Source organism: Myotis yumanensis, unplaced genomic scaffold, assembly GCF_028538775.1.
Source record: "Myotis yumanensis isolate MYYU_CA2020_CCGP unplaced genomic scaffold, mMyoYum1.0.hap1 SCAF_2, whole genome shotgun sequence".
Taxonomy (NCBI): Eukaryota; Metazoa; Chordata; class Mammalia; order Chiroptera; family Vespertilionidae; genus Myotis; species Myotis yumanensis.
In genome coordinates, this window is record NW_027223753.1 from 12,152,282 (window position 1) to 12,222,690 (window position 70,409).

At 50.9% G+C, this 70,409-nt stretch overlaps 2 protein-coding genes, 1 long non-coding RNA gene and 1 pseudogene across 3 annotated transcripts; 1 reads left to right on the forward strand and 3 right to left on the reverse strand.

Annotated features, from left to right (window-relative positions):
* Positions 1-7,633: 7,633 nt before the first annotated feature.
* On the forward strand, positions 7,634-7,758 carry LOC139004477 (U4 spliceosomal RNA; annotated as a pseudogene).
* A 15,557-nt stretch (positions 7,759-23,315) lies between these two features.
* On the reverse strand, positions 23,316-26,555 carry LOC139001651 (uncharacterized). The gene is made up of 3 exons (XR_011470082.1): positions 26,475-26,555; positions 25,223-25,297; positions 23,316-24,168 (listed from the first exon to the last, which is right to left on the reverse strand). It is a non-coding gene; the product is annotated as an uncharacterized lncRNA (long non-coding RNA).
* Positions 26,556-28,503: 1,948 nt separating this feature from the next.
* CAMK2N1 (calcium/calmodulin dependent protein kinase II inhibitor 1) lies at positions 28,504-31,436 on the reverse strand. Its single transcript, XM_070404243.1, has 2 exons — positions 31,313-31,436; positions 28,504-29,849 (listed from the first exon to the last, which is right to left on the reverse strand). The coding sequence occupies exons 1-2, from the start codon at positions 31,434-31,436 to the stop codon at positions 29,779-29,781; spliced, it is 195 nt and encodes a 64-aa protein (XP_070260344.1). The 3' UTR covers positions 28,504-29,778.
* A 13,895-nt stretch (positions 31,437-45,331) lies between these two features.
* MUL1 (mitochondrial E3 ubiquitin protein ligase 1) lies at positions 45,332-51,922 on the reverse strand. The gene is made up of 4 exons (XM_070403165.1): positions 51,654-51,922; positions 48,288-48,375; positions 47,800-47,920; positions 45,332-46,142 (listed from the first exon to the last, which is right to left on the reverse strand). The coding sequence occupies exons 1-4, from the start codon at positions 51,771-51,773 to the stop codon at positions 45,413-45,415; spliced, it is 1,059 nt and encodes a 352-aa protein (XP_070259266.1). The 5' UTR covers positions 51,774-51,922; the 3' UTR covers positions 45,332-45,412.
* Between the last annotated feature and the right edge of the window lie 18,487 nt (positions 51,923-70,409).

The following is a 70,409-nucleotide window of genomic DNA, read 5'->3' on the forward strand; positions in this document are numbered from 1 at the left end:
ATTCATAACAGTAGCAAAATTACAGTTATGAAGTAGCAATGAAAATAATTTTATGGTTGGGGGTCACCACAACATGAGGAACTGTATTAAAGGGTCGCGGCATTAGGAAGGTTGAGAACCACTGCTCTATGTTCTCACTGAGGCCTGTGTCACATGGGTCATGAGCCACCTAAACCCCTGACCTGACAAGGTGGTTGGCCCTCCAGGAGCGGCACTGGGTGGGCTCATGGGAAATCAACGAGAGCTTCGCCACCGGGAGGGTCCTGTGCTGCAGGGTCTGGGGTCGAGCTTGAGCCGCCAAGCCCAGAACCACGAGCATCCCACCAGCATGGAAGGAGCGCCAGGCTAGAGCCAGGGTGTGCAGGTCCCAGCCGCTGCCCGTGCGTGGCCTCGGGCAGGTCCCGCTCTGGGCCTTCGGTTCCCCACCTTTTTAACCCATTGAGGCTGAACTGGAACTGGTCTCCAAGGGACACCCAGTTCTGAGATTGATTCCACGTCACCAAAGCAGCTGGCAGGTGGAGGGGGGCAAAAGGAAAGGGAAGATCTGCCAGGAAAACCCCTCCCCAAACAGATCTCCCAAGCACCCTCTGGGTCAGGCCCTGGGTCAAGCTGTTTACACACAGAAGTCCATTTATGAAGAAGATGCGAAGGATCCACCATTTACAGATCAGCACGTGGCAGCTTAGAAAGAACCCAAGGTCACACCCACCTACCCCCAATGGCAAAACCAGGATTCCAGCACCGACTCACCTGACCTCAGACCACACCTGGGCATGGTGTTCCTAAGTGCTTCCCGTGGATTAACTCACTTCATCTACGTAACAGTCTCAGAGGCGGCATCCACGATTCTCTCTGTTAAGTAACTTGCCCGAAGTCACACAGCTAGAAAGCGGAAAAGCTGGGTCTGAAGCAAGGCAGTTTTTATCCAGAAGGTAAGCCTTCCGCCATTCCACTAACCCCACCCTGCCTGGCCCCCGAGGACCGAAACAGACCCCGCAGAGGTCGTACAGAGGATCACAGCCACACTCTTGTCCACGGGCCACGTGTATCAGTTATCTACTGACTCAGCAACGCTGCGTAACAACCACAAAACCTCAATGACATGCCATAATACCCATTTATTTTCTCTCACCAGCCTGCAGGCTCTGGACCAGGCTCCCCATTTATCTTGTTCTGTGTCTGCTGACACCTGGCAGGTGGGCTGAGGGCTGACAAGTCTAGGACAGCTTCACTCTCATCTGACAATTAGCTGCTGTCGGTGGGGATGACGGAAGTGACCAGGCCACATGTCTCTTAAGGGTCACAGTGATGGAGGGAATGTGAGAGAGAGGAAGGGAGGGAGGGAAGGAGGAGAGGAGAAAGAGAAAGAGAGAGGGGGAGCTGCAGCCCTCTTGAGGCCTAAACTTGGAACCGCACGTGGCCAACTCCTTCACTTTGCATCAGTCAAAGCAAATCACCAGGAGAGCCGGGCTCATGGGCTGGAAAAACAGGCTCCGCCTAGTGAAGGGAGAAGCTGCAAAGTCATTTTGTAAATGGAGCGACTACAGAGAAAAGGGAAGAACTGGGTACATTTTTGCAACCCACCAACCACACCATGTGTCTCTTTTCCACTTGCATTTTTACATAATCCTTTTATTCTATTAGAGTCATAGAAAATCAGAGCTGGGGCAGGGGCTTAGGAATCAGCTTGTCTCCAATCACCCATTCCATAGATGGGGAGCCTGAGGCCCAGAGAGGGACAGGAACGTGCGGGGGCAGGGGGGGGGGGGGGGGCGCGCGCGCGTTGGGGCTGTCCTGAGCCTCTTCCCTTTGGCTCAGGGATCAGTGCAGACTGGCAGCCTGCCCTTGCCTCTTAGCTGCCGGTGCCCTCACTGCCATCGCACTGAGCTGGCACTTGGCAATTAGCGCCCAGGGAGGATGGATCTCTCAGCCTTCACCCCTCCCACTCTCCAGACTGAACACTTCGTATTTATGAGTCACAAAGCCCTGGCACTTGTGTCATTATCCTCCACGTACAAAGTGCCTTCACCCATTATTCAATCCCCCTGTCACCCGGACGGGAGGGCAAAAGCAGTCATAACCATCACCCTAGCATTTGCTGAGCACATTCTAAGGGGCACGCGTTGTTCCAGGCGCTCGCTCAATGCTCACACCAACCCAGTGCAGGAGGTATGACTGTTATCCCGAATGACAGAGGGGGAGAGTGGGGCTCAGAGAGGGGAAGCGCCTTACCCAAGGCCCCTTAGCCAGTAAGTATCAGAGCAGGGACACAAACCCAGGTCGGTCAGTCTAGCTCCCACCTACACGCGATGCCAAGTCAGTGAGGTCTGGACCCAGCCCCACGGGCGCCTGAGGGGAGGGGTGCAGACCCCTGGACAGTGACAAGCCTGTACGGGGGCCTTGGATCTTTAGTTTTATCTCCCCAGAGTTCTGGCCTGGTTTGAGGCTGGAGTGAGGGGGGCCTCACCTCCTGAAAAAGGAGCTGGGCATGAGTTCCATCAGCAATCAGAGTAGTGGGCGTGGGGGGTGGGGGCAGAGAGAGAGAGAGAGAGAATAACAGCATAAGAGCATGGAGTTCAGCTGGCCAGGTTCATATCCTGCTTTGGTCACCCGATAGCTGTGACTTTGGGAAATAAATTTTATTTCTGTGCATTCCAGTGCTCCAATCTACAAAATGGGGATGCTAATACTAGTCTTCGCCTCCTGGATTTGTTGTGAAGAGTAAAGGAGTTGACATATATAAGGCAATTACTGGCACATAGTAACTGCTCAGTGAACATTGGCCATTATTACACTGTATGGCCCCTTTTGGCTTCTGGAACGCCAGAGAGCAGACTTCACCAGCTGCTAACAAGCCAGCTCTGAGAGGCACCCTGCATGGCTTGAATTGCCCACCAGAGGGATGAGAGGGTCGCCGTCCAGGGGTCTGCACCCCTCCCTTCAGGCCCCCTCTGGGCTGGGTCCAGACTCTTCAAGACTCAAAGCCATGAAAAGAATATGGTGCCCTGCTCCCCCACACTGTGTTAAGTCCAAACAAAAATAACACTAAAACATAAAATGAGCACAAAGAAGTTAACAAGTTCTGTCTCCAATATCATTTGAGTTTATTTCGGTGCCTCCGTCTTGCTGGCATCTTAATCATGTGCTTGGTCTGGCTTGGCTTGTTCGGCCACTGGCTCCCAGTGGCCCGGGGAACCCATGGACCCCAGGCCAGGAGTAGGGGTCCTCAGAAAGTGATAAGCAGATCCTTGGCCAAGAGCACCCCACCCTTCAAGGGAATGCAAGAAGAAAACCCCCACCCAGGGCACTAAAAAAAACCTCCGGCTGACAATTTGGCAGCTGCGGTTGCCAGGGAGATGATGAGGGATCCGTGTGGCGCTGGCGGCGGCGCTGCCTCCGCTTGGCAGAGCCCCTGCCTCCGCCCCAGGGGGGCTTCTCCTGGTGTCATCGTGGGGACGAGGGGCCAGGCCAGGAAACAAGAGCCCCGAAGATCACTTTCCCCCATTGTCACCCTTGTCCTCAGAGCAGAGGGTGTGGACCAGACAATGGGCTGATGGACAATAGGGAGCAGCAGATGGTGTTCCCTCTCCCCCCACCCCACCAGCTGGTACCAGCCAGCTTGCCAGGCCTGCTGGTGAGGTCGGGGTAAGGGCACAGGCTCAGCTGGCTACAGATCCCAGCCTTGCACCTGCCCACTTTGAGTTTTTGGAAAGAGGTTTGAACTGGGAATTGAGACCCTTGGGTGATGGAAAATGAGAGGAAGAATAAATAACAACTAGCACTCGCTGTGTCTAAAATAAATCTGCTCTTCGTGTAAAACCCAAACTCCTGCAAGGCCAGCACGACCCAGCCTGCAGCCCGCTCTCTGGTGTCTCCTTAGCAGATCTCGCCCCATCTCTGTGCCTGAAACACAGTCAGACCTTCGCAAACTCTGCACCTTTGCACGTGCTGTTCCCACCCCCCAGAGCACCACCGCCTCCACCTCCCCATCGTTCAGGTTCCACCTTAAATATCGTCCCTTTGAACAAACTCTCTGATAACCTGGTCCTAAGTAGATGCGAATTTGGCTCCTTCAAATAGCACTTGTCACAATTTATAACTGTTGATTTTGTTTCCATATTTACATCTCCCAGACTGCCTGTAAGCTCCATGAGAGAACATAGAGACTGTCTACCTAATTCTCCACTATATCCCCTGCACCAAGAACAGTGCCTAGCACATAGTAGGGGCTAAATAAATGTTCTTTGAATTTATCAGCCTCCAGGCACTTAATCCTCCTAATCTATCCCATGGGGTTGTTTTTGTCCCCATTCTACAGAAGGAAGAATGGAGGCTCAGAGAGGTTAGTAGCTGATTAAGCCAAGGCTAGAATCTGCGGCTCATCCAACTTCCAAATCCCTGCTCCTACTCACTCCCACTCCACTCCACTGGCCCCTCCCAGCTCTCCCAGCACCAAATCCCTCTGGGGTGAATATAGGTCACTTCCCTTCTGGAAACATCTCAAATGTCCATCAACTGGTGAATGGACAAAATGCGGTAGCTCTGTGGAATGGAATACTCTTTGGCAATGCAAAGGAATGAACTACTGACACGAGCAATAACACAGATGGGTCCCGAAATAACTGTGCTGAGCGGAAGAAGCCAGGCACAAAAGACATGTACCATGTGATGCCATCTGTGTGAGATCCTACAAAGAGCAGAACTGCAGTCACAGAAAACAGATCAGGGGTTACCTGGGCACGAGGGTGATGAAAACGTTCCATCTCAGGACTGTGGTCATGGTGACACAACTGTACGCCTTTGTCATCCTCTCAAGAAAGCTGGGAGAGAGCGGGGGGAGGGAGACGGTCCTCTCTAGAAAGCTTGGTTGTTTGTATTCTTTGAAGGAATTGGATTGGAACCAACCAAGGAACACCCAGTCATTCCCTGGCATCTCCTCATGTGGAGACACTAGCCAAGGCATCAGTGAATCTTCGCCAAAGACCACAACTCATGGGTGTATGTCTGTGTGTGTAGGTGTGTGTCTGTGTGCATATCTGTGTGTGTCTGTGTGTGTCTCTGAATGTGTGTGCCTGTGTCTATTTGTGCACCTGTGTATATCTGTATGTCTGAGTACATATCTGTGTCTTTATGGGCGTGTGTGCGTGAGTATGTCTATGTATGTGTTCTCGCGTGTATCTGTGTGTCTGTATGGGTAGGTAACCATCTAATGACTTATGGTAGGTGCAAATGCTCCATGTCAGACCTGGCTCCAGTCCTGTCTGCACACTCACGGGCTGTGGGATTCCTCGCCAAGCTGCCCAATTCCTTCAGTCTCCTTCCCACCCCTGTGAAAGGGGAGAGCGATAATCTAATCTGCTAAATTGTGAGGGTTGCCTGAATGGTGTTTTATGTGCATCATTCCAGACACAAGCTGAGTGTTCGTATGCTAGGTTGTTATATGATGGGGGCCTTTCTCTCCTACACCTTTCTGATACCACTTGCATCCATCCTCTCAACAGCTCTTTACTGAATCCCCACTGTGTGCCAGGTACTCCAGCTTTACGCACTAACTGCCCTTTCTCGGAGGTTACAGACAAGGAACTTCATTCCGTGTTTATTGTGTCCCTTTCTAGCCGTGTGACCTCAGGCAAGTCACTATCCTAAGTCTCCATCCCTAATCTGTAAACAGGACGTGGAAACAGTGCCTGCCTGCCTTGTTTGGGCACTGGAAGGATGAATCAGAAACAATAGGATATGAAAGGCCTTCTCACAAACACTGCACAAGGAGTAGTTATCACTAACATGAGGAGTTGCCCCTCCGTTTAGGGTACAAAGCCATGCAACCCGGAGGAAAATTCAGGCAATAGATGATCAACTCGGGGATACTTACAAGTGCCTACCTGGACCACATCACCCATCTCGTGGGAATTTGGTATGACGATCTCACTCTAGCAGGCTCCTCCTGACTCCATGCCCACCCTGGCCAGGGGGCCCTGCTTTCTCTGGGCCTCTATGTTCTTCCTTCCTTGAGACATTCTCTTCTTGGGTTGCTTGGCTTTCTCCCGGCTCTGAGCTTTTCATTAGCCTCTGGCCAACTTACACTCCAGAGAGTGTCCATGGCTCTAACACCTGCATGCAGTTCTCCAAATCCACATCTGCCAACAGCTGTCCCCCCACCTGTCACCCTCGGGGGTAACCAACAACACACCCTCCCCAGGAACTCTGCAAGGAACTGGGTTGCCCATGCTTACCTTCAAAGATATTTTAGGTTTACCAGTTGCCCTGGTCTGGAATACCTCCTACCCCTTCCATAGGAGACACACACAAGTCCAACAAAGCAGAAGCAGTTCAGGATATTTCCCAGCTGTACCTCTAATAATTGAGCACCTGGAAAGTTGCTTCACCTCTATTCCTTTATCGGTAAAATGGAGAGAATAATAGTATCTACCTCTTGGAGTTTTCGTGAGAATTCAATTAGTGTGTGCAAAGTGCTTAGAATAGTGCCTGGCGCATAGTCTATGCTCAATAAATGTTAGTTCATTACTCCATCCTCCAAGATTCAAGTGAAGAAGCTTCCCCTGGCTGCCGATTTCTCCCTCTGAGCTATTGCCCACACTTGTGTAGGTATTGACTTTTTCCTAACTTCATCCATTTTGCAAACATTCACCAAGTTCCCACAGAGGTAAATTAAACAGGGTGCTGGCCCCGGGGAGCTCCAGCTCAATAGAGAGGACAGGAAACAGATTATCAAAATCCCAGATAAAGATGCAGGATGGAGAGACCAAGGAGGATCGCTAGAGAAGCCCAGGGGTCCACTGGGTTTGGTCAAGATGGCTTCCAAGAAGGAGAACTAACTGAACAGAGTCTTAAAGGGTGAAAAAGTGTTAGTTGGGTCAAGGAAGGGAATAGGGGCTCCTCAGACAGAGAAGAATAAGAAAAGGCCTGACCCCTTTGAGGAACCTCTGGTAATGCAGGGTGAGCAGAGCAGAAAGGGGTGTGGTGAGGGGCTAGAGATGGGCTGAGAGGTAAACAGAGGCCAAATTGCAAAAGGCATTCAATGCCCTATTGGAAAGCTAGCACTTCTAGTGCAACCTGGTACCCTGGATCAGAGCCTGGAAAAGCAAAGGGACAATACTGGAAACACTGATGGAATCTGTCATTTTGTTAATAGCGTTGAGCTAATGCTAATTTCCTGATTTTTAACAAACATCCCATGGCGAAGTGACACGTTAACATTAGGGGAAGGATAGACAGGAACTCTCTGTAATATCTTTACAACTCTTCTGTGAATCTAAAATTATTTCCAAAAAATTTTTTTAATATACTAGTAAGGCTAGGACTTTATCTTGAGAGTAAAGGGAAAGCCACGGAAGAGTTTATAGCCATGAATAACCAGGTCCAATTTGTGCTACAAAGATTTCCCTGGCTAAAGTGAGAGATTGGAATGGGTAAGACTGGACCCAGAGAGAGAATCTCCCAAAATCCAATAAGCTGTTGGGATGCAGAGAAGGGAGCAGATTTGAGAGCTCATCAGAGGGTTGAATTCAAGGAATTTGCTTTTTCTTTTCTTTTTTTTAATATAGATATTTATTTATTATTTCAAAGAGGAAGGGAAAGGGAGAGAGAGATAGAAACATCAATGATTTGAGACAGCTTTGCGCAGTGGCAGCATCATAGCCAATGAGGTTTATCAGAGGCGCGATTATTGTTAATTGAAAAAAAAAATGATGAGAGAGAATCATCAAGTGGCGGTTTCCTGCATGCCCCCAACTGGGGAATTGAGCCCTCAACCCAGGCATGTGCCCTGACTGGGACTTGAACCATAACCTCCTGGTTTATAGGTCAACACTCAACCACTGAGCCACACCAGCTGGGCAGGAATTTGCTTTTGATTGGACAGGAAATAAAGGGGAGGGCTGAACCAAGGAAGATACTTGAGTTGCTGGATTGAGCAATGTGCTTGCCAAGATTCTTTGATTGCAAGTGACAGAAATACAATCAAATTATGAAGGAAAAGGGTAAATGTTACCCAACGACTCACCCCTGTCCTGAAAACAAACTGAAGGAAGTGAAGTGGTGGAGCTGACTTGAGGAGTGACTGGAACCTGGGCCTCAGGCACCTTGAGGATACCCTCTTCCTGAATGTCTTGGTGTCACTCTCTATCCAACAGCGAAGAGCTCGGGGGACTCATATCTTTAAAGCCTGTAACCATTAGGAAAAGACATTTTTCCCATCAGCTCTAGTTAGAAAAATCCCAGGAAAGAGCTATGATTGGTCAGACTTGATCAGGTGTCCCTCTCTGCACCTGGCCCTATGGCCTGAGGCCTAGGAAACAATAATTGGCCTAATTTGGATGTTTTCCACTCCCTTCCCTCTGGCCAGGAGGTAAAATGCTGATAGGCTGGTCCCATTAGAACTAGACTGGAAGAGGAACAATTATACCAAGAAAATAAGTGCTGTTACCTGAAGAAATATGGAAGAAACAGGCAAAGGGATGGATGGCAGGGTCATTTCCAAGGACAGAGAAGGACAAGGGAAAAGCAGGTGGAAGAGGTGGAGCACAAAGGAAATGGGTTTGGTTCTGGACTTGGGAGATGTCAGGTGCCTGGAAGGCCTCAGGCGGAGAAGCCCCACAAGCTCAGGAGGGGTCTTCTCTGTGAACTCCATTTGGCTTCCTGTGAACTTGAACAGTCAAGCTTCCTTTCTCCAAAGCCCCACGGGCTTCTGGGGCCTAATGCTTTTAGCGCTGATTGGCCCTCACAGGCCCTTCTAGTCACGCTGACTTATCACAGCCCACACACAGCACAGCAGCACAAGATGGATAGATGGATAGTTGGATAGCTGCATGAATAGATGATTGTAGAAATGGGTGGATGGATTAATGGATCATGGATGGTTGAATCGGTGTTTGGTTGTTGGATGGATGGGTAGGTGGTTGAATGGATAGGTGGATGGGTGGATCAATGGATAATGGATGATGGATAGTTACATAAATAGACAATGGTAGAGATGGATGGATCATGGATGGTTGGATGGATATTTGGTTGTTGGATGGATGGATACAATACTGAGATGTGTGATACATCTTCCCAGTGCACACTGAACTGACAATTCAGTGGAAAACAATGATACAGAAATGGATTATTGCAGTAGAGAGAGGCATAGAATCTAGCTGGGGGGGGGGGGGGGGCGAGGGGTGGATGCAGTGGGTAGGGTCAAGCCGGAGTTGGTTAGCCTGTCAGAAGAGGAGAGATAATGAAGGTAATTTCAGCCCTCAAGGAACTCACAATCTAATTAAATAACTAGCCACTTCAGATTATTTCTGAAACTGAACCAGGTATGAATAAATCTATAAACAGAACACTTAGGTAAACAAGGGGTTCTTTAAAAGGCAGTGAGCTCAGACATATAATAAGTCCTGATTCAAAACATCATTTTCTCCTTGGAACCACCTCAGAGTTAATTCCCCAAATTTGCCAGAACACACGCATTTCTTTGTCCCTGCTGCTCAGCCTCACCTCCTCCCTGGGCCGCCTGTGCTACCGTGATAGGAAAATAAATACACGAAGCCGTCTCCTCTGTGCACGCCCGCAGCTGTGTTACAAGGTGAACCAGGCCCAATCATCTCCCGAGAACAGGCAATCAGAAGCGAACCAAATGCCCACAAGCTCGTGTGGTGCTGGCCTTCCCGTTAGTGGTTGAGGTTTCAGTCTTAAATAGGAAACAATTCGTGGCATGAAATCTGAGAAATTCCCAACCAGGAGTAATTGCATGAGCCCCGGGCTCGGCCTTGGCCCTGGTTCTGCCACTGGTCGTTGCACCCCGTGCGGGAGGGGGTCTCCAGGATCCCCCGAGACGATTTCTAAGCTCTCAATTCTGATCTTCAGCAACAGACATATTTTTTATTTGCAGTTTAAAAATGAAGGGATTTCAAGAATTTTCAAAGATCGAATGGCCTGAGGCAAAGTCCCTTCTGATCTCTGAGCCTCTATTCACCATCTGACACGGGGAGGCGATCGGCCATCCAGCCTCACAGCGGTGCTGAGGGGGCTCAGATGTGACCACGTCCATGAAATGCTGACAGACTGCAAAGCTCTGCACCAGTGAGTGAGGGATGGTCTTCTGGACATTCAGAGGGTGTGGGCCCTCCCCGTGAATGTGAGCTGTGTCACACGAGCTCTGAAGGGCCCTTAGCGGTCTGCTGACCATCTCTGGCTGGGGAACCAAGGCCCAGAGCAGTGCAGGGACCCCTCCTGAGTCTGTGGGACTGCAGCTAGGTCTCCTAGCAACCAGGACGCTGCCCAGACTGCTCATCACAGGTCCTGGCCTGGCCAGAGCCTCCATCCTCCAGGGTCTCAGATTTGGTTCAGTTTCAGGAAGAATCTGAAGTGGCTTCAGATTCCAAATCTCTTCTGCCTGCAGTTCCCCCAGCAGCACCAACCACATGTGAGGTGGCGCCCAGGCAAAGACACCCACCCGGTGGCAGTAACAGTGGTGACAGGGCAGCTGGAGAGTGGGTGGCCGAGGGAGGTGTTGTTTTCCTCTGCTCGGTGCTGGCACACAGGGAGGCTCACGAAGATTGCTGCTGCTGCTACTATCGCGGCTGCAGGCCAGCTGGGTTGGGGTGGGGCGGGCGGGCGGGGTCCTTAGGGAAAATGGCAATGGTCCAGAGCCATCCTCAGCCCAATCTCTGGGCAGAAAAGGGTGCTAATAACGACTTCCTGCCCTTTGCTGACTACCTGGGATGGGCCAGGCTCCAGAGGGTGGTTACCAGCTGGCTTGTGGAGTCAGGTGCCATGTGTTCAAGTCCAAGTTCTGCCATTTACTACCCTGTGTGACTGCAAGCAGAGAGCTCATCTCTTTACTCCAGTACCCTAGTGTGTAACGATGGTTTCACCGTGGTGTCTCCCTCAAAGGGCTGTTGGGAGGATTACATGAGATAGTGTGGGCAAAGGGCTGTCGGGCAGACTGCTGATAAACAGCCTCTCCGATGAAGACGTGGATGCAGGAGGTTCATGGCCGGGGGGGCGGGGGGCCTCTTGGGAAGGCACCTGCGAGGGGTGTGGAAGCAGGATTGGGCAGAAGGAGACGCTGACCTGCTCTGAAGCTGCCACAATCTGGAGTTCTGGGGCAGGCTCACCCTTCAAGTTCTCCCACACTGAGGTCAGGGGGCTGCACCCCAGAAGGGCTGTGACCTTAACTTGGGCTAAGGGCAATCCGAGGAGGCTCTCAGCATCGAGCTCTCAGCAGGCAACACTCCTGGAAACTGGAGGGTGAGCTGCCTCAGTCCTGAAGGGGGGCCTCGGCCGCACGCTGCACCATCCACACTAAGAGCCTGTGAGGCGAGGGACCAGGTCTTGTTCACTGAACCCAGCACATCAGGCAGGCAGCCTGTGGCGACTCATGAATGAGTGAGTGAGTGAATGAGAGATTAAATGAATGAAGTGATGGAAAAAGAAGAGTCGCTTGGTGTGATTTACCCCAGTCCTCTAGAAATGGCCCCCCAAAAAAGGAGAGAGCCCTTGCCTCAAAGTCTTAATACTCCAATCTTGCCATGACCCCTCCCCCTGGCCCATATCACTCCCCAATATGACATAGAGCAGCGGTTCTCAACCTGTGGGTCGCGACCCCTTTGGCGGTCGAACGACCCTTTCACAGGGGTCGCCTAAGACCATCCTGCATATCAGATATTTACGTTACAGTTCATAACAGTGGCAACATTACAGTTATGAAGTAGCAACGAAAATAATCTTATGGTTGGGTCACAACATGAGGAACTGTATTTAAAGGGCCAGAAGGTTGAGAACCACTGAAGAGGGAACCTCCCCCAACCCAATTCAGTGAGAACCAAATTGGCCCCCAGACATGTGGAACTTGTCTAAAATCATAGAAATTAGTCTTTAAAAGCTTGTCAAAGCCAAATGAGGAAACTGAGACCCAGAGAGGGGACATGAGCTACCCAAGATCACACAGCAAGCTAGCAGCCAAGCCTGACGCTGCTCCAGTCAGCCAGCCCTTCCCAGACTCCAGCAAACCCAACCAGCTCTTGTTCACAGTTGTGCTAGCCCAGCAACCCTGCTGTCCCCTCTCCCTGGGGGGTAGCGAGTGGAGAAGACATCTCTTCTCCCTATGCCTACTGTCAACAGGACAATTGGAAGTTCTCTGGAGCCTGCAGATCCCTCGGCCTCCGCTCTACCCCCTCCCTTCTCCTCCCTGGGTCCTCTTGCCTCACCTTGCCTCTCTGGCCACCAAACTCTGCAGAGGCTGTAAGCAAGCGAGCGTGGGAGGTTGACACCAGGGAGGCTGCAGGTTGGAAATAAATTCTAATCAAACACAGAATCATTCCATCTTCTCCCTCTGCTCGGAGGAGAGCGTTTGGGCCGGGTATTACTCATATGTTCGGAGAGAAATCTTCTGAGGCTTCTCAGAGCCAGAGGGGAACTGGCAGGGTTGGGAGGATAAAGATCTTTTCTTTTTTTCCCCCAGGCTGGTTCTTGCTTTGATTACCTTCTTTCTCTGCCTCTCATTAGGGCAGAACTTTGAGAAGATAGATTTCACTTGGCCTTTCTCTCCCCATCTTAAAGGCACAGGATGTTGGAGGGATGGGGGTGGGGCCAGCCCTGTAGGTTACGGAAGGCTACAGGAGGGGACACGGGGGATGGGTTGTGGTAGCCATTGAGGACAGGGGCCACTAGCAAGGAAGCCACGAAAGAAAGGATGTCCTTTCCAGAAGCAAGGACCCAAGGAGTCCCGGATAATAACTGTGTTATTCTTGAGGACTTTAATGCCTCTCTATCATTCATCACAAACCCACCTCAATCCTAAGTCTGTCCACAAAATGGACCCAGAATCCAAACCCCTCTCTCTTCTCACAGCTAGCACCCCTCCCCCTTTCTGGTCGCCATCATCTCCTCTTCGGACCACTGTAGGATCCCCGCCATCTGCAAGTGGGCCCCCCACTCCATCTTTCCCACCCCCCCAATAGTCCCTCATCCAAGCAGCTTTTAAAAGCTTAAATCATGCCCCATCCCTGCCCTGCTGAGAACAGAATCTAATCCAGCCATGGCCGGCGAGGCTCTCTCCTTGTTCTGGCTCCTATGCCCTCATCTCCAGGCCCCAGCCACCCTGCCCTTCTTCCTGACCCTGGAGAATGCCGACCTCTTCCCCGGGAATTGCTGCAAAAGCCCCTTCCTCAGAGGAGCTTTCCCCACCCACCTGAGCTAAAGCAACACCCACCCCTGTCACTCAACCACATGGTCCCACTTCCTCTCTGGAGAACTTTGCACTGTGTCAGTGCAACTAACATGATGCACTTAACTGAGTTCCAATGACCTCTCCCCAAATTCCCTGGAGTTCCGGGGGTGGGGGGTGTGAGGAGTAAGAGACATCTTGTATGAGATCTGGAAGGTGAGAGTGGAGCAGCAGCAGCTACGAGTGTTGATTATGGGTCAGGGCTGGGCAAACCCTTGTCTCAGCGCCACCTCCCCCTCCCCGTTGATGAGGGATGGCACGTGGACCTGCAGCTCCTCCAGCTCCACCTGATCTCCCCTTCAACTTCTCCGAGTTGTGGGCCAAGTGTGTGTGCAGGTTGATGGTGAAGGGTGCCAGCTTGTCCAACGGGTCACTCACAGCACTGAGGTTGGAGGTGGGGAGAGACAGGTGCGGGCTCCAGAGCACTTGCTATCGCCCACATCCAGCTTTCCCTCCTGACCACCTGGCCGACTTGCAGCAACTCAGGCCTAGCCCCAGATGCAGCAGCCTACACAGGCTGCCCACGAGTTCCCACACTTGAATGAAGTCTTATTCTGTACCATTCCTAGTGGTGCTCTGCTCTGATTGAAGCCCGATGGAAGGTAGTTCAGTTATAATATGCTTGTTGACTTCCTCACCACACCCGATGGGGAGATCTTTGAAGGCAAGGATCCTGTCCACCTTTTCACAGCTGGATCCCCAGCACATGGAACAGAATCTGGCATGTAGCAGGTGCTCAGTAGTAATTGAAGGACGCAATAGCGTCCATTATCTGGAAGGACTTGGCGAATAAGAAGACACTATACACATGAAAAGATGACTGGCCCACAATCTCCTTATATGCATCTAGGACATGCACAGCACCAAGGAGACCTGTCTCTTCTGCCTCAAACTGCATCCTAACCAAAGTGGTGCCCCACCCCCAGAATATTCCTCCCTCTCACTGCCCACCTCCTCCAAAGGATGGCCAAGGCTTCCCATCTTCCCATCCCACCTCTTCTAACTCCCAACTCCCTCTGTTCTGGTGCTTGCCTCAGGGTCACAGAGGTGGCCATACCCAAGGTCACCAATGCCCAGATGACCACCAGGCCCTGGATCTCCTCAACACCACTAACCACCACCCTCTCTTCAAGCTCTCATCCCATCTGGTTCTGCTCCTGTTTCTCAGAACATGCCCCCTCTGACTTTTCAGTCTTTCAATGGACTGTTCCCAGGGTTCTCTCCTCCATCCCTGAGCTCCTAACCCCAGGCAATAACACCCACCATCATCACGTGACCCATTTCCTTCAAGATCATAATCTCAGACCTTTATCTCCCAGTTGCAACAACTCTTCTGATTCCCCCATTTCCAATGGTCTACAACCGCTGTGACATTTTGACACAATATTTTTGGGCTCAGAAGCATCAAATGTTTGTGTCCAGTTGTAAATTTGTGCTTTTTATTATCAAGTGCCATTCCCAACCCACATCTCTGACCCTAGACCCATTGAGTATTGTAAACAGACCCTTGAGAAGAGAAGGGAAGGGAAGGGAAGGGAAGGGGAGGGGAGGGAAGGGAAGGGAAGGGAAGGGAAGGGAAGGGAAGGGAAGGGAAGGGGAGGGAAGGGAAGGGAAGGGAAGGGAAGGGAAGGGAAGGGAAGGGAAGGGAAGGGAAGGGAAGGGAAGGGGAGGGGAAGGGAGGGGAGGGGAGGGAAGGGAAGGGAAGGGAAGGGAAGGGAAGGGGAGGGGAGGGGAAGGGAAGGGAAGGGAAGGGAAGGGAAGGGAAGGGCCTCAAACCACTCATCAGATGCATCCAAGCTCAGCACCAGTCATCCTTTACACCCCAACTCACATGCAGGGCTCAGCACGTGACAGGACATAATAATCATGTATTGAATGAATCCAAGAAAGGATTCGTGCCATGGGAGGGGAGTAAGTGCTGATTCAATACCAAGGACGGGGGATTGAAGTACTTAGTGGGAGGCCAAAGCACTCCTCCAGGCAAAGAGCACAGAGATCCAGGGGTGAATGAGATGAATCCACAAGAGAGAAAAGTCAGGGAGGGCACCCAGCCATGGTGACTGAGATCCTGGGGGCCATTGGCCATTGGCGTGGGTGAAATCTTCATCTCCAGCTTGTAAGACTTGTACAGTGAGACTCAGGGGAGGGCAACCATATACTAACCAATCTTAGGCCACCCAGTGGTGACATGACATCTCCCTGAGCACCACGTCACAGCCAGCTCAGAACTGCCACCCCAGGGGTCCCAGCCCATTCCAATTGCTCCCTGGGCATCTCTAGTCACCTGGGACTCTGCTTCTGCAGGGGGAATGTCTGTGGAGAACTTAAAGCTCCTGGAATAACTCTTCATTGACATGGTGCTTAACAGTTTGCAATGACCCTTTGCACATCATCCAGGTAGGTATCACAGATAACAAATAAGGAAACTGAGGCTCAGAGATGTCACATGACTTACCCAAGAGCTAGCAAGAGGTTTGGTGAGATTTGAACCCAGGCCTGTCTGACTGGGACCTTACTGTCCCCACTCAAATAAGATGTCTTTCGAAGAATCTAGACCCAACTGAAATTCACAGTAGAAGGCACACGAGATGTTTGATAATGCAGTCGATGCACATATCAGTGTTCAAAATACAGGATAATGGCACCAACCCGTGCTGAGTAATACACAGTCGTTATTGAGATAGGTCGTTTCCTAGTGCCCAGTAAACGCACCTACTAGATATGGATGGTGATGACTAATGTTACCAGGGAGGGTATCACAGGGACATGTTAACACATAGTTGGATTATCAGCCCAATCAGTTGTCACCTAGCAAGAAGCAGGGCTCTGGGGACAGGTGCATTTGACAGGTAGTGGGTGGAGATGAGGGAGTCAGGGGAGAGTGGAGAACTGGGCCAGGGAAGGCAGCAGAGTAGAGAATACAGGCCAGGGGTGGGAGGATGAGGGTGCCAGGGACGAGAAGGCATGCCAGGGACCAGGCCGCGGTTTACAGGCCAGTTTTCAATGACTCCGTTTGACGGAGGCCCCACCACTGGTCAAAGGAATCCTAGTCGTCGTGGTGATGGCAAGAATGGTACCCATGCCAAAACCGGTTTGGCTCAGTGGATAGAGCGTCGGCCTGCGGACTGAAAGGTCCCAGGTTCGATTCCGGTCGAGGGCATGTACCTGGGTTGCGGGCACATCCCCAGTGGGAGGTGTGCAGGAGGCAGCTGACCGAGGTTTCTCTCTCATCGATGTTTCTAACTCTCTATCTCTCTCCCTTCCTCTCTGTAAAAAATCAATAAAATATATATTTAAAAAAAAAAAAAAAAAAAAAAAAAAAAAAAAAAAAAAAAAGAATGGTACCCAATGTGCAGCCTCCTCCAGTTGCATCAGATCCCTCTTCTCTGCACCCACAGAACCCTGAACTTGCCTCAGTGTCTGGTCATCTGTCTGCCTCCCAGATCACAAAATGATTTAAAACGAGGCACTCTGATCCTGGGGTTGGATGGATGGATGGATGGATGGACGGATGGATGGACGGATGGATGGGGAAATAGGAGGATGGGGAGGTGAGGGGTGGTCAGATGTTGCAGTGATGATTATCGTGGTCACATAACCCCATATTCCAAGAAGGTTTAGGAGAAACATTAAAGTCTAGCATAGACCCCAGGTCAGGGCCACCATCCCAAAAGCCCAGCTCATGCATTATCAGTAGAAGGGCATCTACTGGCCTTTACTGCATTGAACTTGACGAGGAGTAATCACTGAACACCTACTGTGTGCCCAGCACAGTCGTTTGCTGACCAGCTGGCCGGCTGGCTGGCTTCCTCTGGCAGGCTGCCGGCCTGGCCAGCCGACTGACAGAATCCATATCAGCTTACACAGCAGTTGGGCTTCCTTCCCTGCAAATGCCCTTGTCTCCCTGGATAGAGGGAGAGTGTGATGATGACAGGGGTGGTCAGAATGATTTAGTCTCAACTGTGATGCGCCCAGCCTGGGGAATTCTCGCTGTCATCAGGTGGTGACAGTTTATGGCTGGGGCTATTTAAACAGCTCGGCTATATGTTTCCACGGGCATCATATAAAATGGTAAACAAGCAGATGAGAGGCGAAAGGGACAGTCTGATCTGTTTGGGGAAGGATTACTTGGGAGCTGCTGACCCGGGGAAAAGAAAAATATTGACATGGGTGTGTTCCCAGGGTTAATGACAGGGCTGACTCCCTCTGGTCACCCTCTTAAATCCAAGAGAAAAGTGTTCCTGAGTGTGTCCCCCACTATTGTGGCTTAGGGGAAATAATTTATCCTCCCATCATGATGAAAGTAATACATCTCCATTGTAAAATATTTAGAGAATTCCGGGAAGTAGGAAAAAATAAAAAGCATCCATTAATCCTCATCCCAAAGAAAACACCATTGACTTTCTCTTCCATTGTTTTATTTTACATTTTTTTATTTCATATATATATATATATATATATTTGCAAAAGCTGAGATGATGATAATAATTGCTAATAACTAAATCTTAACACTTATATATGCTAGGCATTGTTCTAAGTGCCTTACATGTATTAATTCATTTAAGCCTCCCAGCAGCTCTATGAGGTAGGACTATTATTATGCCTGTTTTACAGATGAGAAAACTGAGGCGCAGAGAGGTTAGCTTGCCTAAGTTCACAGCCACTGAGGAGCAGACCCAGGTTCAAACCATTCCCCAGCACTGTTCTCCCATCATAGGTCCAACTTACATTCTCTTTTATGCCTTGAGCTATGACCTATGCACTTTCCCGTGTCAATGCACAAACTGCAGGAACAACATTTGAATGGTTGCTAAATGTTCTGAGGGGTGCACTACAGTTTACTTAGGCACGCCCCTATTTGGGGTATTGTTTTCCCTAATTTTCTGTGTTCTATGCCATCACCAGACAGTGATGAACAAAGCTTCACAGAAGAAAGCCACTGCCTCCCACTGTTTCCTTCCAGGGAATAAGTTTACCCCCACCCACCCCTCTGCCGCCACACAAAGTGGGCCCAGCTCCTCAATAGGACTTGAAAGCAATGGCTCCTAGCGCCCAACTCTCCACATTGCCTTCCTCCCCCGCCCCCGCCCCCCCTCACAAGACAGAAAACCCGGAATCAGAACTCCCAGGAGACTCCCACCCTGAACCAAATATATCCACGCCTGCCTCCGGCAAGACAGTGGGAGCAGAGCACCTGTCCCCTGGCCACCTGGGCAACACACCTAATCTCTCCGAGCCTCGTTTTCTTCCTTGCAAAACGGAAGCACCGATGCAAACCCTGCCTCCCCCCAGTAGAAAGTCCTCTGTTAGGATCCGATGACATAACTGTCATAAAAAGGCTTTTGAAACTGGAAAAGAGCTCTCCATATGCAAGAGATTGTTATTATTATATTAATTCAAGGGCATTCCCTGAGGCCTGCTGCCTGCCAGGCATTTGTGTGAAACCCTGAGGACATGGAGACCAGCCAGAGAGGCCCAGTGCTGCCCCAGAAGCCGACACAGTCAGATGGAGGAGGGCAGAGCAGCAGTGACACACAGTGGGATGACTGCCTGGACAGAAGGAAGCATCAGGGCTGCAGGAGCCTAAGTGAGGCAGCTAATTCAGGTGGAGGAGACTCGGGAAAGGCTTCCTGGAGGAGGTGACATGTCAGCTGAAACCTGGAGGAAGAGTAGGATTTGGCTAGATGGGGAGGGGTGAAAGGCTGAGAGAACAGCATATGCAAAAGCGGAGAGGCTTACCAAGAAGAACATCCTGGAAGGAAAGCATGGCCAGGGCATAGCAGGTTTACAGAGAATTGGAAAGAGAGGAGGCCTGCATTGTAGACCACACCCCCATCAGCTCTGTAATTGCCACTGATCCAGTAACTATGTAGGGAAGGGGGAGCGGGGGGGCGTGAGGAGTGCTGCACAATTCACTCCTGGGGAGGTGTCTTCACCAGCACACTTGTAGATGATGGAGCAGCATCCCCCACTTTACAGCCTGAAGGCACACAGCATTGTGGGAAGGAACCCACAGCGATGGGTGGGTGGGCCATGCTCCATAGAGCAGTACAGTCTTTAGAGGCCTCCCCCCACGCCTCTGCCCACCTTGACCCCCCTTCCTCGAATTTGGCTCCATTGCACCCCAGTAGGGCTACCCCAAAGCTCACATTTGATGGATCTCCAAGAAGCTCAGGGAAAGAACCTACTAGGCACTGGGTATTCTATCATTGGTATCACCTTTAAATCCTCCCAACAATCTCCTGAGGCCTGGGCTCATGGTCCCATTTCACAGATGAGGGCCAGGAAAGCGAAGTAATTATTGGGCCCCAGGTCACCGGTGGAATTCGTGCTTAGGGTTCAGGTTCATGTAGGCATCAGAGAGGCCGAGCTTGAAGCCTCTGGACTGGTGATCTTGGACAATTAGCACTTCGTTCACCCTCCATTTCACACGCATCTGTGGGTGCGATGGTGCTGCTCCCTCGGCTGCGGGGAGGCCTGGCTGAGACATGAGCCTAAAGCACGGAGCATGGAGACTACACAGCAACTCAGTGGTCATCAAACACGAGCCTGGCTCTCCCCACATGCCCTGCCAGTACCCACTTGCCCGAGGCCGGGACTGAGGTTGGATTGAATGTGAACTCTCACTGCACTCACAGTCCCAGGCACAGGCTTGTGCTGCCTGAGTGCTGGGTTTGGTCAGAGTCCAAGATGACTGTCCTCTCCAGCTCAGCAGGGACTCCAGGGAGACACACAGCCCCGTTGCCCTCTGGGCATCTCAGAAATGCCCCCCATGAGGTCCCTTTCTGCCAGTGATGGGCTCAGAGCCAGGCCACAGAGGCCCAGAGAGACCACCAGGGCTTCCGCAGGCCCCGGCCGAAAAGCAAGGGAGTGAAAGTCCTGCTGTGTCTCCAAGCAAGATCCCCAACTTTCCTGTGCCCCCGTTTCTTCACAGTGGCAGGAGCTTCATTGGCCCATGAAGTCCGCAGCGGGTGGGGGTGATCTATTTCCTCCTCAACAAATACAGGGCGGGGCAGAAGCAGGTTTACAGTTGTTCATCTGGAAAATAACACAATAAATAATAATACAAGAATAAACTCTGTTTTGTGTACTCACGATTGTAAACCTACTTTTGCCCCACCCCGTATTTAGACACTGTGCTAGATGCTGGAGGGAGAGTGGAAAACAAGACATTTCCCTGCGGAAGCTTCCATCCTCTGGTGCCTCTGTTTCCCCATTTGTTAAATGGCAATTATCATAGTCTCATCAGAAGGTTGTAAGAATTAAATTAATGAAAATATGTAAAGCGCTTAGTACGGGGGCTGGCACTTAAGAAGTGGCCCCACGGCCCTAGCTGGTTTGGCTCAGTGGATAGAGCGTCGGCCTGCGAACTGAGAGGTCCCAGGTTCAATTCCGGTCAAGGGCACATGCCTGGGTTGTGGGCTCAATCCCCAGTGGGGGACTTGCAGGAGGCAGCTGATCTGTGATTCTCTCTCATCGTGGATGTTTCTCTCTCTCTCTCCCTCTCCCTTCCTCTCTGAAAGCAATAAAAATATATTTTTTAAAAAAGAAGAAGAAGAAGAAGAAGAAGAAGAAGAAGAAGAAGAAGAAGAAGAAGAAGAAGAAGAAGAAGAAGAAGGAGGAGGAGGAGGGGAAGGAGAAGAAGGAGAAGGAGAAGAAGAAGAGGCCCCACAAACCCCTGTTGTTATGAGCAGTCGCATTGCCCTTCTCCGGGTTATAAGGATTAGGTGAGGTCAGACGGGTAAAGCACCGGGGTGTGCCTGGCCCTCAGCAAGCATGGAAAGGATGACAGCTGTCTCCTCGAAGGTTAGTCAACATAACCACCCGGTTTTAGGGAGCAGGGAATGAGGCTGAGAAGTTAGGTGACTCCCCAAGTCTCACCCTGGCTAGTGGGAAAGGCTCTTGAGGCCACTCTTACCCGGGACTTGTCAGCCTCGGCACACGTGGGGCTGGACCATTCTGAGTTGTGGGGCTAGCAGCATCCCTGACCTCTACCCACTAGAGGTCCACAACTCCATCCCCTCCCCACGTTGTGACAGCCAGAAACGTCCCCAGGCATTGACAAATGTCCCCTGGAGGGCAAAGTTGCCCCCTGTGGAAAGCACTGCTCTACACGGTCCCTGGAGCTTCTATTTCAAGAACTTCCAGGATCTGACCTGCAGCCTCTCCCCCTGCAACCCCGGCAGCACCATAAACCCCCTATTCCAGCCACCCCCAAGGACCTGCCCTTTCGCAAGCAACCCCCAAACCGGCCAGCCTCTGCTGATGGTCTCCCCTACACCGAGACTGCCCCTCCACCCCACCCCCATCTCCAAGGCCCAGCCGAAGTCCCTCCTGCTCACTGAATGGTCTCTCTGCCCCAGAACTCACCGTTTGGTGCCTAGCCCTTCATTTTGTATCACAATTAGTCATGAACTCGTCTGTCCTTGCCTGCTTCCTTGTCCCTAACGTCCACCCTGACCCCAGACAGAAGCAACTTGAGGGCAGGGGCTGTGCCTAACTCACCCTTGTGCCCCCAGCACCCAGCACAGGGCCAGGCACACAGGGCTGGCTCATTGCTCTGTGCACGTGGCATATCACAGATGTGACCAGGGCCGCGCAGCCTCTGGGCTGCGGGTAAAAGGCCCTCAGGCTTGGGAACAAGGCTGGGGTTCAGGCGGGTTCATCAAGAGTGTGAGCCAGACTTGGGCTGCTTTTACTTCCAGCTTTACTCAAGCCCTGTAGGCCTCAGTTTCTTCATATGTGCAATGGTATAACCTATAGTGTCCTGATTGGTAGGATCGCTGTGAGAATTAAGCGCTCCTGACTCCTAATGCAGTGCTCCCTGGGATCAGGACGCTCCTGCCCAAGTTGGGAGGGGAGAGGGGGGGGAGGTGCTGACGTGGGAACTTCAGGGAGGACCCAGGGGCCGCCGCAAACCAGGATGTGAAAGGCCCCCCGGGGGGGGGGGGCGGGGGGCAGGGAGGGCGGAGGCAGGCGGGGAGGCCGCTGGGGAGGCCGCCAGACCCAGTAAATAATTCACACGGATGAACTGGAGATCAGTGCGGCTTCGTAGGGGATCGAGTTCAGGTCGGAGGCGGCTCGGCGCTGCAGGGGACGGCGGCCTCCCGGGCTGGGAAGGGGAATGAATGCGGCTCCGCCGGCCTGGGAAACACGGCCCCAGGTGCCAGCTCCCGGCCACGCCCTGTCACTGGCGGGAGCTCCCCGGAACTGCCCCGCGGGGCCACCGGCCTCGGCCCGCCGCCTCCGCCCAGCCGTCCCCATAGCAACCGCTGGCCCGGTCCAGGGTTCACGGCCAACCGGATCCTCAGCCTCCCCGCCCCCACGGGAGGATGGGCGTTTTAGGCTCTGCACGCTGCGCGCTGAGCTGCCAGAGGCGGTGCAAAGCTGTCCAGTCCCACGCCCCCTCCCTACGTGGGAACCTTGAAACCTGGGGCCCTTGGGGTCAGCAACCCGGGGTGTCGAGCCCCGCTCCACTCTCGAGCTGTGCGACCTTAGGCAGGTGACTTGGCTGCTCTGTGCCCCTGTGTCCCTTACCTGTAAAATGGGGGTGATAATGACAGGAACCCCCTCATCCGGCTGTTGTGATAATTACATGAAATAAATGCGGAGTGTAGAACACTTACCAGCCTAGAGCGAGCACCTCATAAATAGTATTTTCCACTTTGGGAAATGGAGCCACAGGAAGGCAAAATACTTGCGGGGTGACACGCACATGAGGTGTTGGGAGTGGAACGCACTGGCCCATCCGTTCGGAGACACCCACCGGGAATGCTGGAGACACCTATTAGGGTTCCCCAAGGGCTTCCTAAGCTTCCTGGGCACCCCTCTTCCTGACCTCTGGAAGCTTCACTGTCACTGAACGGTCAATGACCAGGCAGTGAGGCCCCCCAAAGCCCGAAAAGGCCTTCAAGCCCTGTCTCCCCAGTGCCCACCCCACCCCACACCTGACAGACAAGTCCTTGAATGAATATGGATTTATTTAATTCATTGATTACTTAGCTGATTTCCTCTTACCCAAACACCCTTCCCAACCAAACTCTTTCATACCTTAGCCACCCACTTTCTGCCTTACAGGACACCCCTTTCCCTAGCGACTTCCTGTCCTCACTGTGGCCCCCCACCGACCCCGCCTCCATCACCACTCCGTTGGGGTTTCCCATGGCACATTTCCCGGGTCCTGCTCTCCCCTTCAGCCTGTCCTTCCTGACCTCCCTTCCCCTTTAGTGACCTTTTGTCCTCAAACAGCTGTTTCTGGGTCAAAGGCCTTCCTGCAGGCCCATGGGTGTGCACTGCCCCTGGTTAAGAACAAACCCTCCCATGTGAGAGGTGACGCCAGACACCAGTCTTCATTCCAGAAAAGGGGGAAAGTGGGGGAGGGGAGGCAGTGCCGGCAAGGTGGGGCTCTCTTTCTGGGTTCTTGGTCCCACTGGAGAAGTGTCTGGGGCCGGAGGACACAGGCTCACTATCCCCAGGACCCACCCCACAGGCTCCTGCCCCGAGGCCAGGTTTCCCCGGATACAGCTCAGTCTCCAGGGATTTATTTTTGCACATGGTTTGGGAGAATCTCTGTTGCTGGAATAACGACAACCGTTTTTTCCCATTCTCCTTCCTTCCAATAGGCAGATTTTATAAACTAGAGCAGCTGCCTGAAGGTTTCCAAGAGAAAATTCTGCACAGTTTCTAAGCAGAGTGACAGCTCCCCTCCACAGGAAGTTGCTTTTATTAGGGTGCTGGTTGTTTTTTTCATCTCTCTCTTTTTTTTTTTCTCTTTGGTAAGGTTCCATCTATCGGTCATCAGGCAGTACCTTGGGCCTTGTGGCATTTCTGTTTTTCCCCGGTTTGCCTGGAACTCACGATTACATCTAGACCACAGTGGCTTGCTCAACACGGAGGCAGAGTTGAACCGCTGATAAGTGGGTCACTTGCATCACCTGGAGAGAAGAATCCCAAGTCACGGTCAGCGTCAGTAGTGATAAGCCATGTTGACAGCATGCATCCTTGACCTGATGTGATGAGAATGATCCTTTACCTCCATGGTCTTCCTCCCAAAACCCCTAACCCCAGTTGAACTATGAGAGAAACATCAGACAGACCCCAGTTGAGGAAAGTCTACAAAACACCTGACCATCAAAATCAAGAAAAGCCCGGCTGGTGTGGCTCAGTGGTTGAGCGTCAACTTATGAAGCAGAAGGTTACAGTTCGATTCCAGGTCAGGGCACATGCCCAGGTTGTGGGCTCAATCTCCAGTGTGGGGCATGCAGGAGGCGGGCGATCCATGATTCTCTCTCATCATTGATGTTTCTCTCTCTCTCTCTTTCCCTCTCCCTTCATCTGTGAAATCAATAAAAATATATTTTAAAAAACAAGGAAAGTCTCATAAACTGTCGAGCCAAGGGCTGCCTAAGGAGACAGGATGACTAAAAGTAATGCTGTATTCTGGATGGAATCCTGGGACAGATCAAAATGAATGAATCTGAATGAAAAGTGGAGTTCAGTTCATCATAAAGGACCAATGCCGGCTCCTGCATTGTGAAAAATGTACCGTAGTAAAGACAGATGTGAACAATAGAGGGAACTGGGTCAGGGGTAGATGCACTATCTTCACAACTTTTCTGCAAACCTGAAACTATTCTGAAGTAAAAGTTTAGTTTTTTTAAAGTGGCTCTCACGTTTACATTTCAGGCAATTCCAAGACCCAGTTCCCTTTGGTTCCCTCTTTTTGCCAGAATTAAGGATCTGAGCCGCTGACTTTCGGAGTATCCAAGCCGCTAGCTCCCACCTCATTTTCATGGCAACTATCATCATTTTCAAGCCTGGAAAACTCACTTCCTCACCATTTCATACCCAATGAGCCTGGCACAGGGCCTGGCCCACTGTAGGTGCTAAGTTAACATCTGTCAAATGAATAAAATGCTTGAGGAGGATCTGTAGGAAGGGCTCCAAGCAGAAAGCCAAGCTCTTCCCTTCCTAGGCAAACAGTCCTACCTGCTAGTCTCCATCCATAGAGCCAAGACTTCAGGCAATCTGGTTAGAAGGGGGTGGAGACTTCTCTTGACACTGCTTTGGGGAGCAAGCACACAGATTTACTTAGGATTGGATTTGTTGGGTGCTTTGGGGAGCTGATGGAGATAATGAGAAGCCAGCTGACTCCTCCCTCCTCCCCATCCCTACGGTGATGCCACCACTGCCCCTTAGTACCCTGGGTGTCAGCTCTGGGCTGCCAAAAAACATCTGCAAAGAAGCTTTGTGCAGCCAGAACTGTTTGCTAGGTCTTGAAAGTCCATCAGCACATAGTAGGCACTTCACATCTATACTAATAAAAGGGTAATATGCTAATTAGACTGGATGTTCTTCTGGACAAAGCCATGGTGGCAGGGCCAAGGCAGAGGCAGTTAGGGGTGATCAGGACAGCAGGGGAGAGCAGTTAGGAGGATCAGGCTGGCAAGCAGGCGAGAGGTTAGGAGCCAGTGGTCCAGGGTTGCAAGAGGGATGTCCCCCGAGGGGTTCCGGATTAGAGAGGGTGCAGGCCGGGCTGAGGGACATCCCCCCCTCCCGTGCACAAATTTCATGCACCAGGCCTCTAGTATGTTCATACTGATGGCTACCATTTATTATGCACCAGGTCCTGTGCTGGGAAGGAGAAAGGGGGTTCTGTTTATTTGTGCAGTAGGCATTTTGTCACCCCCGTTTTACAGAAGCCCAAAGAGCTTGAGAAACTGGCCCCAAGGCACAACTAGAAAGCATACCAGAGAAGTTTCCAATCCAAGTCACCCAAGTCCTAAATTCGAGCCCTTTACTCTTGCAGCAGCCTCCTTAAAGCCTGCCCCTCCCGCCGGGTCCTCAGGGCCCCAGATTTTGCTGCCTGCTGTCTGCAGAGCTCACTCCTTCATCTGGGGCCTCCAGACAGCAGTAATTTTTAAGTCTCTTTCTTTTAAAACTTAATTTGCCCATTTCCCTCTTGGAGGTGCTTTTTGATATTCCTTCCGACTGTCAGCCTGGACAGGCCACAGAAGCAGAATCCGAAGAGATGGATGCTTATTATAAGCATTCGATTAGTGGCGTTTGAATGATGCAGCCACGGATGCTCCATCCATGCATGGAGGCGTGGAGACACCCTCCCCCACCTCGGACTGTTGATGGCCCTTTTCATACGTATTGCTACCTAACCAGACATCCTGCACTTGGTATAATTTGACATCTGCCCAGTCCCCAAAGTGCCTTCTCAACAAATGCTCACCCTGATGTTATAGTGGATGTGTAAGATTTATGTCCTCTTTTGCTGAGTGGAGTCCTCCGGAAAGGCGCACTGACTTCCCAGGCCGAGATTCCTGCTTTGGCTGACGGGGTGGCCTCCAGCAGGAACATTTTAATACATCACTTATTAAAATGGACCTGGAGCCTCGGCCAAGGGCTCCCACGCTCCCCCCTTCCCAGCAGAGGGCAGCTCAGGGCCTTCGCTGACCACATCAAGCCCTGCCTCCTCTGATCCCTTCTGCAGTTGTCTGTTGTGCAGCATAGCAGGAGAGCCCAGCCTCAAAACAACAAACCCACAAGAGGATCTTTACGGCTGACGGACAGTGGCTGCAGCGGAGACTGGGCCCGGGTCTGGGGTCAGATGACTCTGCATCCCCATCCTGGAGCTTGGGCTCTGGGTTCGAGTTCTGTCCCAGCGACTTAACTAGCTGAGTGACCTCATACAAGCTACTTCATGTCTCTGAGCCCTGGCTGCTCCTGCACAATCAGGATAATAATGCCTACTTCATAGGCCTATTGTGAGTGGGGTAGACAGCCAAAGCTTAATTCATGTGGATGCCGTGTGGTCCTTTTAGCAAAACCTTTTGGTGTGTCAATTTCCTCCCCGACTAAAGAGAGTTCATGGTGCTGGGTTTCCAGGGTTGCTGGGCCGATTATGTGCAAGGATGGAAGGGCAAGCACTTTGGAATTGCAGTGCTTGGCTCAGGTAAGTGGTAATTACTCCGGGGTGCGAATATGTGTGCCTTCTGAGAGAAGCTTTCCATATGGCTCCTACCCATCTTGGCAGATGGATGGCACACAGAAGGTGCACCCTGTCCCTAACTCTCTGTGAGGCACCCCTGGGCCTTCTCACGGGAAAAGCTGGGCTCAAGTCCCATTAGCTCCAAAATGCTGGGATTCTCTGAGATCAGCAGGGAGCAGAGGCAGGTTCAGGAACAGGGGCATGCATCTGGGAAAATCAATCTCGTCTTCCCAAGTCACCCTGCGGGCACTGCCAATAATACCAGCTTGCCCGTCATTCCTCATGACGACTGATGGGAGGACCAGCTCTCTGCAGGGCCCTCCTGGGCTCTGGGCCTCCACTGCCTGGAAAGGGGGAATGAGACATCCCCCCTCCCCCACAGGCTCTCTGGAGCCCCTCTTCCCCCCCCCACCCCCACCCCCAGCCCCACCCCAAGGCCTGTCTTACCTGATGTCTGAGTCACAGGCAGGCTCCTGTCACTGTGAGCTGTGTTGTGACTCCCAGGCTGACAGTTTTACAACAAACACATTAAAAGCTCCCGGCACTGGGGCTCCTGGATGTGGAACAGACTTTCTTCAGCCAAAATCCTTCTCCCAAACCCGCCTTCCCCAGGGGCCTGCTCCACCGCCATTAACTGCCCTGAACACGAGGGGCTGAGAAGTTTTTTCATAAGGAGCCTTTTTGAGCGGTGGTTGCAGGGAAGCTTCTGAGTGAGGAAGCCTGAGACACCCCAGGCTGTGGACCCCAGAGGACCAGCCTCATCCCTCACGCCAGGACCAGTGAACTCAGGAAGGAGAGGGGGTGAGGGGGGGCCTAGCTCTTCCTCGGCCCTGCATTTTCGGACAGGTGGCCCTCGGTAAAGGATTATATGGACATATGATCCTGAGGGCTAGGTATTGGGTAAACCCTCCCAACAACCTGTGAGGTGGGAGCTGCATTATCCCCACTTTACAGATTTTGAAAGGCTAAAGAAGTGAAGGGTCTTGCTCAAATCCATAGTTAGGAAGTGAAGGAGCTGGGATTTGAGTCCCAGTCTGCCAGCCTCCATTGTTCTTAACAAGACTGCCGCCCTACACACCAGCCCTCCTTCTCTCTACACCCACCAGCGACGGCAGGAACCTCAGGGAAGCAGGGAGGCCCAGCGAAAATCCACAGTGAATGAACTTGCTCTTTGAACTTGCTGTCCAGCTTGTCTTTCCTACCATCCCAGCCCAGCCCACAGTGCCTCCCAGGCAAATCCCCCAGAACCAAAGCAGAGAAAAGAGAGGAGTGAGACACAGGAACAGTTCTTTTATTGTACATCGGAGAAATAGCCCTGTGTGCTGGTTAAAGGTGCAACATACAGAATATCGAATTAAGAAAAGAGGACCAGGGAAGGGAAGGGAAGAAACCTCTTGAGGTCCAAAGTTGCAAACGAAAAGATGGTAAAAGATTTCCTCACGCAAGAGGCATTTTTGCAAATACCATGCAAAACAGGCAGCTGGTGTGCCTTAAGAGAACCCCTATAAATAACAGAAAAGACACTCTAAGCATTCCTTTACGTGGACTCAGAGCACAAAGAAAAAGAAAAGAAACCAAAATGCCGTTTGGCATTTCAAGATATTTGGCACTCTTGTGATTACATTTTTTTTTTTTACAGTCCATTAAAGAAAACAAACCGACACAATATCAGAGAAAAAAACAGGCTGCTCACCCAACAGACTGCAGAGAGAGATTAGAAAAAGCTCAAGCATTTTTTTTCTTTGTTTTTGTTTTTTTTTTATGGTTTTTCTTTCCTGACATAGAAAAATGTATCCATTTGCATTAACTTGGGCAAATAGCTTGCAGCAAGAAAGAAACACAGCTTTACAATTCATTTTAAAATAAAACAGGGATTCTTTCTATGTAGCCATCATTTCTTAGAAAAGTTCTCTTATCTTCAACACATTCCTGATTAACTTTGAAAGAGGACCAAAATAAAACAGAATATCTATACAGATCATTTTCTGGTATTTTTTTTTTTTGTACATCCAAGGATAACAACATAAAAAAATAAAACTGAACAGCATTTCACATCCAAGTGCACAGGATAATTTTTGCAAGACTAAATAATGTAAACATTGGGAACAGCCAAATCAGCGAAGACTGCCACCACCTCAAACACCCGGTGCTGCCGCTTCACTATTAAAGTGGTTCAAAATCCGGATCTATAATTGCGCAACATTCACTGTATATAAAAAGAAATGGATATTAATTTTGACAAATAGCTGCAACTGAGACTTTATTTCTTTATATGTGTGTGTATATAGTGATTTTGTTATTTATTTTTTTAATTTTATTTTTTGCAGAGGAGCCCAGAGCCTTCTCCTCCTCCTCCTCCTCCTCCTTCTCCCGCCTCATCATCTGTCTCCCGGCCTGACTCGACATACAGGCTGTTGATTCCATCGCAGGTAGCAAGCTAGTAATAAATTTCAAAGTGCTTCCTCCTTTCACACTCTTTTTGCCAATAACTGTTAGCGCCGTTCTTATTCTTATCCTCACCCTTAACCCATTGTCTTTGGGGCAGTTAAATACCAGGAGGTGCCTTGTCTGTCATAGTTTTCAGCACGTCATCAATCCTATCATCTTCAATAACAACTGCAAAAAAGGGGGGGGGAGAAAAGGAAGAGTGAGCGCGCTGGGCCTCGCCAGGGGTCTCGGTTACTCGAGCGGGGGAGGGGGGATTGGAGGAGGGCAGGGGGAGGGGTTCCTCGCGAGCAGACACAGCCCTATCCTCCCGGGCCTCCGCCCAGGGTCCCTCTGTGGCTTTCCTCTGAAACCCTCCCCCCACCCCACCCCCTGGCTGTGTCCCAGCTCAGTTCTAAGAAAAGGAATCAGAGAGAGGGCGCAAATCGCGCAGCCCCTTCTGCTTCCACCCCACCCATCTCACCCGCAGGGGGGAGAGGGTCATTAATTTAGAAAGAAGGCTCCAGGTCAGAAGAGGGAGGGGGAGGAGAAGCCAAGGTCTCCGGGTCTGGGACCCTCGGGGACGCTCCAAGAGTGGCGCGGGTAGCCCAGACTGGGCGAGGCGGTGCTGGGAGGGAGAGCGGACGCTGGGGGCCGGTTCCCACGGCGTGCGGCGGGTCCAGGGATCCCGGGACCCGCTCTGGAGCGTACTCGGCCCCTCCGCTTCCCCCGCCGCTGCAGAGGTCAGAGCCTCCCGCCGCTGCCTCCCGGGTCTCGCCCGCCTCTCCGCGCCGGCCTCTCGCTGCGTCCCCCGCCTCTCTCTCCATCCCGACCCGGCCTCGCCTTCCCCATCCCCTCTCTCAGTCTCTCCGCGCACCAGTCACCTGTCGGGATCTCTGGGGCGCTCTCTGCATCTGGGGTGCCGGCCGCCCTCCTTGTTTCAGCGGCTTCTCTGCCCTCCCCGGAGCCAGCGTCCCCGCGCACAGTCTCTCCCGCTCTGGCTCCCTCTCTCGAGCTTTGTCTCGGTCTCACCCATCCCGGTCCCCACCCCCACCCCCACCGGCTGTCTCCCTCCCTATCTCCGCGCCTCGGTGTCTCCCGGCCGCTGCCTGCATCCTCATGGTGCACACGCCTCGGGACCTCCTCTCGGACCCAGTGTCTCCCGGGCTTTCCCAGCTCTCGCGCCCAGCGCCCAGGCTCCGCAAACTCCCTCCCCCAGAGTCACAATGGAAACCCGAAAGCGCCTAGACTTCCCCGCAGGAATAGGGTCCTCTCTCCGCACTTCCCCACGCGTCCCCTGGGGAGTCCTGGGACACCACCGCCCAGGTGCAGAGCGACTACACTGCGCAAAAGGGGGGGGGGGGGGGGCGGTCAAACAGCAAACTTCGGTGCGGGTGGGGTCCCGGGATAGCCTCCAGCCCCCGCCGCAGCCAGAAGCGCCACGCCCCCTGGGTGACCCCACCGGGAATCGGGCGGAGGTGGAGGGAGCCCGCGGCAGCTGGAGCCGAACCGCAGTGCGGGCTCCCCCAGCTCCGCACGAAGGGGGTTCCACTGGGTCGGAACGGGCTCCCGGGTGCGGGAGATCCTCGCACACCGCCGCCAGGCCCCCCGTGCCCAAGAAAGGGGGTGCCTGGGGGAGGGGGCCGCCCACTCACCCCGCTTGCTCCGGCCGATCTGGCCCAGCTTGGGCGGCCGCTTGTTCTGCCCGGCGGCGAAGAAGTTGTTGGTGTCCTGCAGGCGGCTCAGCTTCTCGTCGCCGTAGGGCAGCACCTCCGACATGGCTGCGTCCGGGGGCTCTGCGGCGGCGGCGGCGCCTCCTCCGCCCGCGTCCCCGCCCGCGGCGGACAGGGTCAGCGGCGCTGGGGCCGGGGGCGGCCGGCCGGGGACGGCCCGCGGGCTGCGGCGGCGGCGCCGGCGGGAGGCAGGGGGGCGCCGCTAGGGCAGGAGCGCGTGGCCGGCCGGAGCGACCCGGCGAGCGCCCGCCGCTGCGCTGCGCTCCGATGGGCGCGCGAGAGGCTGCTGCTCGGGCGGAGCAGAGCCGGACTCACATCCTCGGCCGGCGCGCTCGCTCGGGCGCGGGGCCGGAGCCGGCGGGCGGGGCCGGAGCCGGGAGGAAGGGGTGTCCCAGCGAGCCCCGAGGGCGCGGGGCCGAGCCGGGCGCACTCCGGGAGCCGGCGGGCTGGTCCTGCGTGCGGGCGGCGGCGGGCAGGTCCGGGAGGCTGACTGGGGAGCTGAGAGCAGCGGGTTGGTGAGGGGCGGAGGGGGAGGTGGAGAGAAGGGAGGGAGGAGGGAGGACACGAGGGGGGGGTACCCGGGGGGAGGGGGCGGGGAGAGAGCAACCGAAAGGGAGACGCGGAGAAAAACAGAGACCGAGAGGGAGGGAGGAGAGAGAGAAAGAGGGGAGAAGAGAGGCGAGAGGAGCGACTAGGTCAGCATCCGAGAGGCCGAGGCCAGGGAGGAGCTGGGAAGGGAGAGGGACCGGGGGGAGGAAGGGAGGACGCGGAGGGAAGGTGGGGAGTGAGCGAGCCGAGAGGGCGCTGGGGCTGCGGAGCCCGCTGCGAGCCAGCAATGCCGGCCGGGGAGGCGAGGCCGGGAGGAAGCCGAGGAGGCGAGGGGAGGGGGCCGGGGCCGCGGGGAGAGATCCCTGGAAGCCGAGCGACGTCACGGGGCCGCGCCGGCCGGCCCGGGCCGCGGCTGGCTTCCTGCCCCCGCCCCCAGCACCCGGCGTCCGCCCGCGCGGAGGGGCCCCCCCGCCAGCCCCGCCCCGGCCCGGCGGCCTCCGGCACCCCCTCCCCCCCGCGCTCCCTCCCGCGGGTGTTTACCCGGCCCCGAGCCGGGACTGACGCGGCGGCTCCACGCGGACCCGCCAGCCCCGCCGCCTGCGGGGAGCCGGGGGGACTGGGGCTTCCGGGAGCGGGAGGGGCGCGGGCAGACCCCGCACTCCGGGAAGGACAGGTGGAAGCCGCGCGCTCTCTCCCCAGAGGCCCGATGCGGGGGCACAAGGTCCGAGGGCAACTAGGTGACCCGCGGACACGACCTCCCCTGCCAGCCTCAAACCAGGGCGCCCCTATCCCCCACCACCGCACTTCGGCCAACTTCGGAGTCTCGGGACGCGTCCCCTTGGGCCTCACACTCTCCCTCCCCCCTTCTCTGCTCTCCCGGGAAGGCCTGCCCGGCCTTCGGAGGCGGTGCGGGGAGGAAAGGGGCAGCCCCACTCCCGGAGGAGAGGGGAGCGCCTCGTTACGCCGGGCTCACCCGGGATACCCGGCTCTTGGCGGCGTCCGCCCGAGACGTCGGGGCCTGCAGCCCTTTGCCCTCGGGACCTCCCTTCCAGCAACAGCCATGAGCCCTGGGGAGAGACTGTGGCTGCTGAGCGGAAGAGCGGGCTCCCTGATCCCGGGAGGGAAACTGGGGCAGCCCCGAAGGCCTGGGAAGCGCATCTGCCAGGCAGACGGTACCGCGGAGGGGGCAAGGTGCACGGGGAGCGCTTGTTGTCCTCGTCCGGAGCCAACAGCACCTGCTCTCCCCCAGGCGACCGCGTTCGCTCAGCAGGGCCAGCCTGACCACAGAGCAGGGCAGCCATCCCAAGGTCATGTAATGCTGAGGGCAAGGTTAGGAAACACATCTAGGTCACCCTGGGAGGTGGGCGCTGGCTCAACCTGTTCACTCTCCCCTTAATTCTAGAACTTTGGGTGTTGGGGGGAGGGGAGGCTGGAGGAAAAAGGGGGGGGGGGTCGTGAAATAACATCTGGTAGAGAGGCTGCCAGACAGGAGCCTGCCCAGTCCCCTCCCCAACTGTTTTAAAAAGCCACCTGGCCTCCGGGGACCAGACATCTTGGGGGGAAAGGGAAGAAGGGGGCCAGGAAATGTGGCAGGTGGAATGAGGGTGACCTTTGGATTAGGCCTGGGTTTGAGTCCCAGCCCTGTCGTTGTCTAGCTGTGTGACTGAGCAAGTCCCCTCTCTGGACTTCATAATTTCAGCTCTGAAGCAGCGCTTGAAACCAGCGATCTGCCTGTGTCCCTCAGAGGACTGTTATGAAAACAATGCATCAGGCCCTAGTCGATTTGGCCCAGTGGATAGAGCCTCGGCCTGTGGACTGAAAGCTCCCAGGTTTGATTCCAGTCAAGGGCACATGCCTGGGTTTCAGGCTCGGTCCCCAGTGGGGGGCGGGCAGGAGGCAGCCAATCAATGATTCTCATCATTGATGTTTCTATCTCTTCCTCTCCAAAATCAATAAAAATATATATATATATTTTTTAAAAAGCATCAGGCTCCCGGTGCCTAAGAGTGGGTATGTACTAAACATTTGAGAAATGCCTCGGAAATGAGCGAGAAAGAACAGTAGCACTTTGTTCATTCCCATTCCAGAGCCATCAGAGCTAGACGGATCCGTAGACATGACCCAGCCAGACCCCTCATTTACAAACGGGGAAACTAAAGCCCTTAGCAGGTCAGGGGTTTGCCTGACTCCCCAGTCAGCAGAAGCAACAGGTCTGAAGCCTCCCTTCGCTTCACACTGCAAGCCGCCTGTCTCCATTCATTAAGGCTTTACATGCAGCTTTGAGGTTAGCACTAAGTCAAGTGCTGGGAGAGAAAACAAGCATAACGCGCAGGATGACCAAGGTGACAAGAAGCTGGTACGTTTGTATCATGCTTTCTATTTTCCCCCCAAAGCATTTCGCATCCATCGTTGACCTTGCTTCTCAAAATAAACACCTTTGGAGGTAGAAAGAGATGTTGCATCCCTGTGTAACGGATGTAGCACCAAGAGGATAAGGGACTCGCCAAGGTCACGGGCTACTGATGGGACCTGGAGCCGCCCCTCTTCCCAGCTGTGGTGCCAGGTCCTCGTAGGGGAAACCCCACAGTGGTGACAGCGTGCCGGGCTGGAACCACCACGCTCATCTCATACTCACCTCGCTCCCTCCTTGCTGCCGAGTGATGAAGCAATTTACACGTTGGGCACCTACCCTAGCGCCAACTGTGCAGAAGCAAGCGGAAAGCCACAGAGGGGATTGGCACATCCCTGCACACAGCAAGTCAGAGTAAGGCGAGAAGCTGGGTTGTACAGCCGTTTGCTTTTAGGTTTGCCTTGCCTTGTTCCAACAAGGTTAAAGGTGGCAGCACCCACCCTCCCAACTCAGCACCCACCTGCTTAGCGAACCACACCGCCCTCCCAGGCACATGGCACTTTCCATGTTAATGACTCCTACCTCCTTAGGACCTTCCTCTCAGAAGCAACAAGACTGGGACAGTCAGGCCCATTTTACAGATAAAGTACCTGAAGGTTGAAAGTGATGTCGCCAAGGTCACACACAAGTTCTGCCAGGGCACCTATGAGTCCGTGTGGCATTCCTCCACCTCCATCACTCCCAACCAGCTCCTTTGCAAAGGCCTCGCTCAGTCCCCCACTGCCCCTGGCCTTCCGTGGAGGATCCCTTCGTCCTGGAGCCCTAGGCCTGCATACAGGCACACCCTGAGGCTCCATTCTACCTTCCCCACTGGAGGCTGGCTCAGGTGACCGGGGCTATGTTAGGTCAGAAGAAGCCAGGTCCAGATGGAGGAATGGACCAACTAAGGTAGGAGTGGGGATGGCCCAGCCCAACCACTCAGCAAGGCAGCCTGGCAAGACACAGTCTGGTGCCATAGCTCAGGGTGAACGGGGCAGCCTCCTCCCCCCTCCCCCATCCCCGCTTTCAAATTCCCACTCTGTCATTTCCTGAATCTGATCATTTCACCTCTTTGTTCCTCGGTTTCTCATCTGCCAAATGGGGATAATAATTGTTCCCACTTGGTGGTTTGTTCTGAGGAGGGAGATCATACATGTATCATATGCCAACACACAGTAAGTCCCCAATAAATGGACTGACTATGATTAGCTATTGACTCTCTTTGTGGCCTTGAATAAATTGATTCTCTCCTCTAGGCCTCTGACTCTATTTCACAAAATGGGGAACTTGGAGAAAATCCCCCCTTTTTTTTTCAGCTGCAAAATTAGCCAGTTCTCCCAAATCTAGTTAAAACCTGCTTGAGGCAAAGGTGGGGAGCTGTCTTCCCCCTCAAACCTCACCTGGAAGTTCCTTCACCTACCCTAGGATGTTGTAGAGCTGAGAACCACAGGACCGGACCACTTCCATGGGCTCCTTCAGCACAGTGCTGGTGGGTAGAAAAGGGAGACTCAGCACCAGTGTGCCCAGCATAGAGCAGGTGCCCAGCACACATTAGCTCCCTCGTTTCCTTCCCCTCGCTCCTGTCCACATGGGGAAACAGAGGCACAGGCAGCAGCATCAGAGACCTGGAGGAAAGCGTTGGCTACCTCAGCCCTGACACGGGGCACCAGCTAGCAGCTCAGGCCCCGGGTCCCCTACAGGCGGAGCCCTGGGAGTGCTGAGCCTGCTCAGGGACGGCTCCAACCGTCGGTCAGCAGGGAAGGCCAGGGTGCACTGCAGCCTCAGTGGCCAGCTGGTCACCTCCAGGGGCTAAGTGGCCGCCCAGCAGGCATGCACCACGCTGAGCCACGGCATCACCACCCTTCTCGGCTCAGTGACTGGGACCTGGGTGCAGCCAATTCCCCAGCCACCTTGAAGGGCAGCCACAGGACAGGTGCACAAACACACCCAGGAGAGAAAGCGCGTTACCTGACTAGCGGCGACGTGTGCCTAGAGGCAAGAAACAACGAGAAGATTCATTCATCTTCCCTTCATTCAGCAAACATCTGCTGAGGACTTTTGTGGCAGGCAAAGACCTTCCCCCAGTACAACTCAAGGAACATTAGCTTCTTTTCTTTATTTGTTTAATCACCAACACCCTTTCTTCAAAAAATCTTAGCCTGGCCAGTGTAGCGCAGTGGTTGAGTGTCAACCTATGAACCAGGAGGTCATGATTGCAGGCTTGATCCTCAGTGTGGGGCATGCAGGAGGCAGCCAATCAATGGTTCTCTCTCATCATTGATGTTTCTCTCTCTCTCTCTCTCCCTTTCTGAAATCAATAAAAATATTTTTTTTAATATCTTACAAGAAACCTCAATATAAAGGGCAAGCTTCTGGGGAGATAGGGCCTCAAAACCCCATCCTTTGGGTCCCCCATACTCCAGTTGGCCCCCAAAGGGTCCCCAAAGAATGCCCAGAGTGTTACACAGCTCAACGTAAAACCACGTCTAGAGTCATCCAGGCCAACCAAGCCCTCCTGGTACAGATGTGGAAACTGAGGCCCAGGTGGGGCGTGCTGGAACCCAGGCCTCTGGACCCACTTGCACACTTGGGTTCTATGGGAAGTAGGGGTGAGGCAGCTCCAGCAATGCACAGTCAGAAAAGAAAAGGGTTTGGTGTGTTTTTTTTTTTTCCCCAACAATGAAGTTGCTGTATTTCTCTAAAATTTAAAAAAAAATTACAAAGATGGGGTAATTTTTAAAAAATCTTATTGTACTGGCAACCCACAAAGTGAGAGTCCCACGCTCTTCAAGAAAACTTAAGAACGAGTGAGGACAGCTCGGAACTCTGAGACAGTAGATCTGCCTACAATACCAGCTCCCCCCCCCCCCCCCCCGCCCCGCCCCGCCCAGGATGAGCAGGTGGGAGGCGCTGGGCCCATGTCACCCCGGAAAACAATTGTTCCTCTCAGCCCACGAGAGGCCTGGCACCACAACACTCTTCCGTGGCCACGTGATCCTGGGGGCAGACAAGGGGTGTGAGCTTGGTCCCAGCCTGGCCCTGAACACTTCACCCATCCCGGCCGCCTTCTCCTGTCCAGGGCTCTCGAGAGGCCTGAGGTCCCCTGACTATAGAGCCCTGACTTCACCAGAGCAATCAGCTGAGCCACGTTGTTACCCCTAAAGGGGACTGAGACGCTGACCCCAATAGCTCAGAAAGGGCACCACCACTCTCTGATCCCAAACTCTCACCCCCACTCACTATTAAGAGCTCCCCGTGCCCCAGGATCACGCCAACGGCAGGTCCAGTAAGGGTAAATCAGAAGACCCATTTCTACCCCAGTTCCATCCCTTCCTACCTGTGTGACCTGGAGGCAGGCACTTCATTCTCTGAGCCAGAATTCCCTTCAGGGGGTGACCAGCTGCACTGCAAAGGGATACTGTGAAGATCAGATGAGGTGCTGATCGGTCACCACAATATGAGTGGCGGGGGGGGGGGGGGGGGGGGGGGGGGGACAGCTGCAGGCAGTGAGTCCCACCACCCAGAGCCCTCCAGGCCCTGCAGGGGTGGACAGAGGGCCTTTTCTTCCCAGGAAGGAAACTGCCCTATAACAGCAAGCGTAGAAGACTGAGGAGCAGTCACTGCCTGGCCACAGACGCCCTCCCCTGTGCCCTGCCAGACCCTGGGCTGAGCATGGGCTGGGGAGGAGGAGAATCGGTCTGGAAGGGTAGGTGCCAGGCACAGGTGAGAAAGATGTGAGGAGAAACAGGCTCCCAGAAATAGACAGAAGAGCTTCGAGAGGAAGACAGATCCATGTGCAGAGGAAGAAACCCTTTCCCACACTCAGGGGCAAGAGACAAACAGGCCAGACAAGCAGCAGAACTGCCAGGAAAGGTGACGTCAGCTCCCAGAGGTGGCAGGGGAGGGGACAGAGGAGCTTGATCCCACGGGAGACAGAGCCAAAGGCAGAGACAGGACGGAGGAGAGGAGAGCAGCTGGGCTGGGAGAAGCAGGGTTTCTCTACTGAGAAAACGCTTCTGGGGAGAAAGCAAAATCCGTGCCGTACAGTTTTTTTAAGCACCCTTCCCCAGCGTGAAGTCATTTGGGTATTTTAAGAACATGTGATGCATTATGCATATCTCGTTTTTGTTGAAGGAAATCATGGTTAGTGTATTTAAAGATGTGAATGCCTAGAAAATTATAGGGGGGAGAAATATGGGATTTTTTTTTCCCCTGAATTTTCTGGGTTTCTCAAAACCTTCACATCTGCACCCAGCTTCCTGGTGAGTTGGGCAGAGAAAGGAAGGAACTGGAGAGAAAATTCCTGCTTCCTGCTTCTCCTCTTGGCAGGCTGTGCCCAGGTGGACCCGGGGTCAGCAGCCCAGGGTCCGCTTCTGCCTCTGCTCTCAGGCCTTCGAGGCCTTTTCCCGGTTCCTTGGGAAAGAGAACATTACTCAGGCCTCTGGAAGCACAACCTGTTTCTCCTCCCAGGCTTCCAGCCCGCCTCAACCATAGGGGCACAGCGCCACCTGGAGGTCATAATGGAGAATGCAGGACTAGGAGGGATTCTATCCACAGTCCTGCGTGGCAGTAGAAAGAAATAAAAATTATGAGCCAACTTATTGCAAGCATGTATGAAGCCCCATTCTATGAAGCACCTTAAATATTATGGAAGACTGAACGGGTGGGTGGCCTGCAGCTTTGGAAATTTGGACATAAATATTAGTATGACCTCATTTGTACCCCTCTCCCCCCAGCCTAGAGAACATTCAGGTTAGAGAGCCACAGTGCCTGGCACGCTAGGGTCTTAATAAACGCCTGTTGCATTCAGCTGTGGCCTTCCAGAGTCATGGTCCAATCCTGGAAGAATCTGGATGTGAGGCAACAGCTCTGTCAGGGTCAGAGGCCAAAGGTTATATCACCAAGCAGGCCTTCATCCAGGTCTGGTTGGCCCCTCTGACCAATGCCAGTGTCTCTGGCTCAGCCTCATGTGCTCCCCACCCCCCCCTTCTTGGGTAAGGGAAATGCCAGGTCCCTCGGCTGGCATCTGGAAGACAGTGTGGCAGCTGCCGAGGAAGTGACTAATGAGCCCTCCCGGGAGCAATTCAGGACATCATACATGGAAACTTCTCTCAAAAAAAAAAAGAAAGAAAGAAACTTATCTCACTCAAAATTAATAAGTTAGCACTATCTAATTAGAGAGAATGTGCTGAGCTCCCTGGCTTTCTGGGAAGGTGGTTCTGAGGCTGTGGCAGGTAGCTAGCTTGGAGACGGTCCACATGGCATCTTTTGGACCTGTAGCCCCAAGGAGGGCTGAGAACCTGCCCTCCCTGGTCTCTCGTCCACCTGCTAGCTCACAGACATGCAAAGCATCAGAGCTGAATGCGCCTGGGAAAGCTTCTCATTCAAATTGCTCCTTTTATAGATAGAACTGAGGCCCAGAGAAGTTAATCCCTCCATTACAATCACACAGCAACAGAGCCAGGACCAGCGAGAGCCAGCCTTTGGACTCCCAGTCCAGACCATTTACCACCATACAGTGACATTGTCCAGACTCTCCTGTATGGATTCCTCAAGCTCTCATGAGGCCACTGGGCGTGATATTTCTCTACATGTTCTATCTGTCTTTACCTCAGGCCCTAAGAGAGGTCCTTCCCTCACTCCTTAGAGCCAAGGCATGGCCCTCATCTCTGGTCCAAGAGCCAACTCCCACAGGCAGCCTTCCAGGATTGTTTTACCTCATCCATTTCATTTGCTAGTTTACTCATTAATTCCATGTCCGAAGACCGAATTCCATGGTTAAGACCTCAGGCTCTGGCCCTAGCCTGTTTGGCTCAGTGGATAGAGCATCAGCCTGCGGACTGAAGTGTCTCAGGTTCGATTCCAGTCAAGAGCACGTGCTCGGGTTGTGTGCTCGATTCCCAGTAGAGGGGCATGCAGGAGGCAGCCAATCAATGATTCTCTCTCATCTATGTTTCTCTCTCTCCCGCTCCCTTCCTCTCTGAAATCAACAAAAATATGTTTTAAGAAAAAAAGAGCTCGGGCTCTGGAGTCAGACTGCCTGGGCTTAAACGTTGTCTCTCTCATGTGCCTGGGCAACACTTGGCCTCTGGGCCTTGATCTCCTTTTCTTTAAAGTAAGAATGATGCGAACACATGCCTCAGAGTGAGGAGTGAATAACACCACGTGCAGCACTTAAGTGCCTAGCAAAGAGCAAGCACTGAAGTTAGCCAGTTCGTGTAGAGTAACAACTTACAATTTGTCCTGGAGAAGAAATGAGATACAATTCCTGCCGGAGACCTGGGCAGTGTGGTTAAGAGCAGGAACAGGAAGTCTATATGATGGGGTCTCAGAGGTGAGGCCCCTAACATGGGTGGGGAGGGTCAGGAACGGTTTTCTGTGGGAGCTGTGACTGAGTGTTAGAGAGACGGGGAGCGCGGGGAAGAACCAGCACAGCATGTCTAAGGAGCCTCAACAGCCGTGTTGCTGGAGCCCAAGTGTGATACAGAGAGGGGTGGGGAGGGGCCAGGGCAGGACACGCAGGCTTCCTCTGCCACGGAGGAGCCGGGGTTGGGCCTGAGAGAAAAGGGAGCCTGGGGAAGGGCTTTCAGCTAAGGGGCACGGTCAGGCGGGTGTCCCGATTAGACCAGGCGAGGTTCTGTGGACTGTGTTTGCCCGGCTCTCCCTCAGCAAGGAGAGACTGCCCTGGGTTGCTCTATCTTGAATAGTCGGGGAATCTGCTCTAACCAGGCCAGTGCCAAAAGCCATTCCCAGCGACCATATCCTGTGAACCACAAGTATTGCCAACCACTGAGAGGCGCCTCACCCGTACGTACAATAGGATATGCTCAGAGACCACGCTGAACCCTGTGACGGCAGACTGTCACACTCACTTCGGCACCTCTAGGCGCAGAATGCACATTTAGCAAGTGTTAGATGAATGCCCATCCATGATCTGAAACTTCTCTGCGCATCCCTGAGGCCCTTGTGGGACCACCAGCCCGGACCCAGCACCCAGCTGGGTGTGCACGGCCCAGGCCCAGGGTTGTAAAGAAAGGGGGTCAGATTGGCCGAGTTTGTCATGTTGTTCTTTGCTTTTTCGTTTTTTCCACATGTTGTTGTTTGCTTCTTGAATTTTTCTTTTTGTTTTTTGTTTGTTATTTGTCGTCGTTGTTAATCCTCACCCGAGGATATTTTTCCATTGATTTTTAGGGAGAGAGAGGGAAAGACAGAAACATCGATGTGAGAGAAACACATCAATTGGTTGCCTCCTGCATGAGCCCCGACCAGGGCCCGGGCTGGGGAGGAGCCTGCAACCAAGGTACGTGCCCTTGACTGGAATCGAACCCAGGACCCTTTGGTCCGAAGGCCAAAGCTCCATCCACTGAGCCAAACTGGCTGGGGCTGCTTCTTGAATTGTTCAACGTAACTGGATGAATTAGGATTCCAAAGACCAGCCTTCCAGCTCCTCCTCCGCCAGGGTGAGCTGGGAACCTCAGAGCTGCAGAGGACGTGAGGCTAGGGCAGCGGTTCTCAACCTGTGGGTCGCGACCCCTTTGGCGGTCAAACAACCCTTTCACAGGGGTCACCTAAGACCATCCTGCATATCAGATATTTACATTACGATTCATAACAGTAGCAACATTACAGTTATGAAGTAGCAACGAAAATAATTTTATGGTTGGGTCACATGAGGAAATGTATTTAAAGGGACAGAAAGTTGAGAACCACTGGCCTAGGGTGTGACTGGTGACTTGCCATGCTGACTGGCTTGAAAAACACTGTCTGTAATCCCGTTGTCTATTGAACATCTTTCCTCCTTAGCCTCTCAGGCTTGATGTGATACAAGCCCAAGGGCGTAGGCTTCATAGTCAGACCTTGGTAGCTGTGGGAAAATCACATCACCTATAAAAAGGGGTAATTCAGCCTGCCCTGATTGTTCAGCAAAGCCTATAAAGAACGTAACAGCCCCAGCCGGTTTGGCTCACTGGATAGAGTGTCAGCCTGGGGACTGAAGAGTCCCAGGTTCGATTCCGGTCAAGGGCATGTACCTTGGTTGCAGGCACATCCCCAGTAGGAGGTGTGCAGGAGGCAGCTGATCAATGTTTCTCTTTCATCGATGTTTTCTAACTCTCTATCCCTCTCCTTTCCTCTCTCTAAAAAATCAATAAAATATATATTTAAAAAAAATAAAGAACGTAACATCACCTGGCTCTCGATGATGTGAGGCTATAGGCAAAACATAAGCCCGCTGAGCTTTACTCTCTCGCTTGTAAAGTGAGGAGGGATAACAATACCCACTTTATAGGACACCAAGCATTAGTGTATTTAAATGCCGAGCACAGACATTCACACCAGGAGCAGGTCTTCAGGATGCCCCCTGCCTGCTGCTGTCTCAGCATTGAAGTGACTGAGCATCAGGGTCAACTTAGGAAAGAATCAAAACTCAACAATCCCAATGTCAGTTGAGAACTAACTTCCCATTTCCTGTCTCCGTCACCTCCCACTCCCAACCTGGGCCCCAAGGATCAGTCCATCCAACCCCCTGAGATAAGGCGCCTCAAATGGAAAGTGGGAACTGCCATCGTGGATGAGCGCCCGGGACAGTCTCCGTCCCAGCCAGGCTGGCTGAGCATGGACCTCACACGCAGAACTGGGGACGTGCCCGTCAGCGTTCCCAGCCAGCTGCTCGGAGGCAGGGACAGTGGCTGCTCCTGCATCTCCCTGGCTCTGTCTGGGGCACTGGAGGCCGAAGTCTGCCAGGGAGCTGGGCTGGGGTAGCGCAGGCTGGCTTCCCTCCTTTTCCATCACTTTGACCAGGTTTATTCATGAAATCCATGCCAAGGACTGAACTCTGATACATTCCCACCGAATACCCCTCACCCAGGCAGTTCATTCTCTACTGAAACCTGGACCCAATTGCACAGCAGAAAAGACAAGGACATGGGGGCGATGTGTTCAAGGCGCTCAGAGGGCATTCCCTTGGGCCACCTCTCCCCCCAAACACCTGCCCCGCCCCGACACCGTATGTCAGTGGTTCTCAACCTTCCTAATGCCACAACCCTTTAACACAGTTCCTCATGTGGTGGTGACCCCCAACCATAAAATTATTTTCATTGCTACTTCATATCTGTAATTTTGCTACTGTTATGAATCGAAATGTAAATATCTGATATGCAGGATGTATTTTCATTGTTACACATTGAATATAATTAAAGCATAGTGATTAATCACAAAAACAATATGTAATTATATATGTGTTTTCCTATGGTCTTAGGCGACCCCTGTGAAAAGGTCGTTCGACCTCCAAAGGGGGTCGCGACCCACAGATTGAGAACCACTGCTCTATATGAAACCAGGGCCCTAACACCTCACTCGACACCAGCCCTGCTAAGTGGGCTCTCACCACTCACGCCTGCTCCTTCAGAGTAGCCACCTCTTCATAACTTGGGGCACAAGTGTCTTGTGGGGTGCTCCTGGGAGCACTGAGGGGATGGGCCCCACTGCTGGTGAGGATGATGGATGGGGAGCTTTGGAAACAACTTCAGACCCAGCGCTTACTAGGATTGTGCCCTCGGCCCAGTGAACAGATCTGGGGTTACTCCCTCATCCGGAAAACGCAGATCCCATGAGCCTACAAGGGTTCTGTGAGGATTAACTCGAAGCTCAAGAGCACACACTAGTACAGCACGCTTACTCGCTGAATGTGAGTCTCCTCCCTGCTGTTCAGCACCCCTCCCCAAGCCTCCCCACTGCTCAGCTTTCAGGATGTCAGGACAGAGTTCTTCAGGCGTGGAGAGCCGGGATGCCCTCCAGGATGGCCCTCCTGAGCTGGCCACTCCTCAGCCCGCAATCTGTGGGAGCACCAAACCCAGGCCTCCAGGTCTCTAGTTCATTCCATCACGGTGGGATTCCCTTCCACCGGGGGAGTCTGGGCCTAACCAATGAGCCTTTCTGACAAAGCAACAGGCTGACACTTGGTTGGAAGATGTTTAATTTGTGCTGTCCACGCTGGACACCGAAGTGGTGTCGGCCCCTGAGAGCACCCCTCCTCCCCCGCAAAAGGAGGATCAGGAGAGAATGAACATTCAGCGCAGGAAGGGAGAAAAGAGCTGTGTACAAGGCCTCTGACCACTTCTCTTCCACTCACCAACAGGAGGGGCAGGTGGGGGGTGAAGGCAACGAAGAGGGGGGCGATGTGATTACACCCGAGGCATGTCGACTTTTCACTGCGGGAGAGGGAGCCGGGACAAGGCTGCCCAGGGTGCTGGCTGGTGAGGCTGGGCGAGAAGCTGACAGCCAGAGGTTGGGCAGCAGGGCTCTTATTGCTTCCTGTGGGAGGTGAGGCCCTTGCAGCTCCCCTCAGGCAGGGAAAGCCGGTCCCCGCCAGGTGGGGGCAGCAGAGACACCAGGAGGGGGGCAGCCAGCTGGCCGTCCTCGCTCCTGCTGGGGCCCCCAAGCCCACCACTCCCACCCTCAGGTGAATGCCCTCCATCTGCTGCTCAGAGTCGTGTCCTGCTCGGGAGAAGCAGGCGCTGGACTTCCGTCTCCTGTCCTGACGCACAGGTGCACGCACTTAGGAGGCAAGCAGGGAGGGGAAAGGGCCACAGTGACGTGTCCAGCCTTACAATTTTCTCCCGGGGTGTGAGCAAAAGGAAGAGAGACCCAGACAGTCTCTCCAGAGGCAGCTCCGAGAGGCGGGCTCAGTGTGCCCGCCTCTGAGTCACTTAAGGCTCAAGTCCACAAGAATCAGAGTCACCAGAAAGGACCCGAAGACACGGGGGCACGAGCTGAAGATCACTGGCTCCGGCGCCGGAGCGATGAGGTGCTCAGTCACACGTGGCAGGCTCCGGGGAGGGAGGCCAGGCCAGCACACCCACCCAGGCTGGGCTTGGACTCTCCTGTGCCGGGAAGGGTTCCCTCAGGTTGGAGTGTGAGGTCTGGACGCCCCCCCCCCCCCCCCCCCCCCCCCCCCGTCTCCCTCAGTCATACCTGGAGATAGCAGCTGCCCCTCCCCTCCCCCCTCCCCCCATACTCTTCTAAGGCCTTGAGATAAAACCCCTGAAAGGGGCTTCCTTTCATGTAACCGTGGGGCTTCGAGACTGTCAGCTGTTGTACAAGGGAATCACCCGGGTGATCTCCTGCCGGCAGATGGGGCACTTCTTGGGCTCTGGCAGCGCCTGGTAGCACTCGGTGCAGGCACACACGTGCCCACACTCCAGGAACACGCAAGACTTGAAGTTGCTCAGACACACGACACAGGTGCTCTTCAGACTCTCCCTGTCCTCGGGCTTGGCTTGGCTCAGCAGCTGGGCCTCGTGCTCCCGGAACTCCTTCTCCATCTGCTTGAGGCGCAGGCGCTCCTGCCACTGCAGGTACTGCTTTCGGAGGATGAAGAAGAGGGTCGCGCACGCGGCAAAGCCAAACACCAGCGTCAGGACCTTCCAGAGCCTAACGCTCGACTCCTGCCTCTGCAGCAGGCTGTCGAAGTCCTGGCTGCTCAGATAGTACTGCATGCCCTGCTTGGGGGGCTGCAGGCGGACCGAGTTGTTGTCCAGGACCAGTTCACCCACCCCCGTGAGGGTGGCCCCAACCTTCAGCATCTCCTCGGTCTCCTGGACGCCCTTGGGCCGCTCCCCGCTGATGTAGTGGCCGATGGCATCAGTGAAGGACTGGATCGAGGGGTGGAACTTCTCATACACAGTCTCCAGGCCCAGATCCACGGAGTCCAGCGGCTTCAGCACCCGCACGGCCACACCCACGCCCTCCTCGTGGGGGACCAGGTCAAAGGGCACCGTGTTGGTCCTCTGGTGAATGATCTTTGAATAGTCATTCCTAAAACAATAAGAGAACTCAAGGTAAAACAAAGGACAAGCAAACACCTCACACCCAGGAAGAGATGGAGGTTGCATACATGCCAGAGGACACGGTAAAATCTGACGCAGCTAGAAGAGGACAACAGAAATCAATATTATCCAAGTGCCTCGATTTGTCAGGTTCTCAGGCGATCAGTGGGCAACAAATACCATCATAGATCACCTCTACCATCTATTTCCTTTAGCCACTTTAAAATAAATATCCAATTCTTTAAAAAATTAAAAACAGCCCTAACCGGTTTGGCTCAGTGGATAGAGCATCGGCCTGCGGACTGAAGGGTCCCAGGTTCGATTCCGGTCAAGGGCATGTACCTTGGTTGCGAGCATATCCCCAGTAGGGAGTGTGCAGGAGGCAGCTGATCGATGTTTCTCTCTCATGAATGTTTCTAACTCTCTATCCCTCTCCCTTCCTCTCTGTAAAAAATCAATAAAATATATTTTTTAAAAAAAATTAAAAACAGAACTACCAGATGATCCAGTAATCTCACTTCTGGGTAGTGAATTGAAATCAGGATCTCGAAGAGAGATCTACTCGCCCATGCTCACGACAGCATTGTTCACAACAGCCAAACATGGAGGCAGCCTATGTGTCCATCGACGGATGCATGGAGAAAGAATGCCACACACACACAAACACAGAGGAATATTATTCAGCATAAAAAGAAGGAAATCCTACCCACCGGCGTGGCTCAGTGGTTGAGCACCGACCTATGAACCAGGAGGTCACGGTTCGATTCCCAATCAGGGCACATGCCCAGGTTGAGGGCCTGATCCCCAGTGTGGGGTGTGCAGGAGGCAGCCGATCAATGATTCTCTCTCATCACTGATGTTGCTATATCTCTCCCCCTCTCCCTTCCTCTCTGAAATCAATAAACTTTTTATTTAAAGAAGGAAATCCTGCCATCCACAACAAGATGGATAAACCTGGAGAGCACTATGCTAAGCAAACTAGGCCACTCACAGAAGGACAAACACTGCATAATTCCATTTATATGAGGTATCTAAAACAGTCAAACTTACAGAAGCAGAAAGCAGAATGGTGGCTGCCAAGGGCTAGGGGCAGGGGAAGAAAAGGGACGCTGCTATTGAATGGGTACAAAGTTTCAGTTACACAAGATGAACCAATTCTAGAGATCTGCTATACAACTGTATGCCTCTAATTAACAAAACTGTACCGTTACACTAAAAAGTTTGTTTAAAAGGGCCCAGGCCGGCATGGCTCTAGTGGCTGAGCCTAGACCTGTGGGCTGGGAGGTCGAGGTTCAATTCCTGGTGAGGGCACATGCCCGGGTTGCAGGCTCGATCCCCAGTGGGGGCGTGCAGGAGGCAGCCAATTGGTGATTCTCTCTCATCATTGATGTTTCTTTCTCTCTCTCTTCCTCTCCTTTTCTCTCTGATCTCTGAGATCAATTAAAATATTTTTCTTAAGTGTGTTAAAAAGGTAGATTTTGTGAAGTGTTCTTACTACAATAAAAAAATAAAATACAATACAACAAAAACCCACTGGGGTCATTTGGGAAAATGGTACTCCATTTAAAAGCAAAATAATCCACAAAATCATTTTAATAAATATTGAAATCATTAAGCCAGCGGAGAAAGGCTACATATGTACGTACCAGAGGTGGGTTGTTCGGTTCCACACCATCTTGTGCTCCTGAAGCGTCAGCCGCTGAATCACCCCCTTGCAATTTTCCACAAACTGGCTGTTGAGCGTTTCTTTAACAGACCGAACAGCTCCTAAATGGAAACCAATTATTTTATTTCTGAAGCACTGCTCCGCCCTTCCCTTTAAGGTCATTTAAATTTTGTTTTTAGTTTGAGTTCATTTCACTAATCAAAATGGTGACAATATGATCAACATAAGTTATGCTTTGTGGGTGCTCTTCCGAGCACTACAACAACCCTGTGAGGTAGAAATTCTCCTAGAGATGGACAACAGAGGTTCAGAAAGCCTGGGCAACCCCAAGGTCACACTGCAATACTCCAGGTCTTTCTGAGCCCCAAGTCCAAGTTCTGGACTACTGCCCCAAATATACACATCTCAGGCAAGAACAAACTTTTAGAAGAGGAAGTTACTTTTCATTTCACCAATAAACAAACATACCTTCAATAACAGCATAAGGCACACATTTCCCTGGAGCTTCTGAAAGGATACTCTTTAAGTCTTCACCCAAGTGGATCCTTTTAGCTCCCTAAAGGCAAACAACATATTAAACTGACTACTGAATACCGACATGTTCAATCAAACTAAAGGCCAAAAAAAAGAAAGACTATTTACTTTTTTCGTGTTGAAAGAATGAGGAAATCAGGCAGGAAGGAGACTATAGGAGATTCAGACTCCAAAGCTGTGTCTGAGAAGTTTTATCATACAAACAGGCATGGGGCCCTGCCTCCCTCTGCCATCTGCAGAACGGGGTGTCACATATATTCCCTTTTTTAAAATATGTTTATTGATTTTTTTAGAGAGAAGAGAGGGGAATGGACAAATAGAAACCTCGATGAGAGAAACATCATCGATCAGCTGCCTCCTGCACACTCCCTATTGGGGATCTAGCCAACAACCCGGGCATGTACCCTAACAGGGAACTGAACCATGACCTCTTAGTTCCTAGGTCGATGCTCAACCATTGAGCCACACCAGCTGGGCATATCCTTTCTCCAGTTAATAGAAATATACATTCCTTTTCATCTTCATTATTAAATGAAACTTATGAATCAATCTGTATACCATAGGCTGAAAATATTTCAATCTCTTCTTGACAATATAGAACCATACATCCAAAGGTTCATGTGTAAAGCATCTAAAGTACATGGTAGGAGCTGGAGCACAGGTAGGCACCATTATCACCAGGCCTTTATGAACTCACGCCCTGCATTGTACACCATCATAAAGGGCTGCCTTGCTCTATAGGCAAGGATCTGTTACTTGGTGCCAAACACTGTTCTATTTCAGTCTGTCTCTTCCCTTTCACAATCAGGTGCGCATAGCGACATCTGCTGCTGTCTTCCTCTGACAACCACTAGTTCTCCCACCCCTTCCAATTCAGTTTCCCACCTGCTGTGCTTGGGAACCAAGCAAGCCTGTTACTGCTCTAGCAAAACTATGAAAAAAGTTATCAAATCAATAAACATTTCCTGAGCACCTATGTGCCAGGCACAGTGCTGGGCGCTAGGGATTCAGGGATGAATGAAGGACAGTTTCCACTTTCACAGTATTCCCATCAACAAATCTTAAGGGTGCCAGATAAGTTACCTCTACAAAGGAGATGAGATACTGCACACATATTAAGGTCACTCTAAGATTAAGCTACTGCTACACAGTAAATGAGCAAGGTCAACACACACTTATTAACCACCTACACTGTGAAGAAAATTTTTAAAATGATACCATAACAGCTAACACGGTGTATTTACTCGTTTTATTATTTGTCTTCCTCCACTGGACTATTAGACTCTAGGAAAGTTAGGGCCCTGCTTGTCTTGTTCACTGCTGTCCCCCTAGTGCTGAGAACGGAGCCTGACACATAGCAGGCACTCAATATGTATTTGGTGAATACATACGCTCTGACATATGCCATAGCACTTTGCTAAGCACTTTAAATCTATAAATCCATGTAATGCATACACCATCCTTATATAGTAGACATTATCAACCTCAATTACAGATAAGAAAACTGAGGCTCAGAGAGGGGAAGTGACTTGTCCCAAGTCACACAGCTGGTGAAGTATCCACCAGGAGATGGCCAGTTAGAGTTGTTTTAAGGGCTGGAAGAGGAGTATGCTCAGAAAGACGTGGGACTCAATCAAGCTTCAATGCATCTCCTGTGGCTTTGAGCAACTTAATTTACCTAAGTCTCGGTTTTCAAAAGTGTACAAGATGGGGAGAATGATCTCACAGAATTTTTATGTGGATTATATGAATCTTAAGATGTAAAGAATCTAGCCCAGAGGCTGGCACATAGTAGGCATGCAATAAACATGCATTCCCATCACGATAAGAAATACACAGTGATAACACACAAACCTGACTATACAAGTCCTGTAATCTGATTAAAAAAATAGAATCTAAAATATTAGGAGTCCCAAATATTTTTACAAGAAGGGGCCATTTCATCCTCACTTAGGAACTAATTGGCAAAGCTTTTAAGGTCATCCAAAAATGGGTGCTGGGGGGTTCACTGTTTCAAAGAATCCCACATGAGGCCCACTTGATGCAGCCTGATTTCTGAGTCAGGAAGTGAAGTATCAGTTACACTCATAGCCAATCACTTCCAAAGTAATTTGGTTATTCAATTAGGCGAAGAACAGGGGAGCTGGAATCTCACTAGGACCCCATTCACACCACAGACTCAATTGTTTGGTAACTTGGTTCATTGCAGATAGATTCCAAAACTCCTCTCACAGCGGGAATTTCACACATTTGTTTCTAACACAATTAACACTAACAGAAAACAATCTGATAGTGAAGTTGGTAGGTTTAGGAATCCACCTTTCAAATAAATGTCCAATTAAACCCTAACTGTTGTAGTGTAAAAATGCCAGCCCAAACGAATCCACATTTATTGAGCATCTAATCAAGCACTGAATCAGAAGAAAGATAAGGGCCCTGTTTCCAACCTAATGAGGTCCACCTCTTTCTCGTGGGCCATTCACAGTACAGCAATGTCCTCAATCAGAGAAAGAAAAAAAAATCCCACAAGTGGAACTAAAAGATCTAAGTTTCAGTTTCAACCTGACAGTAACTGTAAGGCCTTTCCTGTACGCCCAACTTCCTGATTTGCAACCTGGAGGCAATTTTCACTTTATCTCAAAAATTACTGTGCAGGAAAAAAATAACAAGAGGGGAACGTCTTATGTAAGCTGTAAAGTGCAGCTGAAGAGTGTTACTTTTAAAGTAACTTAAAATATTAAAAAAGGAAGCGTCTGGAGAAGCAAAGAGCTGAGGAGCTGCAGTTTCTGTACTTGCTGTTCCCTCCTTGCTGAACCGCGCTTCCCCAAGACATCTGCAGGTCCCCTCACCTCCTCCTGGCTCTGTTCAAATGTCACCTATTTAAAACAGCAAACCTCCGTTCCTCCAGCATCCCCACCTGCCATACCACCTGATCTGCGTGTCCATTGTCGGTCTCGGTTGTAGTAGAATGGAACCTCCATGAGGGCAGGGGCTTTTGTCTGTTCTACGCAAGCGATATCCCCAGAGCCTGCACTTACATGTTCAATAAATGTTTTGAATCAAGTATTGAAGTCAAGATGCATATTCTGAATCACGGGAGGGGCTTGGCGGAAAAGGAGTCGTGAAGCAGTCACCCCAATACCCGAATCCTGGTCCTCGGTCCTCCATTTCCTGCCCCGGGGAACACCCTCCGGGGCCTATTTCCTCTTTTGGGGAGTTTCCGCCGGCGGACCGGCCCCAGGCGAACTGCGGGCTCACCATCACCGGAGCCAGAGAGGACCGGCGGGGGACAGCACTGACCTTGAGCTCTTGGGCGACCTGGGCCTTCTGCCGGTACACGGAGTACAGGACGGCGGTGACGACGGAGCTGGTGCCCAGGAGGATGAACTGGCCCAGCGAGGGCCGCCCTCCGTTCTCCATGGCTGCGCCGAACCCCGAGTGCAGGGGGGACAGCGAGGTCAGGCCCCGCGACCCAGGCCCCAAACTCTCCCTCCACCTCGCTCCCACCCGGGACCGCACCCCCGGCCCAGGAGATCTTTCCCGGAAACCCTTATCGGGTCGCCAAGCGATTTCGTAATCCCACACCGGAAGTGGGGGGCGGGGAAAGAGCAGGCCGGAAGGTGGTGTTGCCAGGGTGATGGCCGCGCAGCCACGGCGTCCCCAGGGGCGGGGCCTCCCGAGCCGGGCCTCTTCCCTCCTAGATCCTTTCGCCTTCCGCTCGCGGCGCACCGACCACAATTGATTGGCCCGCGTCTACCTAATCGCGGTCCCGTTGATCTCATAGGGTTTGGGGGCTGTTTAATGTTGTTCGATGTCTCCACCATTAGATTAGAAGGAAAGAAGAGAATGGGTAATAAGCATTTATGAGTATTACACATTTAAGCTTCAGGGCAAACCTTGAGACTTGGGTTTTATTCTTCCACTTGACAGATGAGAGAACAAGCCGAAGAGGTGGGGATGTGCTCAAAATCACACTGCCACTGAGTGCTAGCGAGGCATTTACTAGACTCCAGAGCCCTTACTCCAAAAGGGCAGATTATATCACCAAAGTAGCCCCTTAACCTGCCATCACCACATATAACTTATTGTTTATTAACTAATAATTACAGCTACTTTTATTGAATGCCTATTACGTGTCAAGTATTATGACAACGTTTCACAGACATCATACCATCTACTCCTTACAGCACGGTTGTGAAGCAGTTTTCAGAGACTGTTTTCTGACCTCTATAGTGATCTCCCTAAAATAATCAAGAGATACCCAAAATCTTATCCAGAACATCAACCTACAAAGCATTTGTCCTATGGGTTATGCTTTAAATTCTTGAAAATATAGGAATGTACCGTGAAAATATAGGAATGTCCCCGTTGGCCCAACTCAATGTATATAAAACACATTTAAAGACTAGGTAAATTGCTCCCAACAAGTAAAATCTCTTTAATACAGCAGCTGGCTGTACCTGACATTTTTCTACCCCATTCCTTAATTATTCTTGGAGTCAAACAAGAGTTTTACATTCTATGAATATGAAGCTAGAAGAATCTACAGATTGCCAACACCACCAGATACCTTTGCTGATTTTCAACCCAAGAGGTTATCATAAATTTTTACACACACACACACTTAAAATGAGATCTATATTTAATTTTGTAATGGAACTTGTCAAAAAGTTTGATAACACATTGTGTTGGCAAAGGTGTGGGGACATCGACTCCTTTTTGACCTAGCAATTCCCCTTCTAGAAATTCTTCCTACATAGGTACACATGTGAACATGGCCAATTTACAAGATTATTCACTGCAGCATCACTTTTCATAACAAAAGAGTGAAAACAATCTAAATGTTATAACTAGTGAATTGGTTACATAAAGTTTTAAATATGTGTATATGAGCATAGTAAAGTGAAAAGGCAGACTGAAAAACTGTTTGAAGATGAGTCCATTTACTTTAAAAAGAAGAGAGGCCAAAACCGGTTTGGCTCAGTGGATAGAGCATCGGCCTGCGGGCTGAAAGGTCACAGGTTCGATTCCGGTCAAGGGCATGTGCCTGGGTTGTGGGCACATCCCCAGTAGGAGATGTGCAGGAAGCAGCTGATTGATGTTTCTAACTCTTTATCTCTCTCCCTTCCTCTCTGAAAAAAAATCAATAAAATATATTTTTTAAAAAATAAAAAATAAAAAGAAGAGAGAAATATACTGTTTCATATCTCTAGAAGGATTCATAAAAGCTAAAATGTTGGTTGCTTCCCTCAAGGGGAATTGGGTGGCTAGAGAACAGAGCCACTTTTTAATCTTTTGTACTTCTTGAGTGTGAATGTACATCATATTTTGAATTAACCAAACTTGAATTTTAAAAAAGAGGAAGAACATGCCAGTCACTCCATAACCAACAATTACAAACTGCATCCCAGCTACGAGAGTAGCACTAGGTTGTTAAGGAGCCAGGTTCTGCTCTCTGGATGGTTAGGGTTTTGCGAAGAAGCAGACAGAGGCAGGAAATCTACCGTCCCAGGCCCAGTGAAATTAGGGCAAGCAAGAGGGGTGCAGTTTACTTTCCTCCCAAGGGAAGAGATTTGAGTTCTGTAAACAGATGGGGGTCATTTCCAACCCTGAACCTGACGTGTCCCTCCTACTCAAAGATATACTCAATGACAGCCAATTTGCGAAACTCGTCTGGAAGCCAGAATCCCACTGCGGGAGGCGAGGGGGAATGGAAATTATTTGTAAAATAATCTCCAAGCGTCCTTCCATTTCCACATTCTATAATCTCGGATTCTCCCAGGAACAGATGCTGTCAAGGCTGCAGCGGATACTATTAGCCACAAGGAGGCGCAATGAGCACAGGATGCCTAAGGCAAAAATAAGGGGGAGGGAGAGTAGACCCGCCTGTGGCGTAAAGAAGGGAGATAAAGGAAAGGTGGGTGAGGGTCTGGAGATTTAAAGGGACCACTGGAGCTCACTGTGGACCCACGCTGGGCTGTATCTAGGGGCCCAGTTAGGTCTCAGACCCGCCAACAGGCCCGGTGACCATCACCGCTGTGATGTGCAGGATCCGGCCCCTCCCCTTAGTTACTGTATTAATAGCACCTGTTGGTCAGGGGGAGGCACCTGGCACCCTGGGTATTGGGAAAGGATGGCTCAGGACAGGCTTGGGAGTCGGCGCCCTGAGTCCTCTATCTGCTCTGCCTTTTAGCCATGTGACCTCTGGCAGGTCCCAGCACCTTCCTGAGTCTCAGCTGCCCATCTGTATTCCAGCTGGGATTCAAGTCAAGCTACAGCTCCTCCCCAGGTACTGGGCAAACCACTTTACTGATCTGAGCGTTCGTTTTCTCGGACAGAGAAGGGGGTAATATCCCTGCTTCTGCTCTGACTGCTGTTGGCCCAGAGAAGTTGAGGTGTGGGTAAGCATGTTAGGAATTCTTCTCCTTGTATTATTTGTGTTCTTGGTTTGCAAAACATGGGCACGGAAGTGGGTGAATTTGAACAATTGTTTTTAAACCAATTAAATCCATTCAACATCATTTGGGTAGGTAATATTGTAATTTTTTTAAGTTTGTTGTAGTCACAAGATACATAAAAGTTTAATGATAGCTGAATGGCAAATGAGTAATACAGAGACACAAATAATACAGAAGTTCAGAGGAGAAAAACACATTGCCATGGGCTTCTATGGTTAGGAAATAACAATAGTAACATTTACTGAACACCTACTATGTGCCAGGCACTAAGCCAACCATTTTATATACAGAATCATAAATCTTTTATTTGAAGCAACTTCAGGGATCATTCTACCACATATGTAATTATACACTTACATGTATAATTATTCATTTAGGTTCCCTCTCCCCTGCTAAATTCTAAGCTATTAGAATGCAGCCGTTAACAAGACAAGTACAACTTGAATGAGCCCAGGAGTTGTACCTATCTTGTTAACTGCTGCATTCTCAGTATTTAGCCCAGTACCTGGTATATAATAGGTGCTCAATAAATATTTGTTGACTAAATGAATGAATGGATCAACAACCCCATTCCAAACTGACTCCCAACAGGAGAAGCCCTTCTGCATTGACTCAGAGAGGGACACCAGTCTTTGCCGAAACAATTCCCTTGGTGGAGAACTCACTACCTCACAACTACCTTATATCCCTGGCACTTCGCCTCCTGGGCCCTGGTTCTGCCCTGAGCCTTTGTCCATCGAGAGGAAAACGCTGGATATGGAGCCCTTCTGCACATCTCAGTAACTTCCTTTGAGTTCTGCCAGCCAAGAGCCCACCTAACGCTGATGGAAGGAAAAAATATGGTGGCTAGAAAGGGTGCAAGGTCATTTTTCCTCAAGATGGGAGGGAACTGTCTATGTGTGAGGCAAATGGAATGGAACTTGAAGAGAAAGCAGACTGTTGATACTAGAGCGGAAAGGATAAATGTGGGACCCTCTGTGGGACCTTGTGCTGCAGAGAGGCGGACCTTGGCCTGGGCCCCAGCCAATCATGGTAGTCCTGTTTCCATTGCCAGGGATTGGCTTAGGAAGGAGCATGTGATCCAGTTCAGGCCAATGAGCTATAGGGGAAGGTCTGCTGAGGAACTTCAGGGACGTCTCTTAAGAAGCACAAACTGGCCTGGCTCAGTGGTTGAGAGTTGACCTATGAACCAGGAGATCACAGTTTGATGGCCGGTCAGGGCACATGCCTGGGTTTGCAGGATCAATCCCCAGTAGGGGCGTGCAGGAGGCAGCTGATCAATGCTTCTCTCTCATCATTGATGTTTCTATCTCTCTTCCTCTCCCTTCCTCTCTAAAATCAATAAAAATATTCTTTTTAAGAAGCACAACTGAAAGAGATAGTCCCTGTTCTGCCTCTAACCAGTGTATCTGGAGGTGACATAACTGTTGAAGCCATATTGCTGCCACCCAGATCAATACATAGTCTTGAACTTCTTGTCAGTGAGATGGTAAATCTCATTGTGTAAGCCCAGTGAATTGGTCATTGGCAAGTACCACCACCCAGAGCATCCTAGCAGATACACAGATAAAAACAGAACTGCACTTATGAGGGCTCTTTCAGTGACGGGTGCAGAAGCCCAACTGTAACACACTGAAGCAAAACGTGGAATGTGTTGGTCCAAATAGCTGAAAAGTTCAGGGTTGGCTGGATCCAGAGGCTCAAATCAAGTGGGGCATGGTCCCCAGGATCTCAAGGGCTCCTCAGTCATCCCTGACACACCTTGCTCTTTTCCAGGCAGACCCACGTGACACCCACCGCCAGGACCTGCTGCCTTGCAGTTCTGTGGTCAGTCACTGAAGACCCTTGAGGCCCATTTCCCCATCTGCTCGATGTTTACCTTGTACCAATAGCTCCCCAGAGCACACACATTAAGAAGCCTTTGTGTTGAAATGTAGCTAATATCTGCTGAGTGCTTTTTCTGTACCAAATCCTTTGTAAGCCTTATCTAATCAAATCCCTGCCATAACCTGTGGCAGAGGCAGCTACTTACACCCCAATATTTGTCCCATCCACTCTATCTTGGTAATCAAACCTCTTCTTTTTAACGGGGCACATAAAAAAGCTACATTTCCAAGCTCTCCTTGCAGAGGTACAACCATGGGACTAAGTTCTAGACCAGTGATGGCGAACCTTTTGAAAAACCCTAACTTAACTCTGGTGCCGTGTCACATATAGAAATCTTTTGATATTTGCAACCATAGTAAAACAAAGACTTATATTTTTGATATTTATTTTATATATTTAAATGCCATTTAGCAAAGAAAAATCAACCAAAAAAAGAGTCCGCATGTCACCTCTGACACGTGTGTCATAGGTTCACCATCACTGTTCTAGACAAAGGAGAGGAAAGGGAAATGTCCCATCAAACTTCCAGGGAGTGTTCTTAAAGGGAAGGAGGCATATCTTCCTGTACTCCGTTCTTCCTGCTGGCTGGAATTCGTTCAACATAGCTGGAGCTCCAGCAGTGATGGCGGATCATGAGGTAAGAAGCCAGATGGTGAGGATGGCAGGGCAACAACAGGGCTTGGGTCCTCAGTGGCTATGAAGCACTTCCCACACCTTGAATAGAGAAGTGAACTTTGTCGCTTTAAGCCACCGTTGTTTTGACTTTTCAGTTATTCCCAACTGTACCTAATCTCAACTGGAATCCTGACTCCCCTGTACCGGCTCTCCCTTCCCACTCCCCTGCTTTGTTTTGATCATTTGCATGTTTGTAATTGGTCTGCCATAGAATATAAGCTCACACGGGCAGAGGTTTTCTGTTTTGTCTACTTCCACATCCCCAGCTCTTCAATCGTGCCTGATACACAGTAGACGCTCCATACATATTTGTTGAATGCATGAGCTGAAGGACAACCAACCCTAAAGGTATGTAACGTTATGATTTCACTTAGGAAGATGCTGAGGCTCAGGGAGGACCGCACAACTAGGAAGTGATGGCGCCTGGATGCGAAGGGAACCCAGGAGGACTGGCTCTTAGACACTGAGCCGCCACCCAGTGCAGAGAAGCCCCCTGAACCCCGCTCACTGGGCCCATACCCTGCCTCTAATGAGAAAGGCTGAAGTTCGTGGAGGAAATGTGAGCAGGGGTGTCAGGCCAAGAGGGTTCTCGGAGGCTGTTACTAACGAGTATTGGGGATGAAAAAAGTAAAGCCTCGTGTTTCCTGGATTCTGAGACACACCTTACATTTCATTGGGAGTGAGGCAATAAACACTTCAATAAATATATCCATTGATCATCAGACACATCCTGATTTCAGAAACATTATAATGGGGACAATGTGCATCTTCAGCTGAGGCCATGGAGTAGCCCGCCTTTCTTTGAGAATCTTGCTGGAGACCTTTTCTTAGTCTTCCTTGCATGGATGTAGTTTGGCCAATGTTCTCTGTAAAAGAACCTAAAACAAGGCTGGGTTGTTTGATTTCCACCCCCCACCGACATCTCTGCCAGAGTTAATCGCTCCCTTCCTTCCTGTGCCTTCTGCACGCCTCTTTCTTTCAAGCTGCAGTGTAATTTATGTGTTTACATACCTCCTCTGCAAGAGTCTGGGTTGGAGAGCCCGGGGCACATCCTGAATCCTGTCCTATTTGCCTCCGAGGCCCCCGCAAAGGGTCTGGCCCAGTACAGGCTCTTTTTTTTTTAGAATATTTACTAAGGGAATGCATGAATGAATCAATGAGCAAATACAGAGAAGAGTGGGTGAATGGTGATGCCTACACCTGTCAGATCCTCAGCCCACAGGTGTGTGTGTGTATGTGTGTGTGTGTGTGTGTGTGTGTGTTCCCATGTATGGCCACATCCCTGGTAGAACCCACACAAGTCTCCAGGGATTAGAGCATCAAAGAAGAGAGAGGGAGCAAAAGACAGAATTCCTTCTAGGCACTGGGGCGGAAGGACTTGGTTATGATCTTGTAGAAAAGAGCTGCTTTTACCTGGGGGAAAGGACCAGCCTCTGACCCTGTTATGGCCAAACCTCAGTGTCTCATCAAATCTGGGAGGACACCTGGTGCTGCTAACCTCACCTTCACCCTCCCAGCGCACAGGCAGGAAGGAGGCCAGACACATTTTCTCCCAAAAATATGCAGCAATGGCGGTTGCCATGAGCACTAGGATCCTCATGTTACTTGACATTCGTTTTTTCAGAAGTTCAGTTGCCATGGTAACAAAATACTGTTTGCCAGACTGAAGATGAATCTCTGGCTTAAATCTGAGGGAGATGAGGCTCTTTCTAGACATCTCCTGGAGTGGCAGGGCGGGACCAAGCTGTCCACCTCCGAACTCAATAAACATCAAAGAATTCTATCAAATTGCATAGAAGCAGCCTTGAAGAAAATGGTTGGGGGGGAAAAATGGTTGATGGGAGGGGAGTTCAGCTCCCATCTGCCTGCCTGGGCTGGAGGGCTGCCCAACGTCCTCCTCAAAGCCACCCCAGGCACTGCCGACACCGCCTGCCTCATAGGTGCTGGTGCCTGGTGCCTGTCACTGTTGCTGGTGCCACACAGCTTGAGAACAGACAACACAGCCAGAGCCCATTCATTCAAAAATATATCATTGACCCTTGAACAACATGAGTTTGAACTGCACAGATCCACTTAACACGGATTTTTTTCAATATACAGTTGGCCCTCTGTATCCCCAGGTTTCACTTCAGAGGAGTCAATCCATCGAAAACAGTATTTTCCATCTTCAGTTGGGAATCCCACTGTGGAGGGCCAACTTCAGTTACATATGGATTTTCAACTGCACTGAGGGTTGGCACCGCTCACACCCATGTTGTTCAAGGGTCAATGGTATGTACTGAGCATCTCCTACTAGCCATGGATAGTTGTAGCCACTGGGGAGGCAGATAAAAATCTCCCAGGAGGAGACTAAACCCTGCCCTCAAAAAGGCAGATGATAAGCAAATAAACAAGGAAAATATGGTTTATCGGAAGATGTGGTAGGTTGATGTTCACTTCCGGATCCCTGTGAATCGTGTGACTATGTCTCCTCACCTGGCAACCAGAGAAGATGCTACACTTTGGGCATTAAAGATGGAGGAAGAGGGCCCGAGCCTAGGAATTTCGCCTCTAGAAGGTGGAGAAGGCAAGGAAACAGCTTCTCCCCTGGAGCCTTTGCCAAGGATGCAGCCCTGTGGCCCTATTTTAGACTTCCGACCTCCAGAACTGTAAGGTAAGAAATGTGTGTTGTTTTAAGCCACTGTTTTCAATCATGTGTTACAGTGACACCGGGAAATTAATACAGATGGTGACAAGTGCCGATGGAAAAAAAATACAGCAGAGAATGAGGGCAGAGAGAGCTGGTACCAGGGTGTGGAGGTGGCCCCTTTAAATGGGGTGGTTAGCAAACTGCTCTGAGAAGGTAGAATTTTATTTTATTTTTTTCAGCAAGATGTGAAGAAAGTGATGAGGAGACCTGTTGGTGTCTGAAGAACATTCCTGGCTGAGGGAACAGCCGGTGTGAGGACTCTTCGGTGGGAGTGGGCCTGGCCTGCTAGGGGAACATCAAGGAGGCCAGTGTGGAGTGATCACATCCATAGGGGATGAGAATAATAGGGGAGGAGGTCAGCCAGGCCAAGGAGCAGCTGCTCTGAGGCCTGGTAGGCCATGGGGAATGCTACAGGCTGAATGTGTGCATTGCCCAAAAAAGTCATGTGAGGCCTTTGTGGGTGATGAAGTCACGAGAGTAAGCCCTGTGAATAAGATTAGTGCCCCGAATAAGAGACCGCAGAGAGCTCCCTCGCTCCTTCCGCCAAGTGAGGACACAGTAAGATGACCACTTTATGAGCTAGGAAGCAGGTTCTCACCAGACACTGAACTGCCTGTGCTCCCCAGCCTCCAGAACTGTGAGAAATAAATGTGTGTTACTCATAAGCCACACAGTCTACAGAATGTTGTTACAACTGCGGGAACACACAGGAGCCGCAGAAGGGTTTTGAGTATGGGAGGGACATGATTGGACTTACCTTCTAAAAGGGGCCCTGTGATGAGAATAGACTGAGTCGGGCCCAGGGCATAGGTGGGAAGAGCAGTGAGGAGGCTACTGCCTCAACTCAGGTGAAAGTGATTGGACCAGGGTGGGAGCCATGAACTTGTTGAGAGGGGTCAGATCCTGGATATACTCGCTGACGGAGCTGATGGGAATGGGTTCAGATTGGTTAAGGATGTAAGGACAATAGAGGAGTCAAGATTCTTGGCCTGAGCAACTGGGGAGGCTGGCCTGGTCATCCCGGTTTGGTCATTTTAATTTTGAGACGTTTATTTGACCTCCAAGTGGAGGGTAGGGAAGAGTCTGGAGTTCAGAGGAGAGATCATCATCTGCAGATAGAACTGGGAGGTTGTTAGCTTCTAAGACGGTACTTCAAGCTAAAAGTGTGGATGAGATCACCAAGAGAATGTGGGGCACGCCAACATGTCAAGGTCAAGGAGATAAGGAGAACTCACCAAAGGAGCTCAGGTGAGTGGTCATTGAGCGAGAAGGACACCAAGTGAGGATGTAAAGGAAGTGTGTTGAGAAGGAAAGGGTGGTCCGTTGTACCAAATGCAGGTTGGACCTCAGGAAGGTGAGAATCTGCCACGGGATTTAGCACCTTGGAGGTCATCGGTGACCTTGAGAAGTGCGGTGGAAGCCAAGGACAGACGTGAGGGGATCCAAGGGAGTAAGAGAGAAGGAATTGGACCCAAGAGGCAGAGGACACTTTCCAAGGTTTACTATAAAGAAGGGCAGAGAAATAAGCATCGGCTGAAGAGAGGGTGTAAGATCAAGAGAGTGTTATTTTGTTTGTGTTTGTATTTGTCTTATATGATGAAAGAAATGACTGCATGTTTGTATGCTGATGATCCAAAAGAGAGGAGAGGGGGGACAGATAACACAGAAGAAAGGGCAGGAGCTCTCTGCAGTGAGACCTGGAGGAAGTGGCCAGGGACCAGTGGAGGGGCTGGCTCCAGGCATTTCACCCACGCAGCACACGGGATGCCATGTATGAGCACAGATGCAGGTGGGCAGTGGCTGCGTCGCTGAGTCTGGGGAAGTTCTCTCCTGTTGTCTCCATTTCCTTGGAAAAGTAGGAAGCAAGAGCCTCCGCTGAGAACAAGAACGAGGAAGGAGGCACGGAGGTCTGAAGAGAGAGGAGGAGGTGTGGAATCATCATGTAGGAAAGGATTAAATTGATAGGATTTAAATGATAGGAAAGAGGAGAATGAATGGACTGGGGAAGTATATGGACTTGCCTGGCGGTGTAAGAGTTTACTGACGACGCATGGCCGTCAATGTAGCGTGGCCTGTGATTTCTGTCTTTCTCCAGCCAGGCTGAGCTGCACGGGTGCAGACGTGGAGTAGGTGGACAGCTGGAATTAGAATGAAGGTTGCAGATAGAATTAAGGTTGGGGATCTGTTAACCATGAAACGGGGAGGTTATCGTGTATTGTCCAGGTAGGTCAGTGTCACCCAGAGGTCCTTCTGAGAGACAGAGGAAGGCAGTAGAGACAGAAGCAGGGAAGTGGCGGCATGAGAAAGACTCGGCCCAGTGTTGCTGACTTGAAGAGGGAGGAAGAGTCTATGAGCTAAGGGACAGGGGTGGCCTCTAGGAGCCAGAAAGGCAAGGACACAGATCTCCCCCTCGAGCAGAAGGGACATGGGTCCCACTTCAGACTCTGACCTGCAGGACTGTAAGAGAACAATTAAGTTTGTGGCCATGTGTTACAGCAGAAGTAAGAAACGAACACAGGAATTCGTGAGGAAGTCATGGATTGAAGGAGAGTGAGGAGGGAAGTGAGCTCTGAGAAGGATGAAAAGGCAGTCAGATCAGTGAACTGGAGGACCAGGTGGAGTCAAAGAGCTGCTGGAGATGGAACACCAGAAGGGAAAATTCTCATACTGTGGGATGCTTTCAACTGACATTACAAAGGGCTGCAGTTATTGGTAATAGCTGGGTCAAGGATATGAGAGTGGGGATGCGTGCTGAGATGGCGTGGAGGACAGGATCCTCGGAGGATAAGGGAAATCTAGGAGGAAAAGGGGATTTTGATTTGTGAGCAACAAAGGAGAACAACAAGAATGCCTGCCCACTGCAGGCCCAGCGGTTTGAGGGGTGTGGGATGGGACCAGCCATCTCTTGAGCGGGCTGCAGGAAGCACTGCATAGAGGGGCCACCATTTAACCCCTTTTTATCCAGCCTCCCAATGCTTCCCAATGGCCCCATCGCCAAGCACGCACACCCTCCCACGCACACTGGATCGGGCTGGCCCTGCGTGACCAATAGAATGTGGCAGAGAAACACTCCGTGACCCTGGGACAAAGCATCAAAGGCTCCGCAGCTTCCATTCTGGCCTCTTGGCTCGTTCACTCTGGGGAAAACCAGCTACCGAGCCACAAAGACACTCCAGCCGTCCCAGGAGGAGAAACTGAGGCCCCAGAGGAGCGGGGCCGCATTTGCCTCGACCTCCTCTGTGCCCTGCGCCTGCCACAGATCAAGTGTGCAGCAATCATTTGTTGCATGGCGGACTGGGTGAATGAAGAGCAACCATAGGTGGTTACATTAGAGAGTCAGGTAAAGGGATTCGTGTGGGCATCAGAGTCAGTACGAAAGGGAGCCAACCTGGAAATCCCCTCCTCTGGCCCTGTCTCTGCTCCCAGCTGCTCTGACTCAAGGCCTGGCGGGCTGCAGCTGTCTCCTCTTACCCGTCCCATCCTGAGACCCAGCAGATCCTAGGACTGGCCTCAGTTTAGCCTGTTCTGCTTGTTATGCAAACATGGTTTTGCTCTGAGCTAGACTGTGAGTTGATGGATGCACCAGGAGCTTATCTCTCAAATACAGGCGCACTGAAAGGAACATCTCCATCCATCACCTTTCTCATCTCCTGCATCCATACCACTCAGTAACTGGCCATCTGACGGTAGACTAATGCTATTCTGAAGTCTCCTTGATGCTTAATATGCTTCAAATGAATCGTCGTTTTGGTCACATTCCTCTTTTTCTTTATTTCTTAGTCATGAATACACAATTTTTCCAACAGTTAAGAGTATGCCAAACTGACTTTAGTTACTGCTCTGCCAGTTACTCACTGTGTGGCCTTAGGGAAGTCATTTAACCTCTTTGAGCCTCATCTCAGTTCCCCCATCCGTAAAATAATAATTAATAGTTCCTTCTTTGCAAAGGTAATTGGGCCCAGCTGGCGTGGCTCAGTGGTTGAGCATCGACCTATGAACCAAGAGGTAACGGTTCAATTCCCAGTCAGGGCACATGCCCGGGTTTCGGGCTCAATCCCCAGTGGGGGGCATGCAGGAGGCAGGCGATCCATGGTTCTCTCTCATCATTGATGTTTCTCCCTCTCCCTTCCTCTCTGAAATCAATAAAAATATATTTTTTTTAAAAAAGGTAATTGGGAGGATTGGCTAGAAAGGAAAAGGTTTTGCATAATGCCTGGCACACAGCAAGCTTTAAGTAAATATCGGTGTGTCATTGTTAGAAATGAACAGAGACAAATGAATTAGAAATAAATACAGCTTCAAACAAATCTGCAGCAGAATTTTGGATGTTCAGAGCATTCTAAAGCAGAGACTCTTCGTTAAAAAAAATATGCACAAAGTATACCAATCTGGCACCAAAAGGCATACGCACACACCTATAACTGAGATATAGCCACACGATCAATCATACTTCATTTCTATTCATCACCTATATAATCACTTACAACCATCTGGGGATTAAGAAAATTGTGCTTTAAGAGCCTTGAAAACCTTGCCAAAATCTCTCTAAAAGAAACAGTTCCCAGCCTTCAAGAGAAGCGTCACCCCAACTGCTATCTACATTTTTCAGAGAGGAAAGGCAGGCAGCCCAAGGTCACTAGATGAGTCACTGTCGGACGTGAGACTTCAAAAAATACACAAAAATACAAGTGTATGTGCTGTCCTTTAAGAATAATGTACTGACCTGTCCTCAATCAGGGATCTGCTCTGAGCTGTCTTTCCTGCAGTGGAAAGGACGAAGATGGAGTCAGATGGTGGGGACACGTCTCATTCAGCTGCACACCTACTAAGTTCCAGATGTTGTCCAGGGCACGTGGAGTCGACAGTGTAAAAGATAGGTGCAACCCCTCCCTCAGAGTGCTTGGAGCCTTAGGAGAAGAGGAGACAGGCATTAAATAAAGGATTACACAAATAATGAATTGTTTACAATTCTGATCACTGCTGTGAAGGGCAGAACCCAGGGAAGCCAGGAGAGGTCAGGGAACTATTTCCCTAGAGCAGGGACATCTAAGCATTAGCCTGAAAGATGAACAGGCTCGAGGAGGAAGGGTGGGGACAAGAGGGAACAGCATGTGGAAAGGACCTGAGGCGGGAAGGTGCTCAGTAGTTAGAGGACCTGGGAGGAGGCTAGCACATGGGGGCGGGTCATACAGAGCTTTTGGGGCCAGTGTGACAGATTAGAGACCATTGAGTTACCTAATACAAATTCTCCTAAAGCTCTGTGACTTCAGACAATAAATATTTATTATCTCACAGTTTCGGTAAGTCGAGAATTTGGGAGCAGCTTAAGGTCTCCCAGGAGGTTGCAGTGTAGGTATAAGCTGGGGCCGTGGTCATGTAAAGGCTTCAATAGATGCATCTGGGGCTGGAGGGTTCACTTCCAAGAAACCTTCCTCAGGTGCATGGTGGCCTGGTGCTGGCTGTTGGAGGGAGGCCTCAGTCCCCTGACGTGCGGCCCTCCCATTGGGCTGCCTGCGTGTCCTCATGATACAGTAGCTGGTTCCCCATAGTGAGTGACCCAAGAGAGACCAAGGCAGAAGCCACAATGTCCTTCATGGCCTACCCTCACAACTCACACAACTTCGTTTTCACAATATCTCATTCATTACTTCGGCCGGCGCTACTCAGGGTGGGAGGGCACTGCTCACAGGCATGAATACCAGGGGGCGAGGATCACTGGGTCTGGTCTTGAACTCAGCACCCACTTAATAAAATGATCCCTAAGATGGCAGACTGTTCAAACCCGAAGGGACTGTTGCAGATTAGTCCAACTTCATTTGGCAGAAAAAAATAACTGCATAAATGCATCAAAAACATGCATTAATTAATCAATTGATATGCACTGAGGTACTGTACTTTTGCATTCCCAGGAAATGATCATGAGACCATGTGACTGCGATATATGAATCTTGAGCACAATTATCAAGCATCAGAAAAGCACTGAGGCGAGATTCCGGTTAGACGTGGAAAATTAAAGCAAACGCCGCATTCCTTCCCCAAGCCTCACTAAAATGATAATAAAGGAATAAAAGTGGCATAAATGACAGGGAAAAGAAAGAGGTGATGACAGCAGCCAAGGGGTGTCAACATGGACAAGGGGTGACAAGCTCGGTAGAGTGGAAAAGATGGAAACCCAATGAGAATCAAAGCCCAGCACAACGCTGGAAGCCCCTGGGGACCCAGGGATTCCAGGCACCAGACATCTCTGGCTATAAGGGTGCAGGTGGTACCTAAAAACCCAGGATGGGATGAAAGCTAGCAGTGAGACCCCAGGTACCCTCCCTCTCCCGAGCAGCAAGAAGATCCCCACCCCGCCCCTGGCACCAAAAGACCGAAGCTTTGCTCTCTGGGGAAATTGACCCGAAACACCTCTGGACTGAGGACCCCGGGCACAGCGGAAGGGGAGGGAGGCACCATGTTGAGCGCGGTTTGACTGGCAGCCTGCGCACCAATCAGTGAGACAGGAGGTCCCGGCTCCATCCACTCCCGGAATGTGGCAGCCAGATGTGCAGGGCCCTGGCCCCATGGGCAGAAGGCTCTGGCAGTTCTCTCTGGAGACACTGGCCGGCCCAAGAGAAAATACCTACAGACATTGGAGGGTCGTCAAAGAAAACTCAGAGCAGAACAGTAGGTAAAATGGTAAAAGCAGATTTAACCAGAAACGATAACAACAGGCGGGGAAAGACCTCATTTGGTGTGGCTCCGTGGTTGGGTGTTCCATTCTCCATCAGGGCACATGCCCAGGTGGCCGGTTCGGTCTCTTTCCCTTCTTTTCTGAAAATAATAAAAATACATTTTTTAAAAAATAGAAGAGGGCTCAGTTCCGAATACAGCAGGCACAAGCAGGGATTTACAGCCAAGGCGCAGGTGGGAGTCCGTGTGGGAAAATACTAAGTGGAAACGTCAGGGGTAGGAGGGATTCTGACTTGACAGGAGTCCTGCTGAAGGCAGGCCAGGATCCTCAGACATCAGGGGGAGGAGGGGCCGGAGGGATGAAGAATTTGATCAGATATTCAGGGTTGGGCGTTAAACTGACTTAACAAGATTACTGCTAAAACTGGGCAACGCAGGGCTGGCTGGGATGGGATGGGATTAGTGGAGAACCGGTTCGGAGAAGCCTGGCTAAAATCTGATCAAGGAGAGACTTTGTCAGGATTAAGTCACTAGAGATAGCTAATGAGATCCACTCATAGCAAGTCCCATTCACCTTCACCCCCCAATCAGCTCGTGTGCTTCTCAGACACAATGATTACCAGATGTCAGAGGAAAACTGTAAATATCAAAGTCAAAGATCCACATTTTAAAAAATTAATTATTTAAAAAAATTAAAAACACGAAGAAGGAACTCAGGGAGCCAAGGAATGCCTAAAACTTAAGAGGGTTTTTAAAGACAACTATAGTTTAAAATTCCACAAAGAAAACAATTTCATTTGCAATAGCACCAAAGGAATAAAATACTTAGGAATTAACTTCTGATCAATGTTGTGAAGGGCAGAGCCCAAGGAAGCCAGGAGAGGTCAGGGAACTATTTCCTAGAGCAGGGACATTTAAGCATTAACCTGAAAGATGAACAGGCTAGAGGAGGAAGGGTGGGGACAAGAGGGAACAGCATGTGGAAAGGACCTGAGGCGGGAAGGTGCTCAGTAGTTAGAGGACCTGGGAGGAGGTAGCACATGGGGGCCGGTCATACAGAGCTTTTGGGGCCAGTGTGACAGATTAGAGACCATTGAGTTACCTAATACAAATTCTCCTAAAGCTCTGTGACTTCAGATAACAATAAATATTTATTATCTCACAGTTTTGGTAAGTCGAGAATTTGGGAGCAGCATAGGGTCTCTCCCATGAGGATGCAGTCTAGGCAAAAGATTTATACACTGAAAACTACAAAATGTTGCTGAAAGAAATTAAAGACGCCACAAATAGATGGCAAGACATCTGTGTTCATGGATTGGAAGACTTCATATTATTTTTTTTTTTAATATATTTCATTGATTTTTTACAGAGAGGAAGGGAGAAAGATAGAGAGTTAGAAACATCGATGAGAGAGAAACATCGATCAGCCGCCTCCTGCACATCTCCTACTGGGGATGTGCCCGCAACCCAGGTACATGCCCTTGACCGGAATCGAACCTGGGACCCCTCAGTCCGCAGGCCGACGCTCTATCCACTGAGCCAAACCGGTTTCGGCGGAAGACTTCATATTCTTAAGATGTCAGTACTACCCAAAGTCATCTACAGATTTAATGCAATCCTATCAAAATTTCAATGGCATTGTTGCACAAATAGAAAAACCCATCCTAAAATTCAGATGGCATCTCAAGGGACCCTGACTAGCCAAAATACTCTTGAAAAAAGAACAAAGATGGTGTTCTCATACTTCCTAATTTCAAAACGTATTACAAAGCTACAGTAATCAAAACAGTGTGGTAGTGACATAAAAAGACATACAAACCAATGGAATAGAATAGCGACAGAAACATGTGCTTGCATATATGATCAGATGATTTTTGTTGTTGTTGTTAATTCTCACCTGAGGATATTTTTTTATTGACCTTTCAGAGAAAGTGAAAGAGAGAGGGAAAGACAGAGAGAAACATCAATGTGAGAAAAACACATCAGCCCTAACCAGTTTGGCTCAGTGGATAGGGTGTTGGCCTTCGGACTGTGGGGTTCCGGGTTCGATTCCAGTCAGGGGCATGTACCTTGGTTGCAGGCACATCCCCAACAGGGGGTGTGCAGGAGGCAGCTAATCGATGTTTCTCTCTCATCGATGTTTGTAACTCTCTATCCCTATTCCTTCCTCTCTGTAAAAAAAAATCAATAAAAGATATTTTTAAAAAACATTAAAAAAAATAAATTGGTTGCCTCCTGGCACGTGCCCTGACCAGGGTCGGGGCAGGGAGGAGCCTGCAACCAAGGTACATGCCCTTGACCGGAATCAAACCCGGGACCCTTTAGTCTACAGGCCAACGCTCTATCCACTGAGCCAAACTAGCCAAGGTAAGTGATTTTGGACAAGGGTGCCAAAACCACTCTTTAGGGAAGACTGTCTTTTCAACAAATACTGTGTCACATACCAAAGAATGATGGTGGACCCTTACCTTACACCATGTACCCAAATAAACCCAAAATGGATCAAAGACATAAAAGTAAGTCCTAAACTATAAACTCTTAGGGAATAAAATATGGGGGAAATCTTCATGACATTTGATTGGCAGGGATTTCTTGAATTTGACACCAAAATGCAGACAACAAAAATAGAAATAGATAAATTGGGCCACATCAAAACTGAAAACTTCTGTGCATCAAAGGACACAATCAACAGAATAAAAAAGGCAACGTAAGGAACAGGACAAAACATTCGCAAATCATAAATCTGATAAGTGGTTAATATTCAGAAAATATAAAGAACTCTTACAATTCAACAACAACAAAAAAGAAATAGCCCAATCTAAAAATAGGCAAAGGACTTAAATGGCCCTTCTTTCTAAAGAAGATATACAAATAGCCAACAAGCACATTAGGTCACAGGAGGTCACGGTTCGATTCCCAGTCAGGGCACATGCCCGGGTTTCGGGCTCAATCCCCAGTGGGGGGCGTGAAGGAGGCAGGCGATCCATGATTCTCTCTCATCATTTATGTTTCTATCTCCCTCCCCCTTCCTCTCTGAAACCAATAAAAAAATGTATATATTTTTTTAAAAAATGTGCAACATCCCTAATTAGGGAAATGCAAATCAAAACCACAATCATAACCCTCAGGATAGCTACTATAAAAAAAGCAAACAAACAAAATAACAAGTGCTGACAAGGGTATACGGAAATGGGAACTCTTGTACAATGTAAAATAATGCAGCAGCTATGAAAAACAGTATGGTGGCTCCTCAAAAAATATAAAATAGAATTACCATATGATCCAGTCATTCCACTTCTGGTTACATATCAAAAAACAACTGAAATCAGAGTCTCGGGGAGATATTTGTACACCCATGTCATCGCAGCATTACTCACAATAGCCTAAAGGTGGAAGCAGCCTAAGTGTCCATCAACGGCTCAGTGGATAAACAAAATGTGTTATATACATACAATGGAACATTATTCATCCTTAAAAAGGAAGGAAATTCTGACATATGCTACAACATGGAGAAACATTGAGGACATTATGCTACGTGACATAAGTCAGTCATAAAAGGACAAATACTCTACGATCCCACTTACGTGAGGTATGTACAGTGGTTAAATTCATAGAGACAGAGGGTTGAATAGTGGTTGCCAGGAACAAGGAACAGGGAGAAATTGGGAGTTATTG

Excerpts from the sequence above, each read along its gene's own strand:
- CAMK2N1 (XM_070404243.1), bottom strand. The coding sequence starts at position 31,436 with ATGTCGGAGGTGCTGCCCTACGGCGACGAGAAGCTGAGCCGCCTGCAG. Across the intron at positions 29,850-31,312 it reads GATCGGCCGGAGCAAGCGGG|TTGTTATTGAAGATGATAGG; the intron begins GTGAGTGGGCGG and ends CCTTTTTTGCAG.
- MUL1 (XM_070403165.1), bottom strand. The coding sequence starts at position 51,773 with ATGGAGAACGGAGGGCGGCCCTCGCTGGGCCAGTTCATCCTCCTGGGC. Across the intron at positions 48,376-51,653 it reads AGGTCGCCCAAGAGCTCAAG|GGAGCTAAAAGGATCCACTT; the intron begins GTCAGTGCTGTC and ends GTTTGCCTTTAG. Across the intron at positions 46,143-47,799 it reads AACCGAACAACCCACCTCTG|GAATGACTATTCAAAGATCA; the intron begins GTACGTACATAT and ends TTATTGTTTTAG.